At 43.1% G+C, this 67,670-nt stretch overlaps 1 protein-coding gene across 1 annotated transcript; it reads left to right on the top strand.

Moving 5' to 3' along the window:
* The first annotated feature begins 26,180 nt into the window (after positions 1-26,180).
* Positions 26,181-62,576, top strand: LOC149275597 (3-oxo-5-alpha-steroid 4-dehydrogenase 2-like). Its single transcript, XM_089504536.1, has 6 exons — positions 26,181-26,220; positions 27,609-27,831; positions 49,009-49,172; positions 52,394-52,495; positions 59,777-59,927; positions 62,510-62,576. Exons 1-6 carry the CDS (start codon positions 26,181-26,183, stop codon positions 62,574-62,576), a joined length of 747 nt encoding a protein of 248 aa, XP_089360662.1.
* The last annotated feature ends 5,094 nt before the right edge of the window (positions 62,577-67,670 follow it).

Here is a 67,670-nt window from a genome sequence, read left to right as displayed (position 1 = left end):
ATGAGCCCTAAAACAACTAGGAAAACTCTGAGAGTGCATGTTTTTTGAGGCCACAGTACTTCAGCATGGTAAGTGAACTACAAAGGGGGGTAGATAGAAAGAAGGGGTAGGGAGAGGGTAGATAGTGAGAAGGAGGGGTAGGGAGAGGGTAGATAGGGAGAGGGAAGATAGTGAGAAGGGGGTAGGGAGAGGTTAGATAGTGAGAAGGGGGGTAGGGAGAGGGTAGATAGTGAGAAGGGGGTAGGGAGAGGGTAGATAGTGAGAAGGGGTAAGGAGAGGGTAGATAGTGAGAAGGGGGTAGGGAAAGGGTAGATAGTGAGAAGGGAGGGTAGGGAGAGGGTAGATAGTGAGAAGGGAGGGGGTAGGGAGAGGGTAGATAGTGAGAAGGAGGGGTAGGGAGAGGGTAGATAGTGAGAAGGTGGTAGGGAGAGGGTAGATAGTGAGGAGGGGGGCTAGGGAGAGGGTAGATAGTGAGAAGGGGGTAGGGAGAGGGTAGATAGTGAGAAGGGGGTAGGGAGAGGGTAGATAGTGAGAAGGGGGTAAGGAGAGGGTAGATAGTGAGAAGGGGGTAGGGAAAGGGTAGATAGTGAGAAGGGAGGGTAGGAAGAGGGTAGATAGTGAGAAGGGAGGGGGTAGGGAGAGGGTAGATAGTGAGAAGGGGGGGTAGGAAGAGGGTAGATAGTGAGAAGGGAGGGGGTAGGGAGAGGGTAGATAGTGAGAAGGGAGGGGGTAGGGAGAGGGTAGATAGTGAGAAGGGAGGGGGTAGGGAGAGGGTAGATAGTGAGAAGGGAGGGGGTAGGGAGAGGGTAGATAGTGAGAAGGGGATAAGGAGAGGGTAGATAGTGAGAAGGGGATAAGGAGAGGGTAGATAGTGAGAAGGGGGTAGGGAAAGGGTAGATAGTGAGAAGGGAGGGTAGGAAGAGGGTAGATAGTGAGAAGGGAGGGGGTAGGGAGAGGGTAGATAGTGAGAAGGGGGTAAGGAGAGGGAAGATTGTGAGAAGGGGTAGGGAAAGGGTAGATAGTGAGAAGGGAGGGTAGGAAGAGTGTAGATAGTGAGAAGGGAGGGTAGGGAGAGGGTAGATAGTGAGAAGGGAGGGGTAGGGAGAGGGTAGATAGTGAGAAGGGAGGGGGTAGGGAGAGGGTAGATAGTGAGAAGGGAGGGGGTAGGGAGAGGGTAGATAGTTAGAAAGGAGGGGGTAGGGAGAGGGTAGATGTTTATAAATTATGACTTTTTTTAATTGAAGGGAGGGATGCTTAATAAACAATGTTGATTACCGTATTTTTCGCTCTATAAGACGCACCTGCTGATAAGACGCACCTAGATTTTAGAGGAGAAAAAAAAGGAAAAAATATTTTGAGCTAAAAAATGGGCTAAAATATTTATTACAATAACTGAATAAGCTATGAACACAGTAAGACACACACAGTAAGACACACACAGACACAGTAAGACACACACACACACAGTGAGACACACACACACACAGTGAGACACACACACACACAGTGAGACACACACACACACACAGTAAGACACACACACACACAGTAAGACACACACACAGTAAGACACACACACACAAACACAGTAAGACACACACAGTAAGACCTCCCTCCCTAACCCCCCTTCTCAGTATCTCCCCTCTAACTCCCTAACCCCCCCTTCTCAGGATCTCCCCTCTAACTCCCTAACCCCCCCTTCTCAGGATCTCCCCCCCCCCCCGCCCCGGTCACTTACCTTAAACTCCTGTGTTGGAAGCGTGAGGCGTTTGTCTCGGGTGCCGGCGCTTCACTGCTGAGCGCCGGCGTCTGACGTCATATGCCGGCGCCCAGCGTAAAGCGCCGGCACCCGAGACAAACGCTTCCAACACAGGAGTTGAAGCGCTGAGGCAGGCGGCGGTGGCGGTGGCGGCGGCTGCCGCCAGCAAAGGATTCCTGTATATCTGTCAGGCAGAGGGGCCCGAGAGTTGCCGAGCGGTTGTCTTCAGCAACCGCTCGGCACCCCTTGGGCCCCCCTGACTGGCAGAAATCCAGGACTCCTCTGCTGGCGGCCGCCGCCGCCTGCCTCAGTTGCGACCCCGGATTTATCGGCGTATAACACGCAGGTAGGGTTTAAGCTACGGATTTTAGTTAAAAAAGTGCGTGTTATACGCCGATAAATACGGTATATCGTTGCCCCCCCTCCCTCCCTGCCTGCCTGCCTGCCTGCCTGCCTGCATGCATCTTCGCTCCATAAGACGCGGCTGATTTTTCATCCTACTTTGGGAGGAAAAAAACTGCGTCTTATGGAGCGAAAAATACGGTAATTGTTGTCCTTTATATTTGCAGAACCACACCATCAATGGCTGTGATGTGTGACTTTTTCCTATCCTGAGTGCTGCATTGTTGAAGATAAAGTAAGTTGAAAAAGTTGACAGATCTGATTCAATATCTAATTTGAAAAAAAATTGTTGTGTAAAAATCATGCTTTTGGGGGGGGGTTGGGGGGGGCCTTAACAGATTCTCGCACCGGGGTCCTGAGGCTTCTAGTTACGCCCCTGCATGCTGTACTGCCATCTGTGTCTAGATTGCAATATAATGATATGAGTCATGGTGTACCACCATCTGTGGCAATGCACTCTTTGCGAAAGTAAGAAAGTAAGTGTCCCTGAATAGCAGTTAGGAAATGTGGTCACCCTAGTGCCACATGCTGTGCTCTGCTAGAGATGCAAAACGCTACCAGTACTTATTGCCCCATAACGTGCAGAAAAAAGCAAAAAAACATAAAAACATTGGGTATTTCTAACCTCAGGACATTTTATAATTTTTTTTATAGTAAATTAGATGATATGATAAAATTAATGGTATCTAAAGAAAGCCCTGTTTGTCCTAAAAAAAATATATATATAATATGTGTGGGAGCACAAAATGAGAAAGAAGAAAATCACAGCTAAACAGCAACACTGAAAAATTTTAAAATAGCCATTGTCCCACAATATACCACGAGTAATAACCCCTATTGTCCTTAAGGGATTAATATATATATATATATATATATATATATATATATATATTGTGACAGTGTAAACCCCAGGGAGATGCTTAGTGTGGCATTTGGGTACAGGTGCTATCCAGATCATAAATATGGGTCCCTGGGGTGGAGCAATTGGAGAGCAGGGTGGGCCAATGCTCCGTTTCCCCATTTTGTGGAAATTCCATGCCGGGTTTTCCAGGAGGCAAGAAGTCCGCAGGATCCGGTCCGGGATTCCTATGGGGCCGGCGTCAGGCACAGGTGCTGGGCATTAAAAACCCCTGGAGTCTGATACTCCGAGAGACTGTTGGGGGAAGAGGAAGTTTCCCTGAGCTCCCAGGGCAAGGAGAGGCCCTGAAGGAGACAATCCCTGAGCCAAGTGAGGCGTTACCTGCCTGGGCATTTTGTGTGCTGTCTGGGGAGGTTTTCCAGAGCCTGGCGTAGCAGGGTCTGGCTGGGAGGTTGAGGTAGTGGGTGATTAGGCTGGTCAGTCTGGACCAGCATAGTTTAGTTAGAGAGGGCTCCAATTGGGAGCTAGGTTTTGTTTTTATGATTTGGTTTTGGGGTTTGAGCGATTAAAAATAAAGCACTGTTTTGCTACAAACTGGTGTTCCTGACTCTGATTGCCCTAGAGGACTGTGCTTAAGACCCCTAACTGTGATGTTTATGGCCCTCGTGCTACAGGGTTTGTCACAATATATATATATATATATATATATATATATATATATATATATATATATAGTGAGCTGGGATCATATAGCCACACAGTCTTAGGGTTTAACATACCACACAAGGTTGTATATTTTAGAAATTATAGTCCTTTTTATTAAAAGGTCTTTTCTTTTCAAGAAATATTCCTGTCAACGCTTGTGGACATAAATGCAGTCTTACACACTGCTTGGATTCCCCACCACTGAATCCCTCACAAGGAACTTTGTAGCTGACTCCTGCTGCTCATTGCCAACAGATGATGACCCACCTGGGAGATCCAGAACACCCGGACTGTACTCCCCACCTGCTGAAAGTAAACTGTGGAGTGGAGCACTGGCCTTCCCTTCTCTCCAAAATGCTCCATGGGGTTATCAAAAACACTACACTGCAATATGTTCCATGAAACATAGACCCCAGCCACCACTATGCCCCTCTCCCTGTCACAATATATAATTTTTGCACATTAAGTATTTCTTCACAGAATGTAAAAGTAGGAAACGTCCTTCGTGTTATGCCAGAACGTGAATCATTTTGATAAACTCCTTGAATGTGAATGTATATCTTGGAAAAGGCCAAGTACACGGTCAGGAGGAAAAAGTCATGGAGAACTAGTTTTAGTCTTGTTTCTCACTATTTTTGTCTTTTACAGGCTGTTCTTTGGAATGCTTCGCTGTCAATGTAACAAATTTTTTCTGTTACATACCTCAAAGATAACTCTTTTCCTTTAAAGTGGGTCTATTGTGATAAAAGACAATTACTACATATTCCTCCTTTCCTAGTCTTCCAGATACTGAACTGAATGTTGTTACATAATTGTAGTTCCCAGAACACGTGCCAAGGTAACATTACTGCATTATACATGTTAGGAAGCAGTCACATTAAATATTTGTCTCAGAATCAACATAATGATGTGATTAAGGTAGCCAAATATTGGCAATTGGAACATAACAGACAAGAGAAATGGTGAGCAAAGTGTGAGTATTCCTTTCACAAACAAAATAAGGAAAATTGATACAGCCCTATTGGTCCAAGTGAAGAAGCCGGGGTAAGCTGCTTGTTCCACTCACCGTTAACTAACATATGTGCTATAGCACACTCATCAACACTAACACACATGCGTACACTATCACATATTCACTCTTAACATAACACCCTTTCTTTATATATGCTGTGTAAGTGGTCAAATCATTACTGCAGGAACACATAATGTCACATTACTTTGTCATGAGGGAACCAATCCTATTTGGATTCGGCCTGTGTGAAGAATTTGGACCAGTCTGGGGGGCTATTGCCCCTTACCAAAGGGCCAACCCCTTAAGAAGATGAAAGTTGAGGTGATACCTTTAATTGGACAACCTAGAAAAAAATGTAGAAATTTTGGGACCTCAGAGTTACAGCAGCTAGTTGAAGGACTAAGAAAATTACATTTTGCCTAATGTAAGGTATATGCCTCAGAGGGTTAGGGTCAACATTGAATGTCATCTACCCGGTTCTTTTGCACAGCAGACCTATGGAGTGGAACAATGGTCCCTGTACACAAAGGGTGAGTAGAGAACAACAGGAAACTGGCATAAGATAACAGAAACAGCACAAAAGGAAGATTCAGACTAGCCAGAGGGTCAACAGCCAGGAATCAGCAATGTTACAAAATCTGGAACCATGATCGGAGTCAGACATGGCCAGAAGCCAACAACCAGAAATCAGTAACAGAAAAAATCAGTAACGGTAATCATGGTTAGATGGAGCCAGAAGTCAGCAACTAGGAATTCTTCTTCATGATCCTGTTGTGGACTCATAAATCCCTCTCCCCGCTATACAGTATTTATTATTAAAAATCAGTGCAGACTTTAAAAAGAATGTTCAGAAGACACAAGTTAGGAGAATGCACTACTAAGATAAAACTCCTGATGGAGGAATTTGCTTCAGTTCACAATGAATTGCCAGAATATGTTTTGGAATTTCAAGAAACCAAATCTACAAGCAATCACTGCCAAGCCTCTTCCTCCTGACCCAGGCAGTCCACTGGGCTTTGGGGCAGCTGTTCATCAGTCCCAGCACACTGACTGAGTCTGAGTACCGGAACATGGAATACGTTCCCTGCAACCAACAGAAATTCATATTGTTAGGGCAGGGAACTGGATATAGCTTGGCCACACAGACTGCTTGGTTACATGAGAAATACAATGTCGGGATCTGTACTCAACTCCTCTATGGGACCTGTTGGCCCACCATGGCATGAAGACTCCTATGTGGGTCCCGAGTTAGTTTAAGATAGAGTAAAATTGCAGCACTTTGGGTGACATCCTCTCCCTCAACGGAAGGATTGGGGAAAGGAGGCCACCGGGTTATGTCCACTGAGATTCGGAAGTTGAATGTGGGCCCATGTATTTCGGATGAAAAGTCTGTTTCATGGAGGTTCTGGCCTCATTTTCATGGTACTGAGGTACATCAGGCAGTGCAGCAATTAAAATCTGGTTCAGTTCTGGGCCCAGGTGGATTTAGTAATCTTTATAATCAAGCCTCATGTGACTTATGTAGTCATTGTTCATAAATAAATGATCATTAAGATATATTAATAGGCTTCAGGGTTTCCTGACCTTAAATATGGAATGAAGGATTTGCTGAACAGGCATTCTATAGATAGGATAGTAACTTTTTAATGCATGGTATAATTGTAACTGTGAAAGGGCATTACAGTATGCTTACAGTGACCACCTAAAATACGGTTTAGACGTGTAAAGACCTTAGTAAGCATGGTAGAACAACCAATCAGGTGACGACCAATAGACTGAAATTATTATCCAAACCACATATAAGTTAGGCATTTGTAAGACATGAGAGAGGCATGGGACGAGAGGTTGAGGGGAGATGTACTTGCCATCCACGGACTCTTCATGTCCCGAACACTCCCTCCCTCCATCCTCAGGAATGGATAGGACAGATGTCATGAACTAAATTCCTCTCCAAGGTTTTGTAAGACTTATTTTGTATTATTTTTGTTATCTACTTTTTATATTCATCTTCTATTTTTGTTCGTATTAAATGTTTTACCTTTGTTTGCATCTAAGTAACTCTGCCTATTTTTGAAGCACATACATATATATATGTGTTGTTCCCTATACGAAGTTTGTATTGGCCCTATTTTTATTACAACTTCTTACCTAATATGCAAAAGTTGTAAAATGAATTCAAGGACATAGGCATGGGCATAGGAACCGGGCTTTGGAAATCATGAGGGGGGACCGATAATGAAGAAATCCCTCCCAGTGGATCAGCAGCTGCAGCCTGCCCCCTCCCATGTAAATGCTGTACAGCACCCAGGCAAAGCTTGGTTTATGTGTTATTCTGTGTATACCTGCTATGATATGTTTCTATACATTGTCATTGTATACCTGCAAGTACAAGATTTGTATGTCTGATTCTGTTTATTTGATCTATACCTTCAATCCTGAGTTCACATGTGAATTTCAATTGATCTATACATGCAAAGCCGGGTTTGTGTGTTATTCTGTTGATCTATACCTGCTATGCTATGTTTCCATACATTATGTATACCTGCAAATATAGGGTTTGTATGTCTTATTCAGTTGAACTATACATGCAAATGCTGTTTACATGTGTTGTTTATTTGATCTATACCTGAACTATAGAGAGGAACGAAGAGAGAGTATGGTTTAGTGAATGAGGGGACAAAGGGACTCTGGAGATGATTACGGGGGAGATGATCGCTCAAAGTCACGGTAGGGTCAGAAGCAGGGAAGATTGCACTGACACTCACAGTCAACCCCTAATCTGCAGTCAGTGTGGCAAATATTTTTTTTGGGTGTGGGATAATTACTTTCCCAAAACTAGGGAAAACTCCAGATGTTTGCCCAAACTTTCGCCTTATATCACTCCTTCACCCTGATCAGGCAAGATTATACATAATCATCAAATTATTGACAACACACGTAATTTCCTAAATATAATCCCACAGAACCAAGACCCCTTGCATGCTAGTATTGTTTGATGAAGAGAAAGCATTTGACATACTTCACTCGACCTTCCTGTTCTCTAGAAATGTGGCTTTCCACAATCACTTATTCTGTACTTTATAAGTTATGAGGGCACTTTATTGCTTCCCCTCTGTGAGTGTCTTCAATTGAGTCTATTTACGTGGTACAGAAACATCTCTTGGATTTAAAATCTGCTTGGATTCACAGATTAAAGGGTTCTCAACTCCCTCAAATGAAGACATTACTCTGGGTCTTTTTGCAGATGACATTCTTGCAGTAGTAACAGATCTTCAACAGTCCCTACCGGTACTCTTGCACCATTGTGCAGAATATGGTGTTGCCTCATTTCATAAAGTTAGCACAACTAAAACTCAAACTCTAAATTTGTGTCTACCTGGCAATTTAATAGCCTTCTTGTGAGAAAAATACCCCTTTGTATGGAGGAAAGATCATCTTACTTATTTCGGGATCAAGGCAAGTTTTCCTGGGTAGCTTATGAAAATTCTTTTTTGGAACCATATGATGTTGCTTGAATTTTGTGGTTAGGAAATGCCTTCGCCTGAAACTAGATAACCTATTCTATTGCCTACTATAAGGCATACTTTTGATGCTGGGATGCTACCATGAATATCCCTAGCTTCCCCTTTATCATTGATTGAATTTAGACCTGATTTCATCATTATGGTACCAAAGAGGCAATACTAATATACTGAATCTTTTTGATAGAGAACACCTAGTAACTTTTGAAACATTGCACGAGAAATATTTAATTCCTGAACCTGACTTTCATATATACCTGAGGTGTAGACATTTTCTTCAGCAGGGAACTAGTATTTCACTAATTATATAGGAATCTCTCCATGGGTTGATATCCCTATGCATTAAAGGCCCTTACACGTCCATAGGATATTGATGGCTCATTCTTGGTTGTGAAAATGGCTATAGCGAGACCTAGGAAGTTATCCTCCTTCTCATCTTTGAAAGACGTATTGGAAATTCTGAAGTTCCATAGGTGAATGGAACATGTCAAACACACTCTCATAAACAGCAACAATTTATGAAAATTGTGGGGACCATGTATTTATAATGCCCTATGATGTGCTTTCTCTGCTTATGTGATGCCAGTGTATGTTAATGTCTTTAGACTGTTTGGCCGTTTTATGTCACAAAAAAGAGCAGAGGTCTCTCTCCCTGCCCTTTTACCAATTCCAACTTTTTGTTTTGTTCCCCCTTGTCACGGTAACCCCCTTAGGCTGAGGACACATGGGGGTATGTTTGAGTTTGGGAGGGGGCACTGGTGAATTCCTGGGGAGACTCTGTGCTGATTGGGGGCATAGGGTGACCTGGAAACCCCATCTGGTCTGCCGGAACCAGAGTCCCATGAACTAGCTGGCTATGGGGGGCTCTACAAGCCAGGAAACACTTGATGCGTGTTATACCTACCGTGCCGGCCCAGGTCCCACGGCGCTCATGGTATGATGTGCACGTCGACGCTGCTTGGCCACGACGTCCACGGGTTGATGAGTACGTCGACGACGCTCACAGGTTGACAAGCATGTCGCCACTGCACACCCGCGAAATTACGTACACGACTCTACATGTTTTGCGGCGCTTATGACGACATCATACTCTTTCCTCCTATTGGCTGTTGTCTGCAGTTTCCCGCCCTTGCTCCTATTTAAACCCAGAGTTCCACCTTATTAGTGCCCGATCAAAGAGTCTTAGTGTTGTTTGCTCTGGGTATTTGCGTTTCCTAGTTTATTGTGTATCTTACGTGTCTACCGTGAAACTTGGCCTGTCTTCTGTCCTTGATCCAATGTCGCCAGCCCCGACCTTGGATTTCCTTGACCTTGCACCTGTTCCGCATATAAATCCTATAACCTCAGGTGCAGACTCCTGTTAAAAAGTCCTGTGTAACTACTCCTGTGTACCTATTCTGCAACCTGCCTCTGTATTTCTTGTTCACTACCTAAATCCTGTCTAATATAAGGTTTAATTGCAACTCCCCCAACACATTAATAAGGTTTTGGTAGCAGTATAAACTGCTTTGTGTGTCCACTATGAAGGAGGTGAGAGTAGGTTCTCACCCTATTGAGAGTGTGCCTTGATGTGGCGGTTGAGCTTAATTATTCTTTGTCTAATTCATATAACCAAAACGTCTTATTTATATTATGTTTATATATTTGTTGCCAGTGGCGGAACTACCGGGGTCGCAGGGGTTGCGACTGGGCCCTGGAGTTCTGCCAGTCAGGGGGGCCCAAGAGGTGCCGAGCGGTCGTTTTCAGCAACCGCTCGGCCCCCTTCTGTCTGTCCGCCACCTGCCTCAGCGCTGCCCCGACTGCAGTGGTGGGAGCGTGAGGCGTCTGTCTCAGGTGCCGGCACTTCACGCTGATCGCCGGCATATGAGATATGAGTAGATAGTGAGAGAAGAGGGTAGATAGTTCGAAGGGGGGGAGGGAGGGAGAGGGTAGACAGCGAGAAGGGGTGGGGAAAGGGTAGATAGTGAGAAGGGGGGTTGGAGAGGGTAGATAGTGAGAAGGGAGAGGGTAGATAGGGACAATGGGGGGTAGGGAGAGGGTAGATAGTGAGAAGGGGGGGTAGGAAGAGGATACATAGTGAGAAAGAGGGGTAGGGAGAGGGTACATAGTGAGAATGGGGGGGTAGGGAGAGGGTACATAGTGAGAATGGGGGGTAGGGAGAGGGTGTAGATAGCCTGAGAAGGGGGTAGATGGGGGTAGGGGGGCCCTTAACAGATTCTCACACCGGGGCCCTGAGGCTTCTAGTTACACCCCTGTTTGTTGCCAAGCACACAGAGTTTTTGTTTTTCGTATACTACCTAAATCCTGTCTAATATATCAAGAGGGACAAATAAAAAACTAATTAAATCCAATATAATTAACCCTACGCGTGTTTTACTGTAGTTATCCCTGCAGAATCATCAGGGGAGCTGGTGAGCAACAGACAGAGCTTTAAAAACCACATGCTCCATGATCCCAGCACTTGACAGCTTGTGGGTTATGCTAACATAATGTGTTGTACCATGAATAAATGAGACGGACAACCAAATGGATTTTGAAAAGGCCACAGCTTTATTTATTATAAAAGCACTGTGACACGTAAAACTTTATTTGAATTTTTAAACGTACATAATGTTGTAACTTTGTAACCTCCATGACTTAGGGTCCCTCCACCCCTACTACAACACTTCACCCCATGGAGGTTACTACCACACCCCTTAAGGATAAACCGAAATCCTTTTCAGACAGCTCCACCTCCGTCCGGGAGCTGTCACCAACTTTTGCCGTGCACCCCTACCACGAGCCGTAAACCGCATTAGCACGTGGCATAAGCACACCGGCCCCCTCATTCCCTTGGGACCGTGCCCGTGGGAAAAGGCCCACAAAACTTGCCAAATAAACCACGGTTTCCATACCTCGGATGAGAAACCACCCAATTATAACCAGGTACCACGAATAAGTATCCTAAAACAGCCAACCGGAACCTCAGTTCCCCGCCACGGCCAATGCATTCGAACCTACTTGAATGCAGTGGCTCCTCCACACAGCAACCGCCTTCTCTAAACCGAAGCAAATATCCAACAACCAAATATCAGAACCTATATCCGTCAGATGAACACCATCCTCCCGAAACATTGTCGCCCTCGAGATCCAAGTGGGGCACAACTATACCCCCAAACCGGGACACAAAACGGGAAATCGATTTATTAACCTTCACCCGGGCCCTATTAACACCTTGAAGAGATTTAGCCCCCCTCCAAAACAGCCGAGGCGTGATATGGGACCAAACCACCACTAGCCCAGGGAAACGGGTCCACAACCGCAGCAGCTCGCACTTGATATTCTGAACTAACACCCACAAAGGAACCACACAAAGATAGTTACCCCCCCCCATGCAACACCAAAACATGAGGGGGTGAACCAACGGCAGCCCTACCGTAAAACTCAGACAGGACAAAATCCCAAGACTTGCCCCGAAACCCAAACCATCTAACCTGAGCTTCACCAACCGGGAGACCAAGCTGAGTACCCTGAACGCACACCGCAGCCCTCTTTTCAGCCCAGTAGACGAAGGAGTGCCCGAAAATCCAGACACGGCAACGCTCACGATCTGCAAAAAGAGCAAAAGATGAACAACAAATAACAGCAGAGCAAGAAAAAACAACCAAACCAACGAAGGCCGAACATAAGAGCGATAACGAGCAGATCCCCAACGCCCTAATCTCATAATGGTTTCCTCAGGAAGACCCCACCTAGCAGCCTCCGTAGCGGCCCCAATACGGAAGGAATGAGAAGCAAATTCCCCAGGTGACAGACCCAGACCCAATACAGCCACAAATTGAAACCGGGACAAAAAGGAACCGTCTGCGTGAAGAAAAAGGGGGCCCGGGAGCTGCGGACGGAGCCGCATAAAGCGAACAAACAATCCACTGGACAGAGGTCAGCACCAGCCAACTTGCGCAACACCACAGTAAAACCCCTGCCCGATTGATCAGTTTTATATCTCCTGATAACCAAACGAACGTCATCACGACCCACACACACATCCTCGAGACGAAGCCCACCGCTAAGGACACGCGACGGGCTGACCAACTCACTAATGCGGGTCGCCCCAAAAAAGGCCACAACAAAAGCCGCGCGAAACAACACCTGCTCATAGAGATCTGTACAAACCAAAACCAGCCGGCCACAGAGCTGACCCAGAATAGAAAAGGTCACTGGTCTCCGCGTATCCCGCGTCCGAAAACCCTTTCAAAAACCCTTAAGCGCCTGTTGAACGAGAAACTCCTTACAAAAATCAGTGTCACCTGCCAACTTGCACCTGAAGGACACCGCGGCCATCAGCTGATTGACCCTAGACACCGACACACCTTGTTCATAGGCCTCACCCAGATACCGCAGCATAGCCAACACCCTTCCTTCAGTTGAAGACGAGTCGCCAGACGAAGCCAGGAACGCATCCCAAACCGTCCAAGCCCTCTGGTAGGCCGTCCAAGTATAGGGAGCCAGGGACCACCGCAGCAACGTCAAAGTGCGACGTCCCCCATGGTCCAAAGCCACGATGGGCAAGCCAGACGCCAGCTGCCGGAACCGCGACCACAGCTGTCGAGACAAAGCATCCGCTAGGGAATTGTCCACGCCAGGGATATGGACAGCCGTCAAAAACATATTTAACTGCAGGCAACGCAACACGAGATGCCGCAACAAACGTAACACTGGGGGGAGGAAGCAGAAACATTATTGATGGCCAACACCACGCCCATATTATCACAATGAAGCCTCACTGTGAAGCAAATCCCCCCAGAGTTCCACGGCCACCACAACTGGAAAGAGTTCCAGAAACACCAGATTCCTGCAAAGCCCAGAGGCTGTCCAAGCCACAGGCCAAGAGGCCACGCTCCACTGACCCTGGAAGAAAGCCCCGTAACCCATGCCACCAGCAGCATCAGTATAAAACTCCATACCGACAGGCGGCACTTCGCCGGCACGAGCCACAACACTCTCCCAGACAGATGCCGGGGACGCACTCACAATCGTAGCACTTGGTACTGCAGCAGAAGCAGTCAGAAACCTGTCTAATACCGCTTTAAAGGCAGCAACAAGAGAGCCCCAATCCCCAGGTGGAACCGCATGACCCTGTGCAGCCGCCCCAGCCCCAGCCACGTGCCCAACGGGTAGATGAGTAGCCTGAGATAACCCTGCGGGACCAGTATCCCCTGTAGACTCACCGAGCTGGCCTTAAGATCCGTGCACAGCCGTTCCAGGCGCGCCCGCATCGCCAGCAGCAGGTGTAGTAAAGAGAGCAGTAGCAGACAACCGTTGAGAAGACCGCGCCCTGCTACAACGTCTGGAACTGCTGCCAGCATCACTCCGATCCCGGGAAAAGCGGTCGCACGTCCGAGAACGGGGAATAGAACCCCGCGGAGAGCGAGACCGCCGTGAAGGGGGGGAGGGGGTCCGACCCTTACATTAATCAAGGCCGGATCATTTGTTGTGTCTCCGGGGCCTACTTTACCATTGGGCAGACCAGCCACACACTCCGAATTCTAATTGGCAGGAAAGAGACAAAAAAAATGTTACATTTTATCAGATAGGGTTCTTTCTTTTCAAAGCGTTTATCAGCTAGTAGGGTTTTAGCACCCAATAATCCCATCTCTTCTCTGTTATTCACTAGAGCCAATATTTGTGTTTTCAAAGTAATAACTAACCTCTAAAAAAATGCATTTAAAAAAGATAAGTAAAAAGGCTAACATCTAATCTCTTTAAAGTTAAACATATTTACATAACCCTTAGCCTATAGTTAAGGACTGTCCAAGGTTTGGTGAGGTATTGTTTATGTAATACAAAATATACAGGGCTATCTCTACTGATAAAGTACATTTATTTTGGTCCCCCCAGGGAAAACCTTTAATTTATGGTCTAATAAAGTAAATGAGACACGTCCTCTTTCCCTCCTTGTTAAGAATTATTACTAGGGACGTTCAAAAAGCTTCCACACTTTTTTGAAACTCTATTTCAAAACACATTACATCGAAAACAAGTAACATCACTTTTCTACATAGTCACCTTCCTTTGTGATGCAATTGTCATACCAACTTTCCATCAGCAAAAAATGTTTTTAGTTGAACGTGTAACCACTGATGCACGTTGCTTTCAGATAATCATCATGATGATGGATGCATCCACTGTGTACTCTGCCGCTTGCTTTAGGGCTCAATGGTGAACCCACATTTCATCATCAGTGACTATCTTCTGCAGAAAATCATCACCTTCTTCATGGTAACGAGTCATGTGTTGTGAACAAATGTCTAAGCACTTGCTCTTATGCTCCTCTGTCAGCAGCTTAGGCCCCCACCTGGTGCACACTTTACCGAACTTAAGGCTGTCATGAATCAGGGCATAGGCAGATCCAACACTCACATTCAGCTTTACAGCAACCTCTTCAACTGTTGTTCTTCTGTTCTCGCGAATCCTGGGTTCCTTCTTTATTCCTTGTGTTCGTGGCTGTAGCTGGATGTCCGGAGCGCTCTGTATCCGTCACACCAGTAAGGCCATTTTTATATTTTTCAATCATACTGAGCACACATGCGAAGATGAATTTGTGCTCCCGGCACACCTTTTGCTCACAAAACGTGTATGACTGAACGATGTTCCTCTTTTGGCGCAATTTTATACGTTTTGCAGCCATCTTCAGTTATATTAAACTGCAAGGGCAGCCGGCTTGTCAGACAGAGCTAGTCACATGACATGCTAAGACACGATATATAACATATGCAATATATAATGCATGTTTAATGCATGTTTACATTTCTTTACTGTATTAATTCTACCACTTATGCTGGGAGGTTATTCATTTGTTGAAACTACCTACACCTGGTATTTATTGTTTGAAAACCCATTGTAATATTAGCTATATTTAGTTTAATAGTCCACCACGTGTCATCTCCTCACCTCCCCCTTTCAAAGGCTACCAAGACCAATCAACAACCTTCAGTATCTTAACAAAAAAGCAGAGATATCCATAATTAATCAGGCAGATCCTGAGAACACAACATTAAAATGGTTGATCCCATAGTATGCACATAAAGTGGGTTTTCGTTACAAACATATTGCATATTTAAACCATAAAGACCATTACCAAAAATTTGTCTAACCATCACTCTTGCCTCTCAGCAGAAAAAAAATCCGCAAGGTGGTACCTGGTACATTGGGACCAAGGTCTACACAGAGACAGCTCTGCTTCCTCGGGAACTACTCTCTATATTTCAAATAATTAAAGATGTGGTCCGTGTTTGTAGAAGTTTCTGTAAATATTTAAGGGGTGCCAGTCTCTTAAGTTTTAAATGCAGAAGATCTAAAATAGAGCTATCCACCTTAGGTGGCAGACCACCTTATCAGAAACACTGACAAATAAACTTGGATATCAGCTAATTACATGTCCAGGGATCTGATTATCTGCTCAGTTTTGAATAACCTCCAAATAATTTGACAGAGCTTGTATTATTTTTTATCATATAGGTGCAGGGCAAAAATCTGTTCAATTCAATTTGAGATATTAGCATATTCATGTATATCTATGTGACAGAGAACTCTGATAAGCTTACTTGGAACCATCCTGATTTTACCTGGATCAAATCAAGATAGAGGAATTTACTTCAGCTCACAATGCTCAAGTTCTGGACCATGAGGATCATTCAAATGGAATAATATTTACTTGAGACGAATTTTAGAAGACATTAAAGCATCTTATCTACAACAATATATGCAATCAATCATCATCACCAGGGATCCAGCTGAATAGAACTCATAGGCACTGGCATAATAGACGATCAGCCAACGCTGCCAAGCACTTTCACCCACCCTGAGCCGAGCATACTGCTGGGCCTTCGGGACAAGCTTCATCAGTCCTAGCACACTGGCTGAGTCTGTGCGTGTGAATATGTGTGTGTAAGTGTGTTACTGTGTGTGCATATATATGTTACTGTGTGAATGTGAAGTTATGTTACTGCGTGTATGCATGTGTAAATATCTGTGAAACAGCTGTTAACAAAAATGAAGAGAGGCAAATTAGCTAGATTGGTGCTTTGTGGAGACTGAAATGCTATGTTCCACTCTCATTTAGATAACTTTACCACAACATCACCCAATTATTGAAATCAGATAATGTGTTTGGACTATTCACTGGAGAACATCTTACTTTCCTTTTATTACTTATATGATGTGTTGCGTGTTCCTCATACCTCACAATGAGACGTGTTAAAATACCAGCTGCTGTTGTTGTTTGGCAATTACATATACCAAGAGCTGTAAATTCATACAAAAAGTACAATGTGTGTGGGAAAAAACACAAAAAAAATTACTACCATAAACTTTGACTGGAGGTAAATTCAGTTGGCCAGGGGAAACCAGGGAAAACTCCAGATGTCTGCCAAAACATTAGCTCTGTATCATTACTAAACAGTGATGTTAAAATTTACATCAAGATATTGATTGCTCCTCTTTTACCTAAACTCCTTTAAGCATATCAGAAAGAATGATACATAATCGCCAATATTGATAACACACATAAATTCATAAATATTATTTGCCAATCCCACAGAACCATGACTCCTGGCATCCTAGTATAGTTTGATAAAGAGACTTCACTTTGAAGAAATTTGGCTTTCTACTACTGCTTATACTTTATAAGGTATTAGGGTATCTTCAATGGTTTCTTCTCTGAGTCTTTTTATACCTACAAAGGTACATGTTAGGGCTGCTCTTTTTTTCTGTAGCATTGCATGAGAAATATTTAATTCCTAATTCTGGCTTTTACATGAACCTAAAATGCAGATATTTTCTTCAGCAGGAAACTGGTATTTCGCTAAAGAAACAGGAATCTCTCCATGGGTTGCTATCTCTATCCAAAAAAACCTTAAATACTTCAAGCATATATCTATTTGCTACAACAGTTTATTACATCTCCTTGAATCACAAACATTTTATTTTATGACCTCCTTGGAAAAAGAGTTAAATAAAGAATTTCCCCTTGACACAGGAACTAAGGCTAAAGAAGTATACATGGCTTCACAGATGCCTCGTCACTTTGCTGGAGACTTTGTGAAGAAAAGGGTGATATGCTGCACATTTGGTGGTCTTGCCAATATCAAACAACTTGGGGAGGAGATTTCTTAGACCATTCAATCAGTCTTACATTTTCTAATAAATGTTTCCTTGGAAATAGCTTTACTACACTTCTTCCCGGAGTGCATTTCACATTTGAAGGTTTATTTCCTTTTGGCTATGAAAGTGATTATAGCTAGACATTGGAAGTCATCCTCCTCCCCATCTTTGAAAAATGTATTGGAATTTCTGGCAAATGGAATAAATGTCACACACACTCTCATTAACAGCAACAATGTGTTACCCCTCTCTTTTATTTAAATTAAGTTGGTTATTGATGTGTTTACTGTATCTGGAAATTAATCTACAGTTTGTCACATAGAAAAAATGAGAATTGTAAACTATTCTCAGTTCAATAAACTAAGTTATATGGCTTCAATCTGCTGTCACAGAGAGTGGGTTTATTTTGGGTATAGTATTGTAAAATGTGTTTGGAAAATGTTACATATCTGGGTTTTAGGTGATTGGCAATTTATTTTGATACACAGCTCTACTCACTGTCCTTCGAAAACATGTCCTGGAGTATAAAGTGATGAACACACTGTATGTTGGTCAAAGTGTATAGGTGCTCTGTAGATTGTGGCCTTAAGCAACAAAAGGAATTTGAATTTAGACAAATGAATAACTAACCAATAAAAGATAAATGTAAAAAGATAAGTAAAAAGGGTAAACTTTAACCTCCTTTAAGTTAAACATATTTACATAACTATTAACCTATAGTTAGGGACTGTTCAAGGTTTGGTGATGTATTGTTTGCACCCAGTAATAAATATGTTATGTATAAAACATGACAATAGTATATTTTGTTGTATATATATATACATACCATTTGTCCAGCTAGATCCTATCCTACTATATAGGGCTATATTGTGAAATGTACCTTTTTTATTTATATTTACCAGAGTTTCAATTATGATTAATATTGTTCTTATTAGTTTTATCTGCCGGTTAATGAGCACCACAGTTCATCAACCAGGGGTGAGCCTATGTTTTGTGGTGCCTATTTCTTTGACCCATTAATTAATACGTACACATGCTAACACACAATCTTACTCTAATACCTACTAATACCTAGTTTATCCCAAAGGTCTTCCCTGGGTTGAGATCAGGGCTCAGCACGGGCCAGTCTAGTTCTTCCACACCAAGCTCATACAACCATGTCATTTATGGAACTTGCTTTGTGCCCTGGGGCACAGTCATGGTGGAATAGAAAAAGGCCTTCCCCAAACTGTCGCCACAATGTGGGAAGCATAGCAGTATCCAAAATGTCTTGGTATGCTGAAGCATTAAGATTTCCCTTCACTGGAAGTAAAGGGCCTAGCTCAACCCCTGAAAAACAGCCCTATACCATTATCCCTCCTCCACCAAACTTTACAGTTGGCAGAATGCTGTCAGGCAGGTAATGTTCTCATGGCATCCTCTGGTGCTTGCACTTGGTGGTGTGAGGCTTGCATGAAGCTGCTGGGCCATAGAAACCCATAAGCTCTCGCCGTACTAAAACGGTTTGGCCCTCCACTTCCTGGCTGAGTTGCTGCTGTTCCTAAACACTCCCACTTTCCAATAAAACAACCAATTGAAACACCTGAATTCAATAATTAAGTGTAAGTGTGTCCCAATACTTTTCTCCATATAGTGTAACACCTCTAGTTACCTCCATCACTGACTTAGATGGAGGACCAATTTTACACAATTATTTAGCCTATACCACATCTTCTTTATTATTTTTACAAATAAAACCGTATGGGACTGGTGGCCACCACAAAAATAAAAAAAAGATATACCAAGCAATTTGTATTCACAGTAGATCAACTATTTCCTTACCTATAATTGGTGGGGCCCAATGATGGAGGTGACAATAACACTGGTCAATAAACAAAAAAGATTGTGGAAATACATATCTGATTTCTAGATTACATATGTGGATGATGCTTAGCGCTATTTTTAGTAATGGTGTGAAATGTTCCTTTATTATTATTTATATTTGTTTTGTCCCAGGGGCATTCTTTGGAGGGGTAGCAGTAGACAGGCCCAGATGGAGTCTCTAAGGCTAAAGTTTAGTCAGCTTTAGTCTGCAAAGACATTGCTACAAAACTACATTCCTGTAGCTACCTGTAAACTAGCAAGTATTTAAAAAGGTAAATTAGCTTCATGCAAGAGTACTAAGTGTAACCAATGCATTACTGGTTGTAATGTGTGCCTCTGATATGTTTACATTTAATTTCCCAACTTCCCCATATTGCTTATTTGAGTATTGCTTTGTGGGATGTTATTTAAAACTGCTTTGCATACCTGGGAACTCTCCAGGTTTGACCCGGAGACTGCCGGGTGAGCGCTGCTCCTCCGGTTCTCCGGGTCAAGACCCAAATCCTCCAGGTCGCGAGAGTGGGGTATTGACACACACCGCTCCCCACCCATCTTTTCCTTTAAATGGGGGTGTTTCCTGCTGCCGTCAGCGGAAACGCCCCCGGTGTCAGTGGGAACGCTCAGTGTGCAGTCCTGGCCGCATCCCGCAAGGTAAGGCTTCGGGTAGCTGGAGCCGAGAAGTTCCCAGGTATGCTGCTTTGCCCTCTATAGTTTGATGGCAAGTTAGAGTATTTTACAGGCTAACATTTAATTGACTTTGTTTTTATTCCAGAAGCATAAAGGTTTTATTGAGTACGATTCCCTTTTACATGCGCATATGGTTGTTGTCAGTACCATGCTAGATGCTTTGATAGACAGAGCTTCAGGCCCGTAAGAAGGGTGAGGAGATAGAGAGGCACTCGCCTTAGGCGAAGCTGCGGGGGTGCACAGCCGCCCAATTAGCAGCTCCAGCCTGCAGGACTGGTTGGGGAGATCACGGGCCCGCGTTCTATGGGCCCTGTGGTAAGTCACATTACTGGCATGCAATGTGATTCACCACCCAACATTAGGGTGTGCAAGGTCTGTCACTGCAGACCTCGGCTTCTGTGCTCCCTAATCACTATGAGCCCGCAAATGATGCCAAGTGCCGGGATATGACATCTTACCCCTGTGAGGGCAGGCATGTTTGAGGGCAGGCATGTGTAAGGGCAGTATATGTGTGTTAATGGGCAGGTGTGTGTGTAAAGGCAGTGTGTATGCGCAGGTGTGTGTAAGGGCAGTGTGTGTATATGCGTGTTAATGGGCAGGTGTGTGTAAAGGCAATGTGTATGGGCAGGTTTGTGTCAGGCCAGTGTAGGTGTATGTGTGTGTTTATGGGTAGGTGTGTGTAAAGGCAGTGTGTAAGGGCAGTGTAAATAAAAAAACATCTGTAAAAATAAGTAGCTGGTTCAGGGCAAAAACCTATATATCCTTTAACATAGTTTCCATTAATTTCCCCACTACAGATGTAAGACTTACTGGCCTGTAGTTGCCCGACTTCTCCATTCACTAATTTCCAATCCTCTGGGATAACTTCCGTTACCAATAAATCGGTTAACGGTTTTGCTAGTACACCAGCAAGCTCTTTTAACAACTTGGGGTGTATCCCATCAGGTCCATCGACTTATTTGTCTTTACCTTAGGCAACTGAAGTAGAACCTCCGCCTCGATAAACTCACATGTATCAAATGACTCAGTTTTGTGATAAGCTTACTTGGAACATTCCTGAATTTACCTGGATGCTCTGGAAATCAGAACTGATTACCAGGTCTCCGGGTCAGTGTGTTTAATCTCAGGGTGGGGGAGCTGTGTTTGGCACACGTTCCAGCACATTTCAATTCGTTTTGGGGACTATGCATGGCTAGTTCCTCCTCCACACAACCTTCTAGACACCTATAAGAGGCATGAGATGTAGAGCTCCAGGGCCAGCCTTTGAGAGATTCCAGATATGATCATAACTGATAAGTACATGTTAAAATGAAATTTATTATTTAAAAAATGTGGGACCAGATCAGCAACACAGGAAAGGTTGTAAAAGGTCTTTCATTATATTGAGACTTGGCCACATGCCTTAGGCTTTCAGTGATAAAACTACTAAATAACTCACACAACTTGAATTATTGAAACAAGTTAAAAATACAGCGTACTATAAGTTATTTAAATGAAAATACAAAATAGATTTTTGAAAATCTTAGAATTTTTCAAATGTATTCAATATATTCAATTATGTTGAAGCCTAGTTCCCTTTACTATGATCTTATACTATCTTTACAATGTGTTCTTCCTATCTGTCAGCAGATTACATATCATGAAGCACTGTTATCTGCTATATGGGTTTGTACTTTAACAGCGTGAAGGTCAGCACATGTGACTAGGGCAGATGTTCAAAATACAGGCAAAAATCCAGATGTGGCATATCTCTTTCATCTCTCTTTAGATATGGTCTTTTTGCATGCTTCACAGATCTTTGAATAGTGAAACAGACTTTGTGATATACAACTTTTCTCTTTTTATAATGGACTAAATAAGTTGCTAAATGTTCATAAAAAGGGAAGGTGTACTAAATATTAAGATAAACTTAATGTGACTAAAACACACCAGATTTCAAAGAAACAAATATTAAAACAAAGATCATCATTATTTTTTTACTAAGCGTTTGATACATTTAAAGCATTACGAGAAAGATCGTGTTACTGGTCTGTTACTCAAAGATCTAAACTTGATCTGATCTTGGGACCAATAATTTTTAATATTTTATATTACAAAAGGTATTTTAGTAAGGTATGCCTGTTTGTATGATTATACAAAAGGCCAGCAACTGGGTAGACATTCCTAGTGGGACAAGATGAATGGCAAGTGATTTAAGTAAACTAGAAGAGAGAAGGAGAGCAAGGGAGCAAGTTTTTCTGAGGACTTTTTTTTACTGCTTATAACTGCTTTTCTTGGCTTCCGGTAATCATTTTGCTTCTGACGAAGACAATGTCTATGTTGATGAAACGTGTGTCGGGGCTGTAACTTTTTTTTTCGCTTCCAGGAATTTCATACGTATTCCTGGGATTGTCCAGCAGTGTGCATAGTTCATCCTTGATTTTGCTGACATCTGGGAACCCATCATTGACCCTTTATTTCACAGTGCCACAGACAGACAGCCAGTGCCACAGACAGACAGTGTAGAAATCCCATTCCATGTTCCTTACAATAAATCGCTAGTTTGTGGTGGAAACCGTTTAGTTAGTTTGTGATTCATTCTCATCAGGGAGAGTTTCAGCTTTACTTTGGTGCAGGGCCTTTATTTTATTTATTTTTTAAAATTTTGAATATTGCTTGATCATTTCTACTGATAATTATTTTTTCTAGTAAAAGGTTTTAAGGAGTTAAGGATTAAATGTTATGTTTTAATTTAGTAACACCATACTTTTTGTATCTGTTTAGACTTTAGAATACCCCTGATTTTTATTTTATTTGTTAGAGCTAATGCAATAAACACCACACAAAGCAAGCAGGGTGTGCTGTGTTGCAAAGCAATAAGTATTAAGTATTAGTATTTGCCATTTTACAGCTCTTTGGCCAGACCTCACCAAGAGTATTGTGAAGAGTTCTGGTCTCTAACATCCACCAGATCCGTGATGTCGTCATGGAGGAGTGGAAGAGGACTCCAGTGGCAGCTCTGGTGAACTCAAGAGGGTTAAGGCAGTGCTGGAAAATAATGGTGGCCACACAAAATATTGACACTTTGGGCCCAATTTGGACATTTCCAGTAGGGGTGTACTCAGGGGTGGGCTGGGCCGGGGGGCCGGCTGGATGACCGGCAGACGGATATTCAACGCAGCCGCTTAGTTTGCGGCTGGATTGAATGCGCCCGTCGAGCCGGTAGCGTACCTGGTGGAGGGCGGCCCGCCCCGGCTGCCGCTCATCTGAGGGGTCCTGGCGCGGCAACTGTGGCTGTGCGCCGGGATTTGAAGCCACGCCCACCATCTTCCGCACCGGAAGGACAGGACACAGAAGAAAGGAAGAACGAAGAGGAGGAGGAAAAGTGACAGTGACAGAAGAAAGGTAGGACAGGATTCAGGGAGAGTGGATAGTGTGTGAAAGTGCTGAATGTTTGTGAATGAGGGTTTCAGATAGCATGGATGTGTAAGTGTTGGGTGATGGCATGGCATAGGGAGGCTGTAATCACATTCCTTTCATGCCCAGATTCCAGCATATACTGGCTGCCTAGGCATGATAGGAGTGTGATTGCTGTTATCAATTTTTTTTTTGGTCCAACTTTGGTGTGTTAACAACACTTTTATTGGACAGAATAATTATATATATATATTGCAAACAGCAATCACACTCCTATCATGCTAAGTCAGCAAGCACATGCTAGAACCTGGGCATGATAGGATGATAGGATTGTGATTGCTGTTAATTATATATATATATATATATATATATATATATATAAATTAATATTGTTGTTGATTTTTTTTTAGTCTAATTTTGGTGAGTTACTTTTAATAAAGTTTTTTGGTTGTTTTTTTTTGGTTTTGGCCAAGTGAATGCTGAATTTTCAGTTTAGGTCCAGAATTTTCATTTCGGTGCATCCCTACTATATACTAAGCCAGTCACTGACGTGGTAGGCCTACACCACATTAATGTTTGGCTTAGTATATAGTGATAGGGGTTGTAGTGCAGTATTGTCAGTGTCTGGCTCAATGTATAGTTATAGGCACGCATTGATGTCAATGTGTGCCTCAGTATATAATAGTTATTCTGTACCCCTGTCAATGTTTGCCTAACCATAGAAACTATGCAGTTTTAAAGTGTGTGTGGGGGGGTGCCACATACAGTATATGCCACAGGTGCCAAATACTCTCGGTACACCCCTGCATCATGCGGCAGTCAGGCCCAATGGCTGTGCCTCAGCTCTTTGTCCAACATCTTAAAAGGGGTGGGATGAAGAGCTGGGAACCATTGGGCGGTGCGGTGCGTGCACGCTGGCCGCTTTGATTTCATTGATTTCATTAAGCGCCGGTGGAGTGACTGCCGCAGCCGCTTTGGTGGCGCAATGGGCCAGTTGACTAGACTTGCCCCCCAGGCCTTGGGCTGCCAGCCCTCCCCTGGGTGTACTCACTTTTGTTGCCAAGGTTTAGTCATTAATGGCTGTGTGTTGAGTTATTTTGAGGGGACAGGAAATTTACATTGTTATAAAGGCTCACTACTTTACATTGTAGCAGAGTGTAATTTCTTCAGTGTTGTCACATGAAAAGATATAAAATATTTACAAAAATGTCAGGGGTGTACTCACTTTTGTGAGATACTGTATATTGAAAGTATAATTAGCCACAAAGACTAAGAGCATCGCCCTCAAATATAGATTAAGCACTTGCAAGATGATGGAAGGTGCTTGAAATTGGTCAAAACATATTCTAAAATGGGCAGAACTTCAAAACAAGAGGCCATTGCTATGAAGTCCCCCATTACCTCCTACATTTCCTTAAAATGGCACTTACTCAGTGAATCTCTTTACATTTAATCATATCCATTTATATACTAACACATGCAAGCAAGGCTGTAGCAAATGGGGGCTACTTGGTCTAAAGCCTGAAATCTCAACATCAAAGCACTGAATGAAGACCCTAGGGGTACATTTCTTTTGGCGCTATGGGCTGGCTGGGGAGATCATGATTTCTCTCTAAAAAGCCCCAAATGAATGCAGAGCACTGGGTAATGAAGCCATATCGTGGCACTCGGCACCAGTGGGGTACATTGGGGGGGGATCTACACTGGGTGCCCCCCACAATCCCCCCTGTCTGACCTGGATAAGTAAAAATTAGATAGTTTAATTTATTCCTACAGTAAGTAAAGTGCCAGGAAACAGATGACCAAACACACACACAGGACAGGCTCTGCCACACCGACACCCAAACACACACACGCACCAGGACAGGCTCTGCCACCCACCGAACAGGCTAAACTACAACCAAAAAAATGTGTATTTATCCCCCAGCTTGCCCCTCGCTTTACTATTGATTTATGTAATGGGCTTTAGTTCCCCCTCTTGTGCACTGATGCCGCCAGCAGTATGGGGGATGTATACAGTATATAGTTCATTCCTTCCATACATCCCCCATACTGCAGGGCAGCATTTTATCTGGGATGGTCAGCAGAATGTAAAAGTTATATGTGTCCTGGAAATCATGGCCAATGTGGTCACTCTAATGCCCCACACCCTTGTGTATTGCCCCCAGCTAGCCCCACATTGTATATTTATCCCGACCCCCTTTAGTATTGATTTATGTGATGCCCCCAGCCAACACCCACTTGTGAATTAATGGCCCCAGCCAGCACGACCTTGTGAATTAATGCCTCCCCCTTAGCACCCTGATTGCATTCACAAGATCTGTCCAACACCCAGATTGGAAGCATAGGACTTGCCATCTTTGTCCCCAAACAACCTGCCAGTGGTATCCTCAAACAGCCTCCAAATGCAATGCTTTCCCCCCACTTACACATCCATACAATCACACTAATTTACTCATTCACAAACATTAATTCACTCAATCATATATTAATTTCCTCATTCCAAATACTCCATCCTCCCCCACCCCCTTACCTGAACTTCAGATCTCGGTGTTGCCTGCAGACTTCCACAGGGGCCACTGCTTTCCTTTGCATTGCTCGCACTCTGTGCGAACAACTTCTCTTGTACAGCCTGTGGAAGCAGGAATAGAACAGAGTCATGTGACGTAACGTAAAGTCTCGTGACTCCGTTGGGTTCCTGCTTGTCCTGGAAAGAACAAGAGATGTTGCTCGCACCCTCACAGGTGAGCGGCAGTGCCCCTGTGGAAGTGATCAGGGGTTTGCGACCCCCGTGATCACGTTGCTGCTGGCTTTTGTCCCGCATTAAAGACAGCCATGGCGGTCGTGTGGCTGCATCGGCCATGGATGTGTATGGGTAAGCAAGTGTTAGTTAGCAAGAGTATCTGTGCATGTGTATTGGCATGAATGTGTAAGTCTGTACAAGTGTGAGAGTGTGTGTAAAAATGTGTGCCACTGTGTGTGTAAGTTACCGAGGGAGAGACAAGGGAAAGTTGGGGCAATGCCAAATTTAATGAATAATACGAGAGATAGGGAGAAAGGAGAGATAATGAGATGGAGAAGATATGGAGACAAAAAGGAGAGCTAAACAGAAAGAAAACGGTCTGAGATAAAAAGGAGGAGAGATATAATGAGAAATGAGGGAGAGTTAATGAGAAGTGGGGAAGATAGAGAGAAAAGGGAGATATTAAATCAGAGGAGAAATGGAGAGATGCAATAAATAAAAAAGAGGAGGTCTAATGAGAAAGGGGCATCGACGGAAGAGGGGAAAGGTAAAAGAGAAAAGGCAGAGGTAAAAAAACATTTGCAACTGGAAACATCACAAAAAATGTAAAGTGAAAACTCATATTTCATATGCATTAGCATGCACATGAAGCCTGTAGTGTCCCTTTAATGGAAGATGTAATTCATTATTTTACACATATTTTCTACTGTTTTTATACAATTATTAACATTTAGGGCTATAGAATACTATCATACCTACCAAACATTCTGAAATCCTAGACAAGATTCACATCAGGAGAGAGACAGAGCAGTCCGCCCTTCATTAAAAGGTGCATCTGGAATGTATCACAGACCAGTTAGACCACTTATACCTGAAATACAGGAAATATTGCTTAGTTTTGGTCAGAACCTTGATGTCTATAATAAAAGCCACAAAGCAGTAGCAAAAATAAAGATACATATACAAAGATACTTATTTCCAATTATAAATATACATTGACTTAAAGAGAACATGTTTTTTTTTTTTTTTAGTTTGGTGGTATTATAGCACCAATAGGGTTACAAGCATCACCTATAAACCAACTTGTTCACCAGAGACTGTTGTTGAAAAGTCTGATTCTATATGACTTCTGATCCTTCTATAGTAGCTAAGAATTTCCCAAGAAATGCAGAGACCTAAAAATGCTAAATCATTAGAAAAGTTATTTGTTTTCACTTTCATTGTTCTCCAACGCTCTATTTCCTTCTCCCTCTCTCTAGGGGGAGCTTCGGCTTACGGGATGGCTGTTATATTGCTTGTTTGAAATGTCTCTTTTGAACTACACGTTGATTAGCTCTGTGGTATTTATACTGAATGGAGAGCTGGTTATGAAGACAGACCAGTGTTTCTAGGTAGCCATAGGAAGAAACAGACCTTGCATGCTCTCCAGAATCACTAACTGCTTGTAGTTTGGGGGGGGAAAATGCAATGCAACCAGGACCTGGATTTTTATCTGAGCTTAATTCTATGCATTATTGCAGTATTATTTTTAATTAATCAAATCACCTTTCCTGCTCCTTATGGGAAACACGTGGAGAGTGAAAAGAAAAGTGCCCATATCATGGTGCCAGCCAAGTATGGCTGGTTTATCCAGGAGTTACCCTCATTCTTGGTGCCACTGCTGGTTATACTATACAGACAGCAATGCAGTTCCTTGGGCTGCAAGCTGCTCCTTTTCATGTTCTGTGGACACTATTTTCACAGGTAAGTTCTAACTTAGTTATACTTAATACCTTGTAATTATGTATTGATTTCTTTTCTGGTAGTGCTACTAATAACTAATACATTTTTTGTGTAAAGAAACTATGATTATAATATATATCATATATTATTACAAATTACTTAATACACTATATTATATCTATCAAAAAAGCAAGTGAGTTTATTAAGTAGTTCATTCAGAAAACTTAAGATTATTTTAGTGTATGCCTGTAGTTTTTAATAGCATGCTTCTGTATTCTTCTTTCACAATCATTTGCATGAGTCCCTGCTCTTTTCAAAATTATCTTTAAACTTCTGTTTCTCAATTTTTCTAATATATCACTTTGTTATTGATGAACTTATTCTTGGTTGTATTTTTTATTTTGAAAAAGTGTTTTCAGTCTACAAAAGAACTACGTTTTACAGTGTCAGATTGCAAGCTAAGGGAACAGGGTGTGTTTTGTTGAAACCAGGAAAGAAATAAACTGTATCAAAATATACAATTTACATGGTAACAAAGAATTTGTTCACACTGGTTGGGGTACAAAGTTTTAGTTTCACACCATTGCTGCAAGCACAAGTAGGGTCATATGTTAATTATAACAACAATATTTATTTTCATGAACTGATTATGGACAAGCTATTGTGTGCATGGTATCTACTAATTGAAACTAGCATCTACTTGTTAATTCTCCAGAATCCTGAGCTCCCCTTATATTAATGGGCTTTGTGCATTGAGTGGTAAAGGTGGACTGCATGGAAGTTTTCAGATCAATCTGAGATACATAACTTAAACACTGGTTATTCTTCTTCTGCCACCACATAAGCACAATATAACTTAGTACTGATCAAAGTTAGAATACATTTGAAAGTCCCCTGTTTCTCAATCTCTGACTAACAGATATGAAGTTATTTTAAATATAGTACTCTTCATATCTCACTGGTTTGTTGCTGGTTTTCAGAAGATATGCTAATTTACAAGCTTTTTAACTCTCTTGGCGACGGTCACTGGGCGCATGCTATTGGCTGCGCTGATGACTCACTGGTCCTTTAAGCCAGTAGGAAGTCACTTGGATAAGATGCTTTGCTAATATTTGTATATTTGCAACACATCTTCTCCTTGAAGCATGGTGCGTTTTTCATACTTAAAAAGGAATAATATTAAATGTTCTCTTTCATTGTTTGTTTTCTTTCATTTGTTTTAGGTAAATATCACGAATAGGTAAAATAACACAAGTAATGTTTTCCAAGTATACAAAAAACTATACAGGCAAAAAGTATGCCTTTCATTCTTTTGGGCAAGTGTGCCAAAAAATACACAGAACCACAAAATTATACTATTTAAGGGCAGATAAGAACCACTCAGCCCACCTAGTCTGTCCATTTTTCCTGATACAAACTGAGGGAGCGCACAAGCTAAAAATGCATACACATTCAGATTCCTGAGTTGCTGCTAGAATAATAATGACCAATAAGTACACAAGCCAAAGCAAGAATTAAGTGCATACTCAGTAAATACACACACCTAAGGCATAAATATTGGGTATTCTGTCACACTATATGACCAAATATTGCTTAGACCTTAGCCTCATCTTCAGGATAATTGTATGCCTACCCAATGCATGTTCCCTCACTGTTTTAGACTCTACCACTTAAGCTTGGAGGCCGCTTCACTTATCTAGCAGCTTTTCACAGACAACAATTGTATATTTATAAGAGTTTACCTGAAAATGTACAGTACAATAAATTGCTATTCTACTAACAATACCTTAATAATAAGAACCATATAATAAATTATAACAATCGTACTGCTACAAAATGGAAACAAATCATTATATTTACCATTATTGTCCGTTGCCATTTGTGACTCTGAAGGGGAACTGATGAGTTCCATGGTATAGGTGGCAGTTGTAAGGCTGTCCTGTTGTCCTGCCCGACTTGGCATTCAGACAGACATTTTCTTGAAAGAAGAACTTATGTGGGATCTTTTATTAGTCAGAGTCTTTCCTCATAATTTCACCTTGAGTATAGTGTCACAGCTGCAAGCTTGTTGAGAATATAGGCTACTGGTCTTTCTTGTGCTTGTTCCTGCCTGATCCTACCCAATTGCTGCTCAATTTACAGTATATTAGACTTGTGCATTCGGGTTTGTACGAATTGCAAATTTGGCAATTCATACAAAGCCACAAAAACAAGGCCAGACCCCATGACGCGGAGAAAAGTGAAGCAAAGAGCCTTAAAATTCAAGGGCCCTTATACTCACATTCTGTAAATGTTTCCCTACCTTCTCTGCCAGCCAATTCCATTTCTGACAACCACTTCCATTCTTCTTGTTCTTCATCTTCTATCATCTCTCTTCGTCCACATCGCCGCGGACATAAACTGGCACAAACTTTGCCTCCTCCCAAGTGCAAACTGTTGGTGGGATCTGTAGCGAGTGCAGACTGCAGAGAGGGTCTGTACCATGGTACCAGGGGATGATCCAGAAGAGAAGTCAAAGTCCACACCAAATAGGTCGAAATCCAGGTGATCAAAATCAATTGCAGTACAAAGGGTTAAAGCTAGATCAGAGTCAAAGTCCACACCAAGGGTCAAATAATGAGCATAAATATCAAAAGCCTCTGGATGCAAGCAAGGCCAGAAACAAATGCACCAGCAAGGACTTTGGAGCATTCCCAGGATGATATAGGTCCACAATCACCTAGCAAGCCCCAAGTGAGGCTGGAGCAAGCATGCAGTCAAATAGATGCACATGTGGCATAGGCAGGCCTCAGGCCAATATTAATAGGGAGGCAGAGACCAGCAACCTTAAAGCCACCTGCTGTCCTAGTGGTTAGGTATAGTACGTGCCAAAAGCAGGATTGCTCGTTTAATCCCAAGTGGGGCCTGACATAGATAGAGGTGGCCTGCATCCTGCATAAATCACTGTATGTATATGTATATGTATATATATATATATATATATATATATATATATATAGGTCAGATAGGGGTCAAAGCACCAAGATACATGTTGGTTTTAGAAGAAAACCTAGATAATAATTATCATTTTGGGATATTTGTTAAGGAATTAAAAGGTGAACTTGGCCTTTTTGATAGGGAAAGCATTCATGTGTCTGACATTACAGGTCATAAAAAGGCTCACTCTTGGGTTTCCATGAGTTATTTTTATTCACACACAGCAAGTTTTTTCTGTGTTGGAATCCAGAGATGAATTTCAATTGACCTATATGTGCTAAACTTGGGTATTAAGAAAGGTTTAACTGCTTGTTTGGTTTAAATTCAAGGCAGTTGGAGTACACCAACTTTGAGTGAAGGATTAGGAACATGCAAGAAAAATGTGGGCTCTTGTTATTAAGAAAGCAGGGAACTTAATTGAGTGCAGAAATGTTTCCTAAATAAGAAATTCATGTTTCTCCAACATGCTTTCTATCCCTTGTCTTCAGGTCTTGATATTTCTATAATTACTTTCCTGCCAACATCATCTTTGTTTTTATCATTACTAGAACTAATTACCCTATCCATTTTTTTAAACAAGGCACTTAGTATGTAGGTAATGCATACTTTATGTTTTAGCTTAAACTCTCATAATTATTTAATTTTGCTTATTTAAATGTTTAATGGGAGTACTCACTTACTCTTGATACTCTGGCACTCTTCAAAATTATCCTCGTGACTTGGAATCCTCATGGAGACTGAACCACTGCATAGATTGCAGTGACTGAAGTCTGTTTGATGCCAGCGAAGGATTTAAAGCCTTGTTTAGCCTGATATCCAACTGGGCAATGTTGAAGAACTGTGAAGACAGGATTTACTGCAGATTGTGCATGTGGAGGGAACAGGACATTTTATTGAAAATAAATGGAGTTCAGACATAAGTAATCAAACTCGCTTAAAAAATTTTTTTAGATAACTTTCTACGTGAATTATTGCACAGATATAGTGAGGAAAACGAGAAAACCAAATTACTAACTAGTGTCAGCAGGCAGAAGCAATCAAACAGTGCTTTAGTGTGTAGAGAATTAATATAGTCAAATATAAACAGCCATGGATATAAATATTTGTGCAAGTAACATGAAGTGTTACAGAGCTGTTTCAGGATACAATAAACAATGTTCAGAAATGTGCGGCAATATAGTTTGTTAGTAAAACTAAGAGAAAGTCCAATTAATATAGACCAGAGGTGTCGCTAGAAAAAACCCTAGATTCATATAAATTACTATCTAGGAGCAGGGGGTAACCTGAAATAAAAAACAAAAGTGCATAATGCTCTCCGTAAAAAACTATTTATTCGTTAAAACAAGATTAAGAACACTCATAAATTAGCAGAGAAACAGGGCGCCTTATCGAGGAACAAGTCCCCACATAGTAGTCTCTGGATCCGCTTAAGCTCACGCAGAGTGCCGGCTCATCCGGGAGTTAAGGCAGGATCCCGAGTGTTGATTTAGTCTCTCTATGGGGAGGTGAACGCTGACTCCGCAGCGCCAATCTGGTTCAGCTCGATCAGCTTGGTTCACGCTGTGTGTGATAGTCCGCTTTGCGCGTATCGTAGAGGAGACTCTACTTCATCAGAGGCCTCTCCATGACATACAGCAAGCCCAAGCAAGAGACTGTACCACCAGTATTAACATTAAAAGGCATTAATATCGTTTTAAAAAACAGAAAACATCTTACCAATTAAGGCCGCTGTCTCTTCCACTTGAGAAGGGGGGAAGCAATGTTCCCCATTCCATAAAAGTTAAGCTAGGAATTTCTTTTAGGTTGAGAAATACATGTATGTGTTGGTGTGGTGGAGAAGCATCTCCATGACATTCAGACTGAGTGGGGAGTTGGTTAGTTTATCAATTATTTGCCTATATTGGGCAATTAATTGGACAACCCCACCAAACACATGAAAGAAGCAACATCCACTCAACACTTCTGACATCTGTATCAGGGAACCTTGGAATAAAATTTGCAAAACCATAAAAAGAGTTTTTATTTTGCAGTTTTATTTCTATGCCTATGTTCAATATTTTCCCGTTTTGCCAATAAATCAGATTAAGAATACCATAGTTGCCAACAGTCCCAAATTTCTTTGGGGTCTTGTCCCATCACATTTGATGTTGTCCCGCAATAAACATACTAGTACAGAAGGTGCTGCACCATGCATCTCAGCCTACTTTAGTCCCTGTACCTTTCTGTGCCAGGACACCAGTAGCTAAAGTTGGCAAGCATGGAATACATGTCTATTGGCATCATATCATAGTATAATGATATGCCATGTTGTTCCATATTTAATTGTTGAAGCTAAGTCCATTTTCTGTCGGGAGTTCAGTTTTCTTGAAACCATACCATAGTAAAGGCAATTCATCATGTCTTTGATAATGAAGCATAACCTTAAAAACTTTGCTTCCAGCATTTGTTCCTGTTTCACATGAGTGACTTTTACCACAGTGGCGGTACCTTAAAAAGCATTTAAGCTTATCATTTCAATTCAGTTAATAAGATCAAAGGTACTAGGTAAGGTTTACATACAGAATTAGACACACCATGGTATTCTGTTGTATTATTCTATAAAGGTTGCCGTCAGCAAAGAGTAAAAACCTTGACCTTTCTTGATAAAATGCTTCAGCTTTGTAAGTGGACAATGAACTTTGGTAAAGTCCAATTTTTATTAGCATGCTGCATTTAGACGCTTTTAACCTGTTGTGAGGGAAATCGTATCACTAATGTTACATTCAAAGGTCTTGTGATCATATGTTTACTACAACATTATGCCAGTGCCAGTAACATAACAAGGCATTTTTGTCAAAGTCCAGTTCTGTTAAAAACAATTGATTTTGTGGTCTTTAGTTCAGTGTGGTCCTCAATTGTTCCAAGAAATGTGAAAGAAGGGGTGGCTCTTTAGAAAAGTGTATGAATCATCGACAGGTGAAGGTTCTTTATCTAGCAAGATAGATTTATGATTAGGACTAATTGTATGTATATTACATTATGTTCAAATAACACAGGGTAAGGGGGTGGCCCTCCGGACCTGCAAACACAAAACATTTAAGAATATTTTTTTGATAGTAGATAGCGTTTGTTCGCTGATCTTTTTGAAAAAAAAATCTTATACTTTTCTTAAGAAAGCTACGCTGAAATTATACTGAATTTTAAGTGTCATCAAACAGGTCAAAGTTTCCATTAGGACCAGTATTATTGGTTAATATACCTGGTGAATCACTACATAGAATCTTCATGGTGAGCTATTAAAGAGTTACCGTATTTGCTCGATTATAAGACGAGGTTTTTTCCAGAGCAAATGCTCTGAAAAATATCCCTCGTCTTATAATCGGGGTCATCTTATAATCAGACCTCAACTAGGTCTGACTATGAGACTAAGATCCAGATCTGGATCCTCCTGTGTTATGCCCCCCCCCCTACACTTACCGGTACTTCTGAGTCCCCGGTGCTTAGTCCGGGCAGCGTGCGTATGCGATTCGTATGGAGCTCTACACGCTGCCCGGACTAAGCACCGGGCAGCGTGTAGAGCTCTACGCGATTCGCGTACACAAATTCCACTGAAGCCAGGAGGAGGTGCAGTTAGCAGCGGGGGTTGTCTGCGTCCATCGCGCAGACCTTCCCCGGCTGTCAGAGATCAGAGTTTCCCGTGATCTCTGACAGACAACCCCCGCTGCTAACCACACCTCCTCCCGGCTGCAGCGGAAGTTGTCTACGCGAATCGCATAGAGCTCTACACGCTGCCTGGACTACGCACCGGGGACTCAGAAGCTCCGGTAAGTTTGGAGGAGGGAGGGGGAGTGTTAAATGGGGGACATAAGGGATTTCTGGAGGCAGAGTGCTCTGTGAAATGCCTTTTAACCCCCTTAATGCCACTCTGCCTCCAGAAATGCCTTTTAACCCTCTATACGCCACTCTGCCTCCTGAAATGCCTTATACCTCCCTATGTGCCACTCTGCCCCATATGCATTTTAACCCCCTAAATGCCAGAGTGGCATATAGGGGTATAAGGCAATTCTGGAGGCAGAGTGGCACATAGGGGGTCAAAAGGCATATCATGGGGCACAGTGGCATTTAGAGGGTTAAAAGGCATATCATGGGGCACAGTGGCATAACTAAATAAGGCATTTCTGGGGCAGAGTGGCAAGCCAGGGGGCAGATGTGCATAACTGGGGGGCAGGCTGAAAAAAAAGGAAATAAAAACAAAATATTTTTCTCAATCATAGCTTTTATTAAAAAATGTTCACATAGTTTACATGAATTAACATTTACTGGTAAAACTTTTTTCCTATAGGGTCGTCTTATATTCAGGCTTTTTCCTTTTTTTCCCCAAATTAATATTCAGATTTTGGGGGGTCGTCTTATAATCGAGCAAATAAGGTAATATTTTAAGACTCTCAGGGTCATCTTATTTAGAAAGTTCCCTGGTATAGAGATCACTGATCTCCACAACAAACCCATTAACACTAGTCTATTGTCATGATCCTACCCAGGCTGCGGAGCTGCATATCCCAAAACACATGGCCAAGGCAACAAAGGAGTGGCTCAAGAAGAAGCATATTAAGGTCCTGGAGTGGCCTAGCCAGTCTCCAGACCTTAATCCCATAGAAAATCTGTGGAGGGAGCTGAATGTTTGAGTTGCCAAACGTCAGCCTCGAAACCTTAATGACTTGGAGAGGATCTGCAAAGAGGAGTGGGACAAAATCCCTCCGGAAATGTGTGCAAACCTGGTGGCCCACTACAAGAAACATCTGACCTCTGTGATTGCCAACAAAGGTTTTGCCACCAAGTACTAAGTTATGTTTTGCAAAAGGGGTCAAATACTTAATCAATTTATAACTTATATGAAATGCGTTATTTTGTCCCTCACTGTTCAAATAAACCTACCGTTAAAATTATAGACCGATCATGTCTTTGTCAGTGGGCAAACGTACAAAATGCAAAACTGGTGGCCAACTACAAAAAATGTCTGACCTCTGTGATTGCCAACGAGGGTTTTGGTACTAAGTCATGTTTGGCAGCATTTAAGTAATATAGCTGGAGGATGGCTTTTTACTTAGTTACCAACAGTGGTGGTTATACACTTTGTATTCCTATTTTTATACAAATAATCTTCTGTTGGTTATACTATTCTAAGTAAGTAGCTTAATAGCCCATTAGGGCATGGGGCTTGAACACTTTTTATTAAATACTTTATGCTATGCCAGTCCTTTGTTGCTCTTTTGTGTTCTAGTTCCTAATATTGTTGTCCCAGGAGTTGTACAAGCTTATATATATATAATATATATACAAGCTGCACAAAAAGGTATTTTGAACATTTCTTTTTGTAACTTTCTTGGACTATCAAATCCATCTGTTTATTGGAAATTTTACTTTTACTTATATATTGGTCCCCATAGAGTTGCGCCAGGTGTCAAATGGTTTACCTTTTAATAAATCGTCACTTTGGTGATATATTAAAGAGAATAGAGTTGGTACGTATAACCCACCACAGTGAGTGGAGCGAATAAGCAAATAAGGAGATATAGTTTACCCCTTTGGGGTTAAAGACGTTCAGAATCCGGGATGTACATAAAAGATAAAAGAAACAAATAATAGTGCAACCTGTGTGCAATACATATTAATACTATAAAAGTAACGGGCTAGAACACTCACATGAGTGGAGCCAATCGAAATCGCTATGTGTGATTTGGGATCACACACCCATCTGTTGGTAAAAATCTAATCCAGACCCCCACCCGTGCTCTGGTGTGGATTACGCTGTGCTGACTGAGGACAGCACTTCCCCTTTAACACCAGCGTAAATATAGATCGCAGCAGGAAAATAATGGATCCAGTAGGGGATGAGTCTTTAAATGGTACTATGCAAAACTGAGCAATATGTGCAGAGGATGCAGTATGTGCCAGTAATGCCAAATGTGCAAAATATGCAAACTGCAGTATTTATTTTAAACACGGTATAACAAATAAAAACACATAATCCAAATGCAATACTCAAGTGAAAAATAGTACCCCCTGTGATCCTCCAATAACGCGTTTCACCTAGGGGCTTTCACCAATTTGAGAAAGCCCCAAGGCGAAAACACGTTATTGTCATGCAGTTGACTGATTTGAGTTTTATTTTTAAAATCTATGTGTTCACTGGCTTTGTGAACCGTGTCTGGTGCTAAATTGCAGGAGGATGCATCCAATATAAATAGAATCATAGAAGAGCTATATCAGAGGGGGGGGGCAGGTAATTCAAGGAGATCTCTTCAAATTGCAGCCTGTAAAACATGGAATATGAGAATATATTTAAAGAGAAACAGCCTCACCAATGAAGAATGCATGTTGCTTAGTACTTTATTATGCATTCTCCCCCCCCTCCCCAAACAAAACTACTTAGCTGTTAAAGACACTGCATCCCCAGAGCTTCATGTACTGTCCCCTCCTTTCTTGGCAGCTCAAGTGCTCCTATTAAAATAATGGGAACACTTTCTGTTCATGCTCTTGGTGGGGGGAGTCTTGGTAAAACCACTGAAAATCTCATTTGGGTCAGTGCTGGAGCTAGCTGGCAGTGATTATTCATGCATACACACTGGTAATCTCCTGCAGGACAAGGAGCTGGTAAATGGAGAGTGCAGATCTAAAGATGGGATTCTGAAGAATCCACCTGGGCTTCTGCATGCAAATAGAATGTAGAGTAAAATATGACGCTAGGATTAAAGAACATATGAAGGCTAGATTGTGTCTCTTAATTTCAAAGAAACAGTAATTGGTCTGTGCTTTAAAGGCATTTCACACCTGGCAATAGTCCCATATTTGCTGGGACAATTTAACAACTAAGCTGATTCCACTCTCTGCTCTCCTAGGAAATATGCTGTTTATTGTGAATACCTGCAGCTTTGCATGCACAGTGTCCATACATCTGATTCATAAAATATATTTACAAGAAGATTAATATGTAAGGGAATATTTTGTCACTCCAAAACATATGTTGGGTATTGGCAGGGGATGTTGCAGAAATACCCTTTGTCATTGAGAGTTTAAAAGAGGAATTACTATCATCACTGGATTTATTATAAGTAACTGTATTAATTGAAACTACTGTTTGTGTGAGATACTTCATTTAAAAATTCACCTTATCGTATCTAAGGTCAGCAGCAACCTGTGGCTTGGCCATAATTCATAGTTGCCAACATTTGAAAACATTTCCAGGGACGCTTTGCAGCACAGCTATTAATTACTTGAAAATGTACCACACCCACTGTACCAAAGCTCTGCCCATACCACATAATTAGCATTATTTAGTTCCCCCTAGTTATTATGCTGCAGATTATATCACCAAATTCCACTTGGCTTCACATGCAAGAAGGTGCCAGCCCTGCTCATCTCCCTGCTCATCGCCCATCCGCAAGCAACTATATTAATATATTTATGTTATGTTTTCCAGTGGGTTTAGGTAGTATATAAAACAGATAAGCTGCAAGTCTTCACCTGAATGTTGGTGTTCAGTGGATGTTTTAAGATTACATTTGTGATTTTAAATACTAGATTAGCAGACCAGTAGTGGATTAACCCAAGATGACATGAAGATTCCTATGAACACATTGCAAAGGCTTAAAATATTAAATGAGCTGCCAGTTTGTAAGGTTTATTATTTTAGTTGTGCAGTAAACCGTTGCAACATTTTAATAGAGTTGCCAACATCAGGGCCGGACTGGCCCACCGGGATACCGGGAAATTTCCCGGTGGGCCGGAAGGTCCGTGGGCTGGGCGGCCGGCAGACTTACCATGAAGACAGCCGCTGAGCGGCTGCAAATGGCAATCAGGGCCGGACTGGGACTGAAAAGCAGCCCTGGAAAAATTTGGAGACCAGCCCCATATAGTTTATCTCACGGTGAAGCTCTTATACCCACACGCACCACTTATACATACCCGCGTCACACTATTCGCCATTCTTTTTATCTCATTATTTGTCACTCTGCATCCAGAAATGCCTTATACCCCTATATGCCACTCTGGCATATAGGGGGTTAAAAGGCATATCATGGGACAGAGTGGCATATAGGGGGGTATAAGGCATTTCAGGAGGCAGAGTGGAATAAAGGGGGTTAAAAGGCATATCATGGGGCACTCTGCCTCCAGAAAAGCCTTATACCCCCCTATATGCCACTCTGCCTCCCTGATATGCCTCAACCCTCCTATATGCCACTCTGTCCCATGATATGCCTTCTAACCCCCTATATGCCACTCTGCCATATAGGAGGTTAAAAGGCATATCATGGGACATTTTTGTTTACTTTATATGGCAAGCCGATCCAGCTTGCCATATTAAATAAAAAATAATATACGCCACTCTTTCCCATGATATGCCTTCTAACCCCCTATATGCCACTCTGCCATATAGGGGGTTAAAAGGCATATCATGGGACAGAGTGGCATATAGGGGGTATAAGGCATTTCTGGAGGCAGAGTGGCATGAAGGGGGTTAAAAGGCATATCATGGGGCACTCTGCCTCCAGAAAAGCCTTATGCCCCCTATATGCCACTCTGCCTCCCCGATATGCTTTATACCCTCCTATATGCTCCTCTGCCCCATGATATACCTTTTAACCCCCTTTATGCCACTCTGCATCCAGAAATGCCTTATACCCCTATATGCCACTCTGGCATATAGGGGGTTAAAAGGCATATCATGGGACAGAGTGGCATATAGGGGGGTATAAGGCATTTCTGGAGGCAGAGTGGCATATAGGGGGACACACTTACATACACACACATGCCGATTTTTTTTGTTTTTAACAAATACAAAAAACATTATACAGTACAAAAAATACATTATTTTACTCACCTTCTACTTCTCTTGACTTCCTGGTAGCTGCACACTGTTCTCCTCTATGCTGACAGGATGCCACTGACCTGACATCCGGTGCTGCAGCAGTCTGAGTGCGAGGGGGCGGAGCTTCCACCTCACGCTGCTCCCACACTATGCAGCCATCAGACTGCTGGGAATGTAATCTAAACGGCCGGTGCGTGCTGATGCCGCCGGCCGGAGCTACTTTAACACTTTTTTTTTATTTATATGGTAAGCTGGATCGGCTTGCCATATAAAGTTAAAAAAAAGTATTGAAGCAGAGGCGGCCGGCGGCATCAGCACGCATCGGCCGTTCAGATTACATTCCCAGCAGTCTGATGGCCGCATAGTGATGGGAGCAGAGTGAGGGGTGAAAGGTCAGTGCGAGAGGGCGGAGCTTTCACCCCTCACACTGCTCCCATCACTAGACGGCCATCGCACACGGCTGCTGGGTGCTGATGCCGGCCGGCCGCATCAGCACCCAGCGGCCGCTTTGATTAGATTTCGGGCAGCCTGGGGGGCAATTGCCCCCCTGCCCAGCCCGCCCCTGGCACCGAGGGAGGCGTTCATTGCCATCAGGGCCGGACTGGCCCACCGGGATACCGGGAAATTTCCCGGTGGGCCGGAAGGTCCGTGGGCTGGGCGGCCGGCAGACTTACCATGAAGACAGCCGCTGAGCGGCTGCAAATGGCAATGAACGCCTCCCTCGGTGCCAGGGGCGGGCTGGGCAGGGGGGCAATTGCCCCCCAGGCTGCCCGAAATCTAATCAAAGCGGCCGCTGGGTGCTGATGCGGCCGGCCGGCATCAGCACCCAGCAGCCGTGTGCGATGGCCGTCTAGTGATGGGAGCAGTGTGAGGGGTGAAAGCTCCGCCCTCTCGCACTGACCTTTCACCCCTCACTCTGCTCCCATCACTATGCGGCCATCAGACTGCTGGGAATGTAATCTGAACGGCCGATGCGTGCTGATGCCGCCGGCCGCCTCTGCTTCAATACTTTTTTTTTACTTTATATGGCAAGCCGATCCAGCTTACCATATAAATAAAAAAAAAGTGTTAAAGTAGCTCCGGCCGGCGGCATCAGCACGCACCGGCCGTTTAGATTACATTCCCAGCAGTCTGATGGCTGCATAGTGTGGGAGCAGCGTGAGGTGGAAGCTCCGCCCCCTCGCACTCAGACTGCTGCAGCACCGGATGTCAGGTCAGTGGCATCCTGTCAGCATAGAGGAGAACAGTGTGCAGCTACCAGGAAGTCAAGAGAAGTAGAAGGTGAGTAAAATAATGTATTTTTTGTACTGTATAATGTTTTTTGTATTTGTTAAAAACAAAAAAAATCGGCATGTGTGTGTATGTAAGTGTGTCCCCCTATATGCCACTCTGCCTCCAGAAATGCCTTATACCCCCCTATATGCCACTCTGTCCCATGATATGCCTTTTAACCCCCTATATGCCAGAGTGGCATATAGGGGTATAAGGCATTTCTGGATGCAGAGTGGCATAAAGGGGGTTAAAAGGTATATCATGGGGCAGAGGAGCATATAGGAGGGTATAAAGCATATCGGGGAGGCAGAGTGGCATATAGGGGGCATAAGGCTTTTCTGGAGGCAGAGTGCCCCATGATATGCCTTTTAACCCCCTTCATGCCACTCTGCCTCCAGAAATGCCTTATACCCCCTATATGCCACTCTGTCCCATGATATGCCTTTTAACCCCCTATATGGCAGAGTGGCATATAGGGGGTTAGAAGGCATATCATGGGACAGAGTGGCGTATATTATTTTTTATTTAATATGGCAAGCTGGATCGGCTTGCCATATAAAGTAAACAAAAATGTCCCATGATATGCCTTTTAACCTCCTATATGGCAGAGTGGCATATAGGGGGTTAGAAGGCATATCATGGGACAGAGTGGCATATAGGAGGGTTGAGGCATATCAGGGAGGCAGAGTGGCATATAGGGGGGTATAAGGCTTTTCTGGAGGCAGAGTGCCCCATGATATGCCTTTTAACCCCCTTTATTCCACTCTGCCTCCTGAAATGCCTTATACCCCCCTATATGCCACTCTGTCCCATGATATGCCTTTTAACCCCCTATATGCCAGAGTGGCATATAGGGGTATAAGGCATTTCTGGATGCAGAGTGACAAATAATGAGATAAAAAGAATGGCGAATAGTGTGACGCGGGTATGTATAAGTGGTGCGTGTGGGTATAAGAGCTTCACCGTGAGATAAACTATATGGGGCTGGTCTCCAAATTTTTCCAGGGCTGCTTTTCAGTCCCAGTCCGGCCCTGGCCAACATTAAGAAAAAAACATTTCCAGGTACACATCCAAGGGGACAGTCACATCGCTAGGCATACACAAAAAGCCTTGCATAACAAACTTTCTTTATTGAAATTAAGAACAAATATTATATCCCTAAATTACTATATAATCAGAGTATAACTTACTTAAATAAACATTAACAAATACAAGTCAACTAACATTAATGAAATATACATATTGTGCTTCTAGAAAGATTTGCCTTTAATATCCTGTGCATTTTGTCCCCAATTAAAGGTGCTGTTCCACCAGCTTTGCAGAATGTAACACTTATAATTAAATGAATTATTAAAAAAATCCTTCCTAGTATTGTTAACTACCCTTCCGGTGAATTGTTTAATTATTTTAAAAAATTCTCTCATTCATGTTTTTCCAGAGAATGCTAAATTCTCTGGACAAAAAGGCAAACATTGACCTACTTGATCCATCTGTCCATGTGCCTTCTTTGAAGCAATAGCTATACTGTATGATGAGTTTCACAGAAGAACTACTACAGAAAGTGCCCTTTGTTCACTTTAGTAAGGCAAACATTTTGCAAAAGGTTTCACGTTCTCCATTGCCCTCAGAGAGAGGACTTTCTGATGCCCTAAGTAATGAAAACAGTCACTATATCGGGTGATCCCAAGGGACCGGCGTCAATCCCGAGGCACCAATGGAGATCGGTCCTCAGGACCCTAAGCGACAAATTTGGAAACTTCCCCAGAAATAGTCTGCGCGGTAGCCAGGCCAAAGTTCCATAGCCACAGCTGGGGAAACCCCCATCCTAAAGATTAGTGATAAAATCAGGGTTCCCAAATGAGCTCCCTCTCCGTAATCACCACCAGAGCATCACCGCAGTTCCTAGCCACCATACAGTTCCATGAATTTGTCGGTAGGTCCCGGCCAGGCGCATCAAGTGTATCCTGGCTTGTAGAGCCCCCATAGCCGGCTAGTTCACAGGAGTCTTGTTAGAGCAGACGAGACAGGGTTTCCCTTCACCCTGTGCCCCACAATGAGCACAAGGTTACTTAGACATAACCTGCCGAACCTCCTTTGGCAGCAATAACCTCAAACAAGCTGCAGATCAGACTTGCACAACATTCTTTCTTACAGAACTGCTTAAACTTAAGCCATATTCTTAGGAAGATGGCTATCTTGGGGTCTCTGCTGCATCGCCCGTATTATACTAAGATACAGCTGGCTGACATCCATCCTAACATCATCCTGTATGATACCTTTAGAAACTTGGCCCTACGGCAGCAATGCAGTCCCAAATCATGATGCTCCCTCCATCGTACGGCAACTCTGGGGTAATGTTTTCACGTGGTTATGCGGTGCCCATTTAATGCTATATGTAGTGCTGTGTCTTTTTCCTGATTAATTTAACCTTAGTTTCATCAGTCCACAAAACATTTTCCTAGTAGTGTTGCAGAATGTCAAGGTACTCTTTGGCAAACTTCAGGTGCACAGTAATATTTTCTTTGGAGAGAGTTGCTCCATGGTGTTGATGCACCCTATGCCTGTTCAATGTTTTACATATGGTAAATGAATGAACAGAGATGTTAGCCACTTCCAGTGCTTTCTTCAAGCCTTTAGCTGTTACTCTAGGGATGTTTTTTTACCTCATTGAGTTTTCTGCATTGAGCCCTTGAGTCATCTTGATTGGGCACCCACTACTAGGGAGAGTAGCCACAGTATTCATTGTCTCTATTTATAAACAATTTGTCTGTGTACTGATGAATATGTAAACTTGTTTAGATTACTTTGCAACTCTTTCCAGCTTTATGCTAATCAACATATTATTGTCTTTAGGTCTTCTGACATTTCTTTTTGGGAGGAATGGTTCACATCAGCAAATGCTTCTTGAAGATAGCAAACTTAAAATGTTTAAGTGTTGTTTTCATGTCAAAGTAGCTCTAAAACATACCATCAATGCGTTTCATTGATTGGACTTCAGGTTTGCTAACTCCTGACTCCAATTAGCTTTTGTTGAAGTGATTAGCCTAGGGATTCACATACTTTTTCCAATTAGCTTAAGAGTTCACCTACTTTTTCCAATCCACACTGTGAATGTTTGAATGGTGTATTCAGTATGGACAAGAACATACAACAATTTGTGTGTTATTAGTAGACTTGGGCACCAGGGGGCTCTTCGTGTTCGTCTTCGTGCTCGTCTTCGGGGAAAAAAAAATCTTCGTATTCCGCGAATATTCGCCCGTTCCTGTCTTCTCTTCGGGCGAATATTCGTTTTTTCTTCGTTTTTTCCGGTTAAGGGGTTAATACGGGGTTAACGCAGCTCTGGCGCCAGTACTTTAAATGTGTGTATCAGCAACTCCATTGGTCGCCAGCAGGGGGCCTCCTGCTGTCGACCAATGATCACAGTACCATATATAGCTAATATATTCTGGGGCAGAATATTCTGCTACTCAGTGTAAAACCAACAGAGGGCAGCATTCTGTCCGATGATATATTAGCCATATGTGGCAGTGTGTTAATTTTCATTTATTAATTATTTAAATAAAATATATTTCCATGATCCGCTGGTCTCCCCACTGCAACAGTTAAATGTCCGCACTCACGGACATTAATTTTGTCGAATTTACAAACTCTTTTTTTCTATTTATTTTGGGTTTTTTTGTATTAAACTGTTAGACGAAAGGATCATGGGAATAAATGCAAATGAGCTCACGGCCCCATATGGCTTATATATCTTTGGACAGAATGCTGCCCTCTGTTGGTTTTACATTAAGTAGCATATGTTTGAAATCCAAAGTTATTCTGCTACTCAACGTAAAACCAACAGAGGGCAGCATTCTGTCCGAAGATATATTAGCCATATGTGGCAATGTGTTCATTTTCATTTATTAATTATTTAAATAAAATATATTTCCATGATCCGCTGGTCTCCCCGCTGCAACAGTTAAATGTCCGCACTCGCGGACATTAATTTTGTCGAACTTCCAAACTCTTTTTTTCTATTTATTTAGGGTTTTTTTTGTATTAAACTGTTAGACTATGGCTAATATATCTTTGGACAGAATGCTGCCCTCTGTTGGTTTTACGTCGAGTAGCAGAATAACTTTGGATTTCAAACATATGCTACTTAATGTAAAACCAACAGAGGGCAGCATTCTGTCCAAAGATATATAAGCCATATGGGGCCGTGAGCTCATTTGCATTTATTCCCATGATCCTTTCGTCTAACAGTTTAATACAAAAAAACCCCAAAATAAATAGAAAAAAAGAGTTTGGAAGTTCGACAAAATTAATGTCCGCGAGTGCGGACATTTAACTGTTGCAGCGGGGAGACCAGCGGATCATGGGGATATATTTTATTTAAATAATTAATAAATGAAAATGAACACACTGCCACATATGGCTAATATATCTTCGGACAGAATGCTGCCCTCTGTTGGTTTTACACTGAGTAGCAGAATAACTTTGGATTTCAAGCATATGCTACTTAATTTAAAACCAACAGAGGGCAGCATTGTGTCCGAAGTTATAGTAAGTTATTTATGCTAAGTTAAATGTCTGTACCGGCGACTTTGTTGGTCGCTGGCACTGACATTTAACTGACACAGCGGGGAGACCACTGGTGTCTCTGCTGTGTCAGTTAAATGTCCGTACCGGCGACTTTGTTGGTCGCTGGCACGGACTTTTAACTGTTGCAGCAGGGTCCCAGGTTATTTTTTTTTTTCTGCCTAGCAACTAGTGGTAAGGGGCCGTGCGAGTGAGCCTATTGGTCGCTTGCACAGCCCTTTACCCTACGGATTTCTGCTCCCGTTATCCAACGCAGCATCGCAGGGGTTAACGGGAGCGGAAATCCCGCGATGCTGTGAAGATAAGGTAAGTTAGATGGGGAAGGGACCGGGGAGAATAGTAGACGAAGGCGAAGATTCTTCGTGTGTGAGTCTTCGTCTTCGCCTACGTTTTACCGGCACTGTCTTCTCTTCTTCATGTCTTCGGAACGAACACGAAAACGCACTCTTCGTGTTCGTTTTCATGTTCGCCCGAAGACGAATGCACAAGTCTAGTTATTAGTTTAAATAGATTGTGTTTGTTCATTATTGTAACCAAGGTGAAGATTATATCATATTTTAAGACACATTTATACATAAATGCTTGTAATTTAAAAGAGTTCAGTTACGTTTTTATGCCAATGTATAAGTGTGCTCATGCTATTTTAACTTGTCAGTAGCAGTTACAGACTGATGAGTGGGAGTGTGACACAGTTCGTGACTTTTACAGTGATTAAGGCTCATCTACCATACTGCAAGTTTCAATAGTGTAGTGCAGAAAGAGTTTGTAGTGTATATAGTATTAGTTAAAAAGCTAAATGGACACTATTTGTGGGGCAGGGCATTGACCACAGCTATCAGACATCCCAACTCTCCCAGGTTATGGGAGTCTCCTGCATTTTAATAGCGGTTCCCTGAGGGCTGCAAACCGCAACAGACATCCCAGAAGTAGAGCAAGCGTGAGAGAGAGTTAAATTATGACCATTAAACTCTCTCTCCCACTTGCTGTCAAAATAAATCTATGAAAATAAAAGGTACGAGGGCTGGAGGACCATCATACATGTTTGGTGGCGGTGGGGAGGCAGTGGCTGGTGAATCCAGGTTCCTAAAATGGGTGGACTCCAGGTTTATAGAACCATTTAAGATGAGATGATAAACCAATACAGTGGATGCTCAGCTGAACATTGCCAAATCCATCGGGTTTTGCTCCTTATTGCTTAAATAGTTTACTCAACTCTATCCCAGGTAAATGTCCAGGATGGGCTCTTCCCTTGAGGAGTTTGAAGCACCAGGCACCAGGTAGTAGCATCATCACAAGCAGAAACATCCAAAACAATTTTTCGGGTAAGCAGATCCTCCAAAGATTTAGCAACACCCAGTTTGTCCAGCTTATTCTTTAGAAAGTCGCCACAAAAAACTCTGAGGGTATTCCAATGAGTGTCAGCTACCCAAGGAGAAAGTTTGCTGCATAACCTTCTGCAGAAAGTTCACCTTACTAAACTGAACAACATAACACTTTTACATAGATTTACTGGCATTTAGCCAGTATCTATCATAGAAGACTCTTAAATATAGCCTTCTTTGTTTTTATATTTCATTAGAACTTTATTCAGTAGGTTTTGCTAGCAGACCAAGTTCTGAGACGTTTCAAAATTATAGAAAAGCCAACCAATTAACATTTTATGTAAAGGTACAAATATATCGGTGCTTGGTGAGGACACATACCTGTGTATGAGGAGGTTCCTAAGTTTATGTGCTTGCTCCACAAGCTGGGCCAGGTTTTGGCTTCTAATCTAGTTGGCTAGCCCATCCCTGAAACTGGTGCTACTTTACAATTTGAAGGCAGTGTTTCAAGGTAAACAGGGTAATACAAATGTGGTAGTTAACCTTCTATCTGCTGAGATAATATAAGCGCTGATCTAAACTTTGTTCAAAAGAGACATTCATAAAATACTGGCAACAGACTATATATTTGTCTATGATTTGTGTCACCAAAATGAAAGCAACAGATTTCAAGCTCAAAAGCGTTTAGATCATAGCCACAGGCTTGCAGTCTTGGGTAAATATTGGGTGTTTACCTACTGCCACAGAAACAACTGGTGTGGAAACCATTTGGGAGGTACCCAGTCTGTACATAGACTTTCTCAGTTGGCAACTACACCACAAAATACACATAAAAATATCCAGGGAACTAATGCATTTTGTAAAGTTTTCTACTCAGAAAACTCATTAATATGCCTACAAACTATAATAAAATAAATATATCTGCACTTGATCTGCATAGTTGCCATATACATTTACTAATATTCTGAATGTGCTATATTTTACATGATTTATCACTAAAAAGTACTCTGCAGTACATGTAGGTGGAAATATTTGTGTTTTATCCAGGATAGCAGTTATGTGAAAAATATGCATAAAGGTGAAAAGACAACTTACAATGAACCACAGAAAGGCCTGTGCTGGGGGTCACATGTTCCTCACGTAATACTACTGCTACTACTACTATTACTTTATAATACTTTTCAAATATTCTGTAAGTTATTCATATTCCAGAGTGTTACAGAAACACAGAGAATAGGATACTTGAGGAACTACAGGCAACGGCATGTTTTGGCTGGGCTCTGCCCTACAGTTGTTGAAATACATTATATGCTGATATACACATTAAGTTTGATTTTGAGGCTGTACCCAGTCCTCCACTGTGTATATTGATCCATTACAAGGGAGATCTCTGCTGTCACCCAATAGGTCTGCCCTCGGTTATATGGCAGAGGACATCCTGGAACTACCCTACTTAGGCTTAGGTGAATCAGAATTCACTATTGACTACAAGTGCAATTCTTGTAATTTACCCTTTTTGCTACTTGCTCCCGCTTTATTTTATATGCAAGGCCATTTGTAGTGACTGTTTTGGTGGCACAATAATAATAACATAAAAAGTATATTCATCTACAATGCCTGTAGAGATTAAATCTCAAGGTACTTGTTGGTCCCTGAAACTACACCACTTGGTTTGTTTTGTATAACAGAGGTGGAATACACACTGATGTTTAGGCAAAACCAATAGTCATTACTTGGTGAGGAAATGCAGGACAAAGTCAACAGCCAGCCGGATTTGGTCTACACAGATCAGGTCAAAATTGCAGATTATCTGTATCTGATACATGAGGTTCATAGATCAAAGTGAGGCCAGGTTCTGTACACAAGACCATGTACCTGTCAAATATGCACATGTATTACTTGCTTTTTTCCACCTACTACAATAATTGACCATTCTTTCATATATAGCCCTCTTATAACTTTCTCTCACCACAAATTTAGCGTTAAACAGGTTATGAAGTAAACCCTGGCCCCTTGTAAGTATACCTAGGGAACACACCACAGAGGGAAGAAACAGTGTTTTAGATGGATTTCTATTTCTATTAATGTGTAACACTCTATCAAGGTGATTCTTGAAATTGGTTGCCTTGTTCTGCACCTATATACATTTATTTTATCGTTACAGCCTAAATGTTTCTAATTTTCTATGTTCTTTAGGACATTTATCTATTCACTCTTCACAAGAGGAAGACCATCACCTCTACACATAGTAATTATGGCTGTCATATTCTGTTCCTACAATGGATTCTTGCAAGGGCACTGTATGGTTTATAGTGCTTCCTACTCCCAAGACTGGTACACCGACATCCGATTTGCATCAGGTACTGGGTAAATTGCATCAATAACTTTTTTTTTAAGTGTTTAAAAATTAATCCAATATTAACCCAAATGCAACAATATAATTAAATGATATAATTAAACTATTTCAAATTATACCAGGAGTATTGATGATAGCTAGACATGTTAGCAGCAAATATATAATTCATAAATAACTAACCTTAGCTGTAACATATGGCATGTAGATTCATTCACACATTATTACTTTTTATTATTTCATTTTTGCATACAGTACCAGCAGATTAGTGCCATTACAATGAGGAAAATACAAATAAACAATAACACCAAAATGAATAATAACATGATCGCATCCTTCTTCTGATGTAGAAGGAGAAGATGGTTCTGCTCTTGCAAGCTCACAGTTAGGACTTTAGTGAAGGTAATGTGCAGAAGTGGCCTGGTATCTTGAAAGAAAGAGAAATGGATTATTTATTTCCAAAATAAAAGTTGTGAGTTTTTGTTCCTTTACTTCTATGTATAAAACCACGCTGTACAAAGTGTCCAATATGAAGATACAAATACTTTGAAGCAACAGATTTCCCATTTCTTCAGTTATATGTAGTTCATAATGTATATCTTAACTATCAGAGTGCTAGTCATGTATGTCATTCCTACTTGGAAGTCGAGTCAAGAGGAAAATATTTCTGTAGTGAAGTAGCGGGGCTGGTAATTAATTTATTGATAAATTGAGGTCTAGCTAGACAGCAATCTCATTAGAAGGCATAGTAATTAGACTTGTACGCATGGACCAAAAACTACCAGAAACACATTTGTAGTTTTGCTTTTGGTCTATTTGTTTTCAGACAACGAATTTTGTTTCCTGTCCTTTCAGTTCAGACTCAATTCGGAGGGCTTTTTCCATTTGGAAACAGAATTCATTGTCACTCAGCCTCACTCTCTCTTACGTTGTCTGTCAATGTCTCCCTTCTCCTCCAACCGCTTCTCTGTTCCTGTCTCCTTTTTCGCAGCTTCGCTCCCTGTCTTGCCTCTTCTTGTTCTTTGATTCTTCTGTATTCTTTCTTCTGCTTCTCCCCACCATCGACTGTGTTTTCCAGGTGTTAGGGTTCCTCCCTGCCTGCTGGGATCCTGTCTAGTGGCCACCCATCTCTCTCAGGAGCTCCTGTTTCTAATTATTCTGGACAGCTGAGCCGTGCTACCTGGGTGTTAAATATCTGATCTGCCCTGCAGTCTGGGGCTTCCTGGCCCTGTGCTGTTTCTAGCAGTATTCTGTTGAATTCTTCCCGGTTTGTCTCAGCTTGCTCTCAGTTCCTAATTTGGCTCTTATTCTTGATCTCCTGGTGTTGACCTGTCTAACTCTGCATCAGTTTCTAGTTTCCTAATTCTGCTTGTTTCTGTGATCTTCTGGTGTTCACCTGACTTGCATGACCACGTGTGTCCTGCCTGAGGGCTCCCTGCCGTGTGCCCTGCCTGCCATGTGCCCTGCCTAAGGGTTCCCCACCCCTGCTGTATGCCCTCCCTAAGGACTTGCTGTCGTGTGCATTGCCACAGGGCTCCCTCCTGTGAATCCAGTGCCCTGCCAGAGGGCTTCAGCTAAGTTCCAGTCTGTGTGGGCTACTCGGGTGCAGCGCTCCGTCCATGGACTTTCCAAGCTCTGTGTACCCTGCCGCTGCCAAATTCCCTATCTGCTCGGAAACCCTCTCTGCTCCAAGATCTATGTCTGAAGTCAGCATCCTTTGTTTGTTCATTCTCCCCTTTGTGAAAACCAGTTCTGCTTGTATTTCCCTGATCTGTCAGCATGCGCCAATATAGACTTTTACCTATATATATTCAGCATCGTGTGTTTTCTATTTGCCTGTGTGTACATGCCTACCAGTCATTATGCATTGTGGGGTACAGACAGAGCCCCTGCTTTCCCCTTTAACTGGGCCCCTTCGTGACCTGCTTACCCGAGTCCTGACAAGAGTACTCCAAAAAGCCAGGATAATGCTTCTCTTTCTCTATGGGAGGCCAGGCTAATAGAGTCGATAGCGAGAAGAGAGAATACAGAAGACAGAAGAAAAATAAGAGGCAAAAAGCGCAGCTGCAGAAAAGAAGACAGGGACAAAGTTGACAAAATTGGCAATTTTTGTTAACATTTTTATGAATCCGAATGTACTAGTCTAATACTACTGATACTGTGAAGAATGTTACTTGTTAAAGGGACAGGAGCAGGAATCCACTCCCACTGAAATCAATGGGAAAGCTTTCCAAGTATGAGCATCCTTCATGCATTTGCAAGGGGGAGACCACATTGATTCATAGAGATCCCTCAGCTATCAGATGCTTTACAGGCATTTGCTTCCCAAATTAGAATAGAAGTGTGTTAAGACTAGTGAATAGGATGATTTGGCAGGATTTTTACCTCTCCTCTTATCAAGGGACTCAGTTGCCTGCTAGACCCCTGAACTTTTTTGAACTTTAGGTTTTCTATTCACACAAATCTTCAGGACAACAAATTAAGCCAGTCAACATTTGGATGTACACAGATATTGATATTGGTTAGGGAGGGAGAATTTTTTTCATAAGGCCGGAGCGTATGGGCACAGAAGCACCACCATTTTGCAGAAGTTCATGTCATGTCATTGCCCTGTTGTCCACGTAGAAGTGAACAAAGAACTTTTTTGTGCAGTGGACAAAAGAAGACAGAATAAGAAGCTGCAAGATAAGAAATGGAGCTGCAAGGCAGGAGTCAGGGACATGGAAGCATGGAATGTAGAGAGAGATTCAGAGAGAGCGTGAGAGAATGAATGAGAGTGTTTGAGAGCATACATTGTTTCTAAATGTAAAAAGCCCCCATTTTCATCCGAAATGAATGGGCATGAAATTAAATTTGTTGTCTGAAAACAAAATGGACCAAATACTTTTTTCGTATTGTTTTTGGTCCACCTGTACAAGTCTAAAACCTACCTGTATAGTGCTGGCGTCAGATTCTGGGGCCTTTCTAAAATTGCTCCACTGCAAGTGCATGTACACTCACCTAGACTGCCTTCTGTTTAATTCTGGAATGCAGTCCCTTTTAAGTCTTCATCACAGCATAACTTGTGAAATAAGAGGGACGTTTTCATAATTCACAGAGAAGAAAGCTAAATTTAAACCAAACAATTTAAAATATTATATATAATTTTCAAATTCATTTTTATTAAGTTTTATCAAGTCAGATCCTGCAGTATAACCATATATTGTAATTTCTTGTCTCTGAATACAGGTGTAGTCATATTCCTTATTGGAATGGGAATCAACATCCATAGTGACCATGTTCTGCGTAATCTAAGAAAACCTAAAGAACTCACCTACAAGATTCCAAAAGGTAAACTTATTAAATATGAATATAAGACCATTTCAAAATTTGTATTTTTTAATTGTATTTAATGGTGTTGCACGTTTTGTTAAAAGTCTTTGGAAGATATGTTTCTCACATATTGTGAAGAACCATGTCTGATCTTCACTGTTATTATTATTATTATATTTATGTGTACCTGGTTTGAATGTGGCTGCAGCTCCAGCCTTCAAAGAGACGATCCTATAATCTGGCTGGGGCTCTTAATCAGCCAGCACAGCCCTGTCTGCCCACACGGCACCCACACTACAGGGGAGGATAACACAGGTGGGGGAAACCCATTGTATCCCTTAATCCCCTCACTTGATACATCCCCTGTATACCGATGGGATTTATGAGGGGATGTGGCTGATGGGATTTGTGATGGGATGTGGCTGATAGGATTGGGGGTTGGGTTCGGTGCACAGTGAATGGAGATTGTATGTAAGTTCTGTGTGTTTGTAATAAAGAGAGTTCTGTTTTTAACCTCAAAGCATGAAGTCCTGTCTCATGATTGAGGGAAGTGCTGGTCTGTGACTGCTTTCTTTGGACAGCCACAGCGTGTCCGATTACTGGGAGAGGGAAGGAGCTGACAGGCGGATGCGTCCAGTCTGGGGCACAGGGACGATCCGTCACATTGGTGGCAGCAGTGGGATCTACTCCTTCCAGACCAGAGCGGACCAAAGCAACTAGCTGCAGAACAAAGTTATACCCTGGCGAGAAAGAGCCAAACGGATCCACAGATGGAGTGGATTGAACAGTCACCGGGATGCGGGGTGACTTGGAGGGGAGTCAAGACCCTCGAATCGGAGACTCCAGTATGGGAGTTTGAGTGACGGACCCGAGCCTGGCTCGTGAGATGGAGAGCAGCCCTAGAAAAGTGGAGAGCCCACCAAGGTACACATCTGCCCACCCTAGAACAACGAATCAGGGACCAGGTGAATGGGAGGCTCTACTTGTTCGGGGGACCTGCGTCTCCAGGTGAGGTTGCAGAGCTAGAGAGGCTGGTCCGACAGGAGATTGGGCTCGAAGAGGAGTACCGAGCCATATACTGGGAAGCCCGAGGCCCGCAGCGAAAATCCAGAAAGCCCCATTCTCCAGAAGGGATGGATGTTGGCGGGCCTGGCCTGTTGTGGGAGGCATTTGAGGAAAGGGGTGTCTTTGGCAATGGTAACATGGACCGATGGTGGGACATTAGTGACAAGCGCCGGAACAAGTGAACTCAGCCAAGACCTTGAGAGACTAGTAGACAGAGAATGGTGCCTCGAGGCAGAATACTTGGCGCTGTTCGAGGGGAGCTACGCCCTGAAGTGTGAGCCGACAGATGTCACAGAGCGAGCTCCGGAGGCCGCTCACTGTAATTGGCAAGCCTCCGGACTTGAAGGTTCAGCCACTCTGCCCCTGGTATTGCAGCCAGAGCCCGAAGAGGTGAAAGTGGGCAATCACTTTTGGGAGGAAGTCTTCCGGGCAATTATGGACCGCACGCAGTCGCCGGAATTTGAGGCAGCGGTCTATGGGTTTCCACTAGAGGCAGCAGAAGCGCCGACAACAGGGCAGAGGGACGCGGTTCTGTGCCCGGCACCATGCGCCCCTCCTACTCCGGCTGAAGCGCCCGCCCCACAGTTAAAGGTCCCTGCCTGCTAGCAGGGACCCACCAGGGCAGTGCGACGCGATCCTCTGCCCAGCACCGCAAAATGCCAGACCGGCAGAAGAGCCGGCCACGGGGCAGAGTGCTGCTGGCCTCTGCTCATACCCCAGCACAGTGTTCCCGCCGGCTAACGAGGACCAACCAGCAGTGCTGGCACCCGGAGAGAGAGTCGCTGACCTCTGTCCTGCACCAGCAATCCTCGCTCTGGCTGAAACGCCGGCAACAGGGCAGAGAGCTGCTGGCCTCTGCCCGCCCCACAGCGAAGGGTCCCCACCTGCTAGCAGGGAACCACCAGCGGAAGAGCTGGCCACAGGGCAGAGTGACGCTGTTCTCTGCCCAGCACCGTTCCCTGCAGAAGCACTGGAAACCTGGCAGAGAGTCGCTGACCTCTGCCCTGCACTGCTTACACCCCCATTATCTGGCTCTCCCCAGCACGAGCATCCGGGAGGGGGCTCAGGCGGCGACCCTCCCCAGCGGCTGTCACCAATTATGGGAGGAAGGGCAACCGGCACTCCTCCCCAGCGGCATGGTCCAATGGGCAAAACGAGCCCCAGCTCGGAGAGCCAGGTAGGGGTAAGTGAAACTGCTGCTGCTTTGGAGTGGGTGTCACGAATGCACTCTACTCCAAGCGTGCGCGTGAATTGGTTCTGGTGGTAAAAGGGTTAAAATTCACTATCTGTCTGCCCTAGACCGAAAATAGTGATAAAAATAATTGATATAATGATATAACAAATATCAAAATAACGCTGCCACCACCAAGACAATTTAGAAATGGGGTGCCTTGGTAATTATGTGATTTCAAATTACCGATAAAATGGTCTAATCAGGTAACGTGAGTCTTTACCAGACAAAGGCAGAAGATGACAACAGATTATTTACACCAACAGATAAAAATAAAAAGGAGAAAATTACAGAAAACCTAACTACTCACTGAATGGTCAAGTAACAGTTTTTCTGTCCTTAGGGCTCCGACAAGGAAAGATGGCGACTTACTCAAAATTAGATCTTGGCCCCTAGTAAGCACAATGACCCATCTTCTCTCGTTAATTTTATACTCTTTCCCAGTTCATCTCGAGTTTCCAAGCCGGCCCAGAGGTGGCATAAGCGGAGGGAAGGTGTACCATAAGTGACCTCCCCCTTGTGTGGTGGAAACATATCCGTCAAAATAACTAATTTTCATTTTATCGTCCCTCCTGTGCTCGCCACAGCAATAATTCATGCATTTATGAATTTATTGTAAATTGTTAAGTCCATAGATATGTCACACTTGCTACTTATGACTGAACATCATAGACTTCACAATTCCTTCCAAACTGTTTAAGTGGCGCCGCCATGTTTGTACTCTTTTTGTAGGGTGCGCTTTCCCCGTTCCAGGTATGCACACAAGGAGGTATGATAACGAATATATGAGTTATTATTGATATGTGTTGGATATGACCTGGATATGAAATGGTTTTCCTGACTGCTAGTGGTCACTTAGCATATCAAAGAATCCAGTATCTATGCGGGGATACAGGCATATGGTCATCTACATTTGAACCTAGACAAAGCGGCAGCTCCACTGCAGGACCTCACACCCCGTAGAAGGCCCCGGTTGGAGTCCGAGCTTCAAAGGACAAACTTATCTCACAAGACCTTTTGGCACCACATGCCTGTACAATCCAATTAACCCCTCTCATACTGAAGTTGAAAAACAGCCACAGCGTGTCCGCTTACTGGGAGAGGGAAGGAGCTGACGGGCGGATGCGTCCAGTCAGGGGCACAGGACGATCCGTCACACATATGTTTCTAACATGCGCTATTGTGCATTGACTTGTAGCATACTTATGAAGAAGTAGGTAGAGGAGAGAAATAATGAGGTCTAAACTCCTCTAAAAACAAATGAATGTATTATTATCTCTTATTGATTAAGTGCCAACATATTACATAGTGCTGTACATTTTGAATAGGGCAGTTTACATACATAAAAAATTAGGGATAAAAATGGAAGGAGACTTTGTCTCCCCATGGCCATAGCAGGCCCCCCAGATCTGCTGGACCTCCCAGGACCATCAGTCCCTACAGTCTTCCAGTTGTAAGGGTTGTACATCCTGGATGGCAGCCCTGCATAGAGACACATCAGAAGTTGAGAACCCTACCCATGAGCTTGACATCTAGCCGTGGGAAACTGCCCCCCAGGTCACCCTAAATTTAATCTAAACGACCGCTGCACAGGGCCGGGCAAACACGATCGCAGGGGTCGTTCACTTCTGCAGGGGCCCTGCTGCTAACCTGTGCACAGTGTGTGTGAGCAACATCTCTTTTTCCACCCAGGGGAAGCAGGAACCCAGCAGAGTGACGTGAATTGACATCACGTCACACGACCCTGCTGTGTTCCTGCTTCTCCTGGGCGGGGACAAAAGAAATTGTTTGCACAGAGCGCAAGCAACATAGAGGGAAGCAACTGCCCCTGCGGAAGTCTACGAGCAGCACGGAGAGCTCTGCAGTTCAGGTAAGGGGTGGGGGAGGCTGTATGAATGAGTATGCATGATTGAGGGTATAAATGAGTATATGTGAGTATATGTGAGTGAATGAGTATGTGAATGAATATCTGTGAATGAGTGAATGAATGCATATGTGTGTGATAGCATGGATGTGTAATTGGAGGGTAAGAGCATGGCACAGGGAGGCCGTTTGAGGCTAGGATGCCACAGGCAGGCTGTTTGCGGTTAAAGGTGGCAAGACCTATGCTTCCAATCTGGGTGTTGGGCAGATCCTGTGGATGCAAGCTGGGTGCCAGGGCTGACATGATATTTACAATATGCATAGGTGTCGGGGCATTAATTCACAAGGGGGGCTGGGTGGTGGGATAAATATACAATGTGGGGCTAGCTGGGGGCAAAACACAAGGGTGTAGGGGCATTAGATTGCCCACATCGGCCATGTTTTCCAGAACACATAATGTTTACATGTTGCTGACCATCTCCCATGTGGCAGGGCAGCATTTTATCGGTGGACAGCTGGGGCCATTACACAAATCAATACTAAAGCGAGGGGCTGCTGGTGATACATAAGGGGGCAAAAACACAAAAGGGGTCGGTCGACGACAAAGCAGTGTGGAAAATACATTTTTTACATTTTTTTTTGTTGTAGCTTGGCCTGTCCGGATGTGGGTGTCAGTGTGGCAGAGGCTGTCCTGGTATGTGTGTGTCTGGCTGTCGATGTGGCAGAGCCTGTCCTGGTGTGTGTGTCTGGGTGTTGGTGAGGCAGAGCCCGCCCTGGTGTGTGTGTTTGGATGTCGGTGTGGCAGAGCCTGTCCTGGTGTGTTTTTGGGTGTCGGTGTGGCAGAGCCTGTCCTGGTGTGTGTTTGGGTGTTGGTGTGGCAGAGCATGACTTGGTGTGTGTATTTAGTCATCTGTTTCCCGGCACTTTACTACCTGAATTTGTAGTCACTTCAGAGGACAAAACTTTTAAGGCACAGAAATCAGTGAGAGGAAAATTACATGCCTTGTGTTATTTACTTTATTTCAATTTGCATATTTTATTAAAAAAGATTAATGGCACTAAATTGTGGCTTCAGGCGTCCCGTGAATGATTACTTTTTTTAGTGTCCTGATGTACTCCCAATCCTATGAAATTACATCAATATGCGTTAAAAAGTCAGGAAAAGATGGGCATGGATGGTGGGCTCATTCGGTGGCGCAATGGGCCACTTGACTAGACTTGCCCCCCAGGCTTTAGGCTGCCAGCCCTCCCCTGGATGCAGGGGAGGGCTGGCAGCCTAAGGCCTGGGGGGCAAGTCAAGTGAAGTGGCTCCGCCCCCTCGCACTCACCTTTCACCCCTCACGCTGCTCCCATCACTATGCGGCCATCAGACTGCTGGAAAACTTATCTAAACGGCCGCTGGGTGCTGATGCCACCGGCCGGAGCTACTTTAATCCTTTTTTTTATTTATTTAATATGCCGGATCGGCTTGCCATATTAAAAATAAATAAATAAAGTATTAAAGTAGCGCCGGCCGGCAGCATCAGCACCCAGCGGCCGTTTAGATTCGATTTCCAACAGTCTGATGGCCGCATAGTGATGGGAGCAGCGTGAGGGGTGAAAGGTGAGTGCGAGGGGGTGGAGCTTTCACCCCTCACGCTGCTCCCATCACTTGGCGGCCATCGCATACGGCCGCTGGGTGCTGATGCCGCCGGCCGGCTCTGCTTTAATACTATTTTTTTTTCCATTTAATAGCCGATTCGGCTTGCCATATTAAACTTTTTAAAAAAGTATTAAAGTAGCGCCGGCCGGCGGCATCAGCACCCAGCGGCCTGCATCTAGCCTTATGGTACTTTTATACAATGTTTTACTGGCAGAAATGGTGGGCTTATGAGGGCCCAGCTCATGAGCTTAAGATATAAGATAGTAGTATGGGTAACTGAAACAAAAAGAGAGAGTAGTAGCAGTAATTAGGGCTAATTGGTTTTAGGATGCAAAGTAAGATGTATAAATAAAATGAACAAAGGGGTGGTCAGTTAGTGCTTGGCTTTAGATGGTGATTTGCAGAGGGCTTGGGATATTTCAGTAAAGCTACAAGAGGCAAAAGAGACAGATAAATGAGAAAAGATAATTTTTGGGTTAGAAAAGGGGACGGGTTATGGCTGTAGGAGTGCAGGGGGAGAGGATCAAGACAAAGGAATGTACTTTCCCAAGGTGAACTAAATTTGGCCAAATGATAAACAATGTCCCCCAAATACATATTTGGTACATATACAGGAAAAACATGCATAATGATACAGAATATGATTTAGTAAACTTTCCCAAATTAAGACAAGGGCCTCTCTTCACATAGTTTCACATGGTGGTTTGCAGAGGGTTTATGATAAATAGTTATGGATCTGATTTTAACTCAATAAAAATGAAAGTGGAAATTGTACACAAGATTTTAACTTGTTTGATTTTAATGCTGCTTCCTTCATGAATTTTTAAAATATTCCTGTCAGGTAAATCGTGTTGTGAGGGCTAGGGACAGCATTCTGGAATTAATCATAAGGAAAGCGCAACAAGAAACTGGCTAGGGAATAGTGACATCTGGTGGTAGTATGAATAACAAACACAAGATACGATGTGAACAAATCTTAGTGCTTTAATGTGGAATGCATGCCAGATTATAGGTACACTACCCACGTGCTCAGGGGCTACCAAGCTCTCATGGTACCTTACTGTGCTTTCAAAACCTCTTAGTGCATTACGTGCAGGGCCGGCCCAAGGTAAAATGCCGCCTGGGGCGAATTTTAAAATGCCCCCCCCCTTACTCCCCCCCCCCCTTCCCTTGTACTTGCCTTTCAGCAGTCCTGCGGCGAGTCTCCCTGTTCGGTCTCGGTGCCGGCTTGTAATGCTGAGCGCCGGAAATCTTCCAACACCGAACAGGAAGACTCGCTGCAGAGGAGAGAGAGAGGGGCGCTCTCTCTTTCGCTTTAAAAAAAAAAGGGGCTTGGAGCGGTTGCCCCACTCGGCTCCATTGTCGGGCCGGCCCTGATTACGTGTAATGGATTCTGGCAGCGATAAATGGGCATTTGCAGACAAAAGCATCTTAAATGCTACATTGATTCACTCAGCAAATGAGAATGTTTTTAAGAAACTTCTTTATTTCATTATAGGTGGAATGTTCAACTATGTCTCAGGGGCAAATTTTCTGGGTGAAATTGTGGAGTGGTTTGGTTATGCTATAGCATCATGGACCCTGCCAGCTTTTTCTTTTGCTTTCTTTACTTTGTGTTCCATTGGTCCAAGAGCTTATCATCATCACAGGTAAGAAGATGTCTCATATCAGTTTACAACAAAAACTGAACTAATATCCAGTTTTGTCCCCTCCAAAGCCATCTAAAATACAATAAAATAATAATAATGCTAAAAATACGAATACCATTTTGTATTGTATTGAAACACAAGTGAATTTACACTATAGTACTTTCTACTTTGGGTATGTAAGAGTATAAAAAACTTAAATTGCTTCAACCGCTTCTTCAGGACCGGAGCAGTTTTCCCTCTTCATATATATTCATATATCTAACACATTATTTTTTATGAATATTTTTTTTAAAAATTAGATAAAAATACATTGATATATATACATTAACTTGCCCTGATTTATTCCTATAGAATGTATTTATTTTAAGTTTTACTAAATATTTATATTTGCCCCTACCTATCCCTAACCATTCCCCACTAACTAACCCCCACCACACTAACTACACAATATAAACTAAAAAGTAAAAATAAAAACATCTTGCTACCTAATGTAGAAGCTGGAGATCTAAGCATAAGTGGCACTTATGACTCACCCAGTCATTGTTAATGTTCCAGTATAGATGTACCTAGGGCTGCAACTAACGATTATTTTAATAATCGATTAGTTCGCCGATTATTTTTTCGATTAATTGGATAAAAAAAAACAATATGCAAATTTTTCGTTTATTTAAAATAATTTAATGAACTGGATGTTAAAAAACAACTTAAAATTTACATTAACATTCTTATTTTGTTATGATGTAATAAAAAACAATATTTTCAAAGTACAAGAACCCAAACACAATATTTATGAAACAAAATAACCCCAAACATTCTGAAAAGAGGTGGACTATTACTGTTCAAGAAACTTTGCCCCAGCCCTGGCACTTTGCACCCAGCACTTTGCACCCAGCACTTTGCACCCAGCACTCTGCACTTTGCACCCAGCACTTTGCACTTTGCACCCAGCACTTTGCACTTTGCACCCAGCACTTTGCACCCAGCCCTGGCACTTTGCACCCAGCACTTTGCCCCAGCCCTGGCACTTTGCACCCAGCACTTTGCACCCAGCACTTTGCACTTTGCACCCAGCACTTTGCACCCAGCACTTTGCACCCAGCAATCAGCACTTTGCCCCAGCCCTGGCACTTTGCACCCAGCACTTTGCCCCAGCCCTGGCACTTTGCACCCAGCACTTTGCACCCAGCACTTTGCACCCAGCACTTTGCACCCAGCCCTGGCACTTTGCACCCAGCCCTGGCACTTTGCACCCAGCACTTTGCACCCAGCACTTTGCCCCAGCCCTGGCACTTTGCACCCAGCACTTTGCACCCAGCACTTTGCACCCAGCCCTGGAACTTTGCACCCAGCCCTGGCACTTTGCACCCAGCCCTGGCACTTTGCACCCAGCACTCAGCCCCAGCCCTGGCACTTTGCACCCAGCACTTTGCACCCAGCCCTGGCACTTTGCACCCAGCACTTTGCACTGTGCCCCTGCACCCAGTCTCCAACTCTGCCCTGCACCCAGCCCTGCCCCCACACTCACACCCTGCACCCACTCTGCCCTGCACCCACACTCACACCCTGCCCTGCATCCCCACCCCCACTCTGCCCTGCACCCAGTCTCCCACTCTGCCCTGCACCCACACCCTGCATCCCCACCCCCACTCTGCCCAGCTGCACCCAGTCTCCTGCCCTGCCCCCACACTCACACCCTGCCCTGCATCCCCACCCCCACTCTGCCCTGCACCCACACTCACACCCTGCCCTGCATCCCCTGAAACCCCACCCCCACCCCCACGAATCGCTCTGTGCGAATGGAGCCACTCGCACAGAGCGATTCACACAGACATGAAGAATACTTACCTCCGGAACGCGTCACATCCGTCACGTAACTAAAAGAAGGCGGAGACTGCAGAGCGTGTAGCAGAAGCGGGGAACGCTCGCGGAGGTAAGTAAAAGGAGCCGAGTGCTCCAACAACGAATCGATCACTCGATTAATCGATAACGGAAATCGTCGACAACGATTTCCGTTATCGATTATTATCGATTTTATCGATTCGTTGTTTCAGCCCTAGATGTACCCCACATCTTAAATGGCAAGCAGAGCAGACGGTTAGAGAGCAGGTGAATAAGTACCTAGAAGGAATGCCCTATGGAAATATTTCTGGTTGTGGCCAGCCGAAACTGTCAATTGCATCTATTCCATCATGCTGGCCTTTTTCATAGATAATGATAAGGTTTATTTTGGTAATTATTCAGGGTAACTCTCTGTAAGCTTAAAAACACGGGTAGGCACCAATATTACCGTACTCATTGTGAACGTTTACTGGGGTCTGGGGTGAACAATATAATATTGTTCTATAGACTTTCACATACCTTGCCACAAAAGACTGGTGTCCTTGTGCAGACACTTTCCCTATCCCTGCTAAATAATGTCATTTACATGTTTCAAAATTTGCTGAAACTATGTACTGTCAATAATATAGGAGAGTTGTTTCCAGATCATACTATGAGACTGTGTACCTAGAGGGTACTATGGGGAGCTATTATAAATAAAAGTGCTTGTTTCTAATTTTTCTTTCCTGTTTCTCTTTTCACAGGTACTACCTCCAGGTTTTTAAAGACTACCCTAAAGACAGAAAAGCTTTAATTCCTTTCATTTTTTAACAACATAAAAATGGGTCAGGGTTTTCTGGTTCTAAAGATTTTTCTGGTACAATATTAATGGGAGACTTGGCTACCAGTCTTTTTTACATTGGACTTAATTGGACACTGGTTATCTTACTCCACACGTGAATTATACCCAATGGATTTTCTGATTGTATATGGCATCTTCTCCACCTAAAATATACCGGTACTTTTCTATTATTAAAAAAAATAGTTTTTATGCTTTTCGGCTTCTTAATAAAACAATTCACTACCTGAATTCTCTATCACCATTAACAACACGACTATCTCTCCTACTAACCAGGCCCGATGCCTTAGGGTCATCCTTGACTCAAACCTCTCCTTCATCCCTCACATTCAGTCCCTCGCCAGATCCTGCCGCTTGCACCTAAAAAACATCTCTCATATTCCGCCCATTCCTCACCCAAGATTCCACAAAATAATTTCCCGTCTTGACTACTGCACTCTTCTGGTTGGCACTCCACTGTCTCGACTCCCTCCTCTACAGTCTATCCTAAATGCCGCTGCTAGGCTCATCTTCCTTGCACGTCGCTCCTCTTCTGCTTCCCCCCTCTGTGAAACCCTCCACTGGCTCCCAATTACCTTTAGCATTTTCCCCCATCAGATCCCCACTTTCTTCCCATCTCTCACAATATCTACCCCCTCCCTACCCTCCCTTCTCACACTATCTACCCTCTCCATACCCTCCCTTCTCACACTATCTACCCTCTCCCTACACTCCCTTCTCACTAGCTACCCTCTCCCTATCGCCCCTTCACACTAGCTACCCTCTCCCTACCGCCCCCTTCACACTAGCTACACTCTCCCTACCCCCCCCCTTCTCACCAGCTACCCTCTCCCTACCGCCCCCTTCTCACTAGCTACTGCATAATAAAATATGCAGATTAAAATAAAGTAAATGACACAAAACCTTTACTTTTCCTCTCACTGATTTCTGGGCCTAGAAAGTTTTGTGACTACAAATTCAGGACTCAGGATAATTAAAAATGAAATAGTTCTATTTATTCTAGGGATGCACCAAAATGAAAATTCTGGACCAAAACATTCATGGTTCACTTAGCCAAAACCAAAAATGACCCCCCACCTTTAAAAATAATAATAAAAACTCTCATTTTTTATAAAAGTAGGTAACACACCACAATTGGAAAAAAAAAATAGCAATATGACTTGGCATGATAGGAGTGTGATTGGTAACAGCAATCACACTCCTATCATACCCAGGCAGCCAGTACATGCTGGTACAGGGTGGCTGTAAGTGATGTTTCAGCATGTACTGGCTGACTTGGCATGATAGGAGTGTGATTGCTAACAGCAATCACAGTCCCATCATGCCTAGGTTCCAGCACTTACACATCCATGCTATCACACACACACACTCATTCATTCATATACTCATTCATTCACAGATTCATTCCCTCAATCACGCATACACCCTCCCCACCCCCTTACCTGCACTGCAGCTCCTCGATGCCGCTGGCAGACTTCAGCAGGGGGCGCGGCCTCCCTCTGCGTTCTCTGGTACTGCACAGAGGAAGCAGGATGTGATGTCACGTGAACTCTGCTGGGTTCCGCTTCCTCTGTGCAGTACAGAAGACCCTCCCACAGGTAAGTAGCAGGGCTCTTGTTGTAGCAGGGCTCGAGGTGCGGAGGTCTCGCGGGCCGCATTTGCTGCGTTTCTGTTGGGGGGGTTCCTACGGCCCTGGGGGGGGATTTCTTCATTATCGGTCCCCCCCGCATGAGTTACTGGGGGGGGGATCTGTCCCCCCCGGTTCCTATGCCCATGTCTACAAGATTTCACTCGAGCTGCCCCATATCTCTGGAATATACTCCCAAGGAACCTTCAGCATTCACCCTCCCTCCCGACATTCAAGAAACATCTAAAAACCCACTTCTTCAGAGAAGCATACCATCTTAGCTGCTAGAACTTCCTTGTCATCGATACAACCACAACACTACCTCTCACCCTTTCTCTATGCCTTATGTTTGTCACCCCATTTCCCTCTAGATTGTAAGCTTTCGAGCAGGGCTCCCTCCACCAAATGTATCGGTTTGTCTTAGTCTGTCAATTCTTGTCTTGTCATATCCCTTGAATTTATGTATTGTATTAAGCGCTGCGTAAACTGTTGGCGCTATATAAATAAAAGATAATAATAATACAAGCGACTTTATTGGTCGTTCGTACAGACTTTTAATTGTTGCAGCAGGGAGACCAGTGGTCTCTCCCGGCCAAGTTATGGCACCAGGAGTTTAAAAGTCTGTACGAGTGACTCTATTGGTCCCCAGCAGGGGGCTCGTCTGCCATCAACCATTGGTTGATGGCAGACGAGCCCCCTGCTGGCAACCAATAAAGTGGCTCATGCTGACATTTAAACTCCTGGCGCCAGAGCTGCTGCGGTACGCGTTAAGCCCGTATTGACCCCTTATACAAAACCGGAAAAAAACGAAGAAAAAAGGAACACGAAGAATGTCCACAAATATTCGCCCGAAGAGAAGACAGGAACGGTCGATTATTCACGGAATCCGAAGATTTTATTTTTTGCCGAAGACGAGCATGAAGACGAATAGGAAGACCCCCCTGGTGCCCAAGTCTAGTTAGCAGCAGCATTGACATAACTGCATTAATTTTACACTAAAGAATAATTGGGAAAGAGCAGCTGCTCAGACTCTTTATTGGTTGATGCCAGACAACCCCCTGCTGGCGACCAATAGAGTCGCTCTTATGGACCTTTAACTCCTGGCTCCAAAGTCGGGATTCAGCTTAGTGATTGCCTGCCCTGATGAAGTCAGTGGTTCTCACACTATCAGCTTTTTCTCCCTTGTGGATTCCCATATTAAACCCTGCTATACTATAGAAGACTTAAAATAGGCTAGACACAGTGACTTGTATGGGGGAAGGGACCAGGGAGATTGGCTAGGAGATATTTAGGAAGTTTGTCTTAACTAATAGGCTAACCTAGTATATATATATACGAACACAAAGAAACGAAGATTCTTCCTGTTGTGCATCTTCATGTACGTTTATCCACTGCCATAATTGTTTGTTCGTTATTCGGTCTGCCGAATGAAAATGCAACATTCGTGTTCTATTGGCAACCACCACTACCTACAAAAGCCTTCTTTTGAATTGAGAATAACAATTTCAAACTCACTATGTCTTTGTGTTGCGTAAAAGGATGCGTTGGATACAGAAATGCTTAGGGTCCATCAATATTTATACATAACTGGTGCTTGTGAATAATGAGGTGATATTACTTTGATATTTTCCTTAAATTGCATTTGATAATAGATACAAATTATTCAGACTTGAGGAAGAAGTTGGATTAAGTAAAAAAAACGGTCTTTAGTTGGTCCTTGCCTTCATGAGCCTCGCACAACACAATACATATACTAACTCCTTGTCTAAACAGCTTTATGTGTAAATGATATTCAAGAGGCAGAGAAGGTATTAAAGGAAAAGCATGTTCTTTTTTTGCTTAAGCCTTATAAAGAAACTTTTACCCAAACTCGGGGATGTGTCCTTCTTCAGCTATTTCCAAAATTTAGGCTGGCTGAAACTTTTCCTCCCAGAATTCAGGGTGAAATAAAATTGGACATCTACCTATGGAAATAAAAGCTATTTCTTTCAGAGGATTAATATTGTATACTTTGGATGAATGAAGAATTAGGGGGGTTGTAGAGACATTTAATTAGATAAAGGGATTCAACTAACTATGGTATAGTTAGGGGCTGCCACCTTGTTGGAATTGCAGCAAATTTCAAAGGCTAGCTGACAAGTAAAATGCACCATCTATGATGCAAGTAATACCAGCATAGGGGGGATTTCATCCATACAGTGCTGTGAAAATGTATTTGCCTCCTTCCCGACTTCTTCTATTTTTGCTTATTTGGCCCAACACATTTTAATATAAGACAAAATGAATAAACATAAAATGTAACTTTTAAATGATAATTTAAATCACTGAAGGTAAAGAGTAAATCAAAGCCTTTATCACCCATGTAGTTGCCCTCTAAACCTAATAACTGGTTGTACCAACAACTGCAATCAAATCTTTGAAATAACTGGCAATTAGTCTTTTGCGTCACTGTGGGGGAATTTTGTCTCACTCTTCTCGGCCGATTTATTTTAATTCAGCCACCTTGGTCTATTATGTCCAGAAAGTGGTAAAGCAAGATGGCACTACAGCCAAAACGTTACCCAAAACGTTTGAAGGGTAACTCTACTGCCTGTGTCCCCTTGATGGTGGCCCTCGACCCATATATGTGTTACTAATTTAGCTAGCAAAACATGAAAGACAAGGATGTAGTTGCCAATGGTATTGCTGCCCCAAATACCACCTTTGCCAGTCACTGCCTTTATGCAGTCCTGGTACTGCAGAGAAACAGCATTTACATATCCATAAAGTGAAAACTGTTTCTTGACCAGAGTGGGATGTGACACCGCCACTACACATATACAGTATCTATTTTATTTTTTTTGGAGCCCAAGGTGTGTGCTTCTTGGTGCTGCACCCGTGTTGGAAGGCAGCGGAAGCCTGAGAACTATTCTGGGCTTCCCCGAAGGGAAGACCCAGACAAAATTCCTTCCCTCCCCCATGGGACGGCCGGATCTTCAAGTCTCACCCTGAAGGGTGAGACTCCTTTATACGTATCTATACCTTACATTTATTTTTTTAGAACCAAGTTTAAAGGATCTACTCTGACCGGACCACTGAGCTCTACAGTTGATTGGCACTGCTTTTTGCAGCTCAGGTGTCAATAACAACTTCTACTGGGTGATATATATATAGGTAGTAGAAGCATTATTAAACACTCATCCACATCTACCAGAAATCTACCAAAAAAACCACAAGGAATTCTAGGTAGGCAAATGCAAATAAGGTCAACAATGATCACCTTTTGCCTCTATATCCACTTTATACATGGATCCCTTGAAGGTAAATGCCCGCTGTACAAGACAGCCTTTAGACAAAACCCGGGTAAGAGGTGCAATAGCCAGATCGCCACTCATGGACAGCTGTTTCGTCCTTCATGGGACTCGTCAGCATGTGATTCTGGCTTACTATTTGAGGCTTG

The sequence above is a fragment of the Sceloporus occidentalis genome, unplaced genomic scaffold (genome assembly GCF_023333645.1).
Source record: "Sceloporus occidentalis isolate IW3139 unplaced genomic scaffold, rSceOcc1.0.p SCAF_277, whole genome shotgun sequence".
Classification (NCBI taxonomy): Eukaryota; Metazoa; Chordata; class Lepidosauria; order Squamata; family Phrynosomatidae; genus Sceloporus; species Sceloporus occidentalis.
The sequence above is the reverse complement of the archived record's forward strand: the minus strand, read 5'-3'. Positions and strand labels throughout refer to the sequence as shown.

What these genes read in the sequence shown, in the direction of transcription:
- LOC149275597 (XM_089504536.1), top strand. Translation starts at nt 26,181, where the DNA reads ATGGCGGTCGTGTGGCTGCATCGGCCATGGATGTGTATGG. An exon ending in TGTGGACACTATTTTCACAG is followed by an intron (nt 27,832 to 49,008) that starts GTAAGTTCTAAC and finishes TATGTTCTTTAG; the next exon opens with GACATTTATCTATTCACTCT. An exon ending in CACCTACAAGATTCCAAAAG is followed by an intron (nt 52,496 to 59,776) that starts GTAAACTTATTA and finishes ATTTCATTATAG; the next exon opens with GTGGAATGTTCAACTATGTC.